This window comes from Spodoptera frugiperda, chromosome 13, assembly GCF_023101765.2.
Source record: "Spodoptera frugiperda isolate SF20-4 chromosome 13, AGI-APGP_CSIRO_Sfru_2.0, whole genome shotgun sequence".
Lineage (NCBI taxonomy): Eukaryota > Metazoa > Arthropoda > Insecta > Lepidoptera > Noctuidae > Spodoptera > Spodoptera frugiperda.
The window spans coordinates 9,127,950-9,193,055 of NC_064224.1; the positions used below are offsets into that span (position 1 = coordinate 9,127,950).

Consider the following 65,106-nt stretch of genomic DNA (forward strand, 5'->3'; position numbering starts at 1 on the left):
AGCGGTATGGGAGGTTGTGGCGGGCTTGTCCCATTACAAAAAAAAGCTTTGCACTGGTAGAAACGGACTCAGCTAAACTATGCTTTTATATGGAAAGATGCGTGCTATGGATGCTATGAATGGCTCCCCTACTATCGATACATAGCATACTCAAGCATACGCATCTTCTTCGTGTAGCTTTGTTTAACAAAGCGCTAATTTAATAACCTTATGCAAAAAAACGTAGGTTGAAGCTACAAAACTGCATATTTGCATCTCAACCCGTTGATTAGCCATAATATATGGAGACCGCCGAAATACTGACACCACCATATATCAGTGTCTTCCATACCCATCGCGTGTCAATCTGTAACGATCTTCATCAGGAGTCGATGAATAAGATGTATTTTTGGACATCATTTTCCTTATTGCGACCACCTTATTCTTACTGCGACCGCAATTGCGACTGCGGCGGCAAGGGGTCTCGGGTTGAATTACTGGGCTTTTATTGGTATTTAGAAAAATTATCAGTGATAGCACGGTGTCTGGAATTGTGTCCAGTATATGGCAAAAGGGTCACCCCCTATAACATGGGACATAGAACACAAATGGTGAAAAATGTATGTATGTGCATTATGGCATTACGTGCCGCCTCATTGGTTTGGTAGCGGCAAGTGCGACTGCTAAGCGCCAAGCGCAGTCACTGTGGGTCTGACTTCTTGTCTCCCAGGTCAGGCAAGTGTTCTTGTGTTGTTTTTTAAACGTTGCCCCCACACTAGGCTTTTCTCCTGTGTCGTGGGTGCGTTTACAAACATACTAGTTCACATGCACATGTCATCCAGACCCGAAACAACCATTTGTGGAACTTACAAAGCGTTGCTCCGTGCGTGAATCGTACCAGCTATACGTTTCACGACAGTCGGTGGCCCAGCCACTGCACCAACCGACCTACCAAATAAAGCACGAAATCTGGATTTATATAATGTTATATAACTAATAGTACGTTCTCATATACCACACTTTCCTAGCTCTAATTAAAAAGAGAAACTCCTTCATTATAATTAATAAACACGAAATTTTCTAACACATCACCAATCAAAACTTTATCTACACAAACAATAATTAACTGAAAATAAACTTTCCAAGTAAGTACCTACACAAACTTAATTCTTACTTAGTATAAATCAAATTACTTATCAAGGACATTAATCTCTAAGTTAAGTTTAAGTTAAAACTCATGATATTAACTTAATTGCCGAATTTACGTCTCCATATGTCACTATAAAATGTGACATTATTATTATTTACGGTCGCCATCTTGATTTTTGTGTTTTTTTTCTTTAATTATGTCTTGTGTGGACGTATGTTAAGTGGATGGTAGTGAGACTGTTGAGCTGGAAGTCCAAAGGTGGAAATAATTGTTCTTGATTAGTTTCTACCAATAGCTTCGCCCGCGGTTCCGTGAAATAAAAATGATCCTATCACCCAAGTCAGCTCATAACCTGTTTGTATACAAAATTTAATGAAATTCCGTTCTGTAGTTTCAGTGTGATTGACGGATAAGCAAGTAGTAACAACTTAAAATCTTCTCCTAAATCTGAAAAATATTATGCTGAGAACCGTATCAAAATCAAAAAATGCCAAACACGAGATAATCGCGCACAAAACAAATAGTCCTAAGTCTATTATGCTGTAAACTGAATAAAAATCGGTTCAGCCAAACGCGAGATAATCGCGTACAAACAAACATACATACATACAGGTCAAACTAAGAACCTCCTTATTTTTGAATACATATTACTTGTCTGAATCTATGAGCCTTATTCAACAGTTAGGTACTCTTTCCATGACCAATTCACAGTAATATATTACGTGCATAATTTACTCTTATGCAAAATAGTAACATCTAAAATCTCAATCACATCACCATCTCCAAAAAAAGTTAATATTAACAACTAAAAAACATAATTACGTAGCGCTAAAATGGCGCTTAAAACAAATAAAAACTCCGTAATGAGGATATCTCAGAAAGAATTAATTGCAATAAAAATGATTTTATCATTTAAAGATCAACCTTTATTTGCATACGCATTTGTAAAACGGACGACACGAAATGTGCTCGTTTAAAAATTAGTGACATTTTATGCGTCTTACTTTTGTTTCTTTTTTTTTATTTGGGACGAGTATGCGTATACATGTATTATATTTCAAGCAAAATTATTTTTTTGCTTGTTTTCCGTGATTTATGAGTGAATAAAAAGGGTATATTAGTCATTATTCGAATGGTTTGAAGTGCAATTTCTAAGCGTGGGTCTCGGGTTAAAGTCCCGGGTAGAGCATATTGAAGTAATTTAGATTTTTTCTTCTCGGTAACTGTAACATAGGCTTTTAAACTAGCTGACAGCGTCGTCATCGGATGTCAATAGATTTTATATATAAATGGATTACCCGTTGGTCTCAACCCTTTCTCTTTCTTACCCCCAAATAATCTCTTTCCTTTCTCTCTTACCCCTCTACTGTTTAGATTTAAGAATTGGAAAAGATGAATAAAACTATTTGAACTTTAGACTTTTAATTTAACAAAAATACAAAACAATACAATGAGATCGCGGTATCTAAATGCCTATCTTGTATCTGAGTATGTATGGCAAAAACTATTTCATAGAACTTAATATAAATCGAATTGTGTAAAATATCTAAACAATAAAATTAATTACATCATCATAGTATGAAACTATCATCTCTCTTAAAAAAATATTCATCACAATCACAACCAATAGCAAAACCACAACTATGCGATTAAAATGACAAATATAAAAAAAAAAAACAGAAAGCCACAGACTCCATACAATTTCAAAACCACATAAAAGAATCTTAAAGACCGTTAATGAACATCGAGAACAATTAATTAAACACACACATACCTAGTTCTTAAACTAAAAATTCAAATTAACGGAAAAAAGAACGTTCTATCGTTCCTTTTTTAAACAAATGTCATTATAAACGTGCATGTAATTACCGTTAAAAATACGAGTGTTCAAATTTAAATTAATTAAGAGAAGGTTTTTTGAATTTGGAAGATGGAATCGCTATACCGATACGTGAGGCGTTCTGCTTGCGTTACAAACACACAATTTTATCGAATTAAATAAATCTTTGGAGTGATATTGGTAAGAACTTTTGATAGTCTGTTTGTCTGTTTGGTGGTATAGGAGAATTAGAAGAGTTTTTGTAAATCTTGTCATTAGTTTATACGGTTGGCGTGGTGGCAGGAAAATCGGCTGTCGCGCAACGTGTAGTGGGTTCGATTCCCGCACGAACCAACTCTTCTGTGATCTACAAATTGTTGTGGGTTTGGGTGTAACGTGTATGTGAACTTATATGGTTGTAAAAATAAAAATAGTGTCATGATTGAAAATAAATAGAATTAAAATCCTAAAGTGTGGCAACGATTATGACAAGATAAGTTTCTAATTGTCTATAATAGTTTCCAATATTGTTATTTTATAACCTCAAAAAAGTAAGTTGATAAAGTCTTAAAAAAAATCGTCTAATAATCTTTTCTTAGCAAATAAAAACACAGTAAACACAAACCTTCACACCTCCTTTATTTTAATCTCGAGCGACACCGCAGAACATGTCTATAGTAAGATAAAAATAAAATAAATGTCCTATCTTGCGCCTGGGCATAGCGCGACCAATTAGTTTATTGGTCGACATATGTCCTTCCCGGAACGTAGCGATAACATCTATGTAGGAATGACGCTCAGAGAACTGAACGAATGAAAGAATGAATGATTTGGAATTAGTTCATTCGTTCAATTAAACGAATGAATTGTGCGGCGAAACGAATGATTTGGGTTTGACTGGTTTTTGCAAGGATACTTTGTTAAACACGGATTATATTTTAAGTTCTGTTTCATAATTCATGTTAAAATTATTTTAATACAGAAAATGTTCAAACCATATTCAAATGTAATAAGACCTAAGAAGAGAAAATACTTAGAAGAGAAAATTCATTTCACGAATCCAATTCCCATTATACATTGACAACAGCAAACCATTCACTCATTCCCAACCCAATATACGTCAAACCTAACGCGTACAAATCCGAAACGCGCGTTAATGTGCGCGTACATATATCGCCCGATAATATACACATCGGGCGGAAAAAACAACAAAAACCGACCAATACCCAATTAATAAAAAAAACCTTTAGCTCAACTTCTCTTTTTGTAATGTTTTGTTAAACAACTAAATTTGGGGTGAAAAAAAAAACAACTACCATCTTATTATCTGTAGTGAACTTATATTTATTTTGACAGGCATCGTAAATTCAAAGGTTTTTGTTGGCCCCAAGATTAATCACCTATTATATTGGTAATGTTAATAGAAGAAGGTGTTGGGCACCATTTTTGGGACCCGCAGGTGTTTTATTGGCATGATAGGATCTCAGCTCGATGATGTCATTCGGATTCCGTAGATTGAGATAAAAATGGCTTTTTATGGTAATTAGTGTGTGATCGTTTAATTTTATGTTTTTCGAGAGAATATTTTCACGCTGCGTTCCGTGAAACGTGGTTAGTTTGATTATCTTCATTGTGTGTTAAATTATACATTGATAGTTAACGTTTTATTAATTAATTGCTACTGAGAAGTTATTGAGGTGCTTCAAACCACACTATTAAATATTTCAATAATAACAAATCTAATATTAGGTGTGGGAGAGACATGCTTCGGCACGAATGGGCCGGCTCGACCGGAGTCATACCATGGCCTCACAGAAAACCGACGTGAAACAACGCTTGCGTTGTTTGAGTAAGATTACCGGAGTGTGGTGTTTTAAGTGTCCATGGGCAGCGGCGATTGCTTACCATCAGGCAATCGGTTTGCTCGTTTACCGATTCCATAAAAAAGTCATCAAAAAAGAATGTGTGCGTATGTAATTATAACTTCAAATTAAAAAACCGTTAAAAATAATGGCTCTATTAAATTAGACATCAAAGTCTAAACATCTGTTTAATTTTTATACATACACGAGAATACTAAGTGTTCCCTAGATCACGATTTCAAAACTATAATAGACCAAGTTGAATATCGTTGCTTGGTAAGTTTAATACCTATACCTTTAGTCACAATTGTGGACGCACAGATCCTCAATAGAAATTATACTGAATCCTATAAACAGGACACAGGCACAACACTTCACAAACATAAATATTTTAATCACCACGCTAACGATTAAAGCCGGTGACACATTAGGCGCGGTTAAACGCGCGGTTGCACGATTTCTAAACGCGAGAATAGAAAAATACGAAATTTGTTTAAAATCAAAAATATTTTCGCATTTAAATGCACTTTTTTATAAAACATGATAAATAATTTATCAAAATAAAATAACATCTTTACTGAAATCAGTGAATCGGTAAGAACCTATCAAAAATCACAGTATTATTTACGAACTGCTATTCACACTTAATGAAGTTAAAACGCGCGTTTTTTTTTTAGATTTTTCTATACGTGAAGCATGTAGCGTTTTTATTGCTGTGCTTGATAAAGAGTGAGCATCATTATCATGAAAACCGCACGTTACAAAATAAACCGCGCGTTTAATCTTACATCAGACAGCGTACTAAGTACTGAGAAAACTCAGTACGTTTTGCAACGTATAGCGCAAAAAACCGCGCGTTGTGTTACACGTGTGTTGTAGCTGTGCTTGTTAGATAGTGAGCACAATTATTATGAAAACCGCACACTCTGAAATAAACCGCGCGTTACACAAAGCGCGTTATACAAAGTTGTACAGTTTGCAGCGTGTATTTCAAAAAACCGCGCGTTGTGTTACACGTGTGTTGTAGCTGTGCTTGTTAGAGAACGAGCTATTTGTTCCGGCACGTATAAACTCGATTAATGTGAACAGATAGCCCGCTACGTCTGCCGCGGCGATTTATTAGACTTGACTAGTTTGCGGTGCAAGGCGTAAAAGGTAGCGGATTGAATAAGATTAGGAGTTTAATTAATGTGCTATGGCAATGGTAAGCATATATGTGTGTGATTTATTACGCTTTGTAGTATAGTCGATATTTGATATGGGCTAAATAATTTCAAATCTATGTTAGGATTCTACATTTATTTCTTTCTATGTATATTTTTTTTTTACAATAGAATTTTGTTGTTAATCACATTGAATTTGTCGAATAAATGCCTTTTTTTCTTTCCTTCTTTCATTGTAACAGGTTCTCAGGTATTGAGAGACAAAAAAAAACTGTTTTATGATGTTTTATTGGAAATGGAACCATTATTCCTTCTATCGATTTTCACGTTGGTTTCACTACAAATCAAAAAACATAAATTCAAAAACTCTACCGCTTATAACTTGTACCGCTCACAGCATGGAACCATATAAGCGGCTCAGCAGTTTGTTAAACCATCCTCGAGTGAGAACTAGTATTATTGGGCCACTAATTAATTGTGTTTTATATTACGCCCGTTTAGTGGCCCCACACTTATGTACTTATTTCATGTTTAAGATGAAATATTTGATAAATTTAAGGGTGAGGTCGGTTTTGGTTTTTTTTTTATGGGATGATCGTTAGTGTTGAGTTTGTTAGTTTGTGTGGCTGGATTGTGTGCTGTCTTAGGTTCGATACACCTTATTGTAAAAGGTTTAAAGATATTGGATTTTCCAAATTGTTAGTTTTAAGTCGGATAGTTATTAGTATGACTTAAAATCGTTCTGGTCGCAGTTGACCGTAGACAAAATACATGCATTCTCAAATTTTTGCTGTACCTACTTGTCATTATTTTTCTTTTTTGTTTTTTGCGTGTGAAATAAATGGTTTTGCTTTCTTTCTTCTTTCTTCTGTTGGCAAAGACAAAAGGTTTTTGTGTTGGACTGTTAAAAAACTGTTAAATGTTTCTTACAATTTTGTTACTCAAATTATATTTCATAGCCATGTCAATAGACATTTAGATAAATACAATACATGTCAATGAGAAATCCAAAGTTTCTTAATAATGGCTATTAGTATTGTATTTGGCTTCTCCCAACTATATTAAGATTTACTAAATAATAGTTTGGTGAAAAGGCCAATGTCCATGTCCACTATTAACAAGACTCTGCCTACCCCTTCTAGGAAAAGCAGGTGTGTTCTCTTTTTTCGACAATAATTTAAAGGATTTCTTTCATTAGTTTAATAGGATTAAAGTTAAAAGGTTGGGATCTCGATCTATGGTCAGTAGGGTCGCGCCTAGTTTTATTTGAATTACAATTTAGAAGTTATAGGTTAATAGGTGATAATTATAAAAATAAACTTACTGTGGGTAAGTGGTCGATTAGCGCATCAACTCAGGAAATAGGATGCAAGTTTGAAGTCCAAGTGAATGACACTGATCTTTTTTTTATAGCAAAGAATTTGGAATCATGCTCAGAGTATGACAATAGGATCACCCCTTCATCATCATCATATCAGCCACAAGACGTGCACTGCTGAACATAGGTCTCCCTTAATGACTTCCAGATAGACCTGCATCCAATGGCTCCCTGCGACCCTAATCAGGTCGTCTGTCCACTTTATGGATCACCCCTTACATAATATATATGATACTCATAACATAACTATGTGAAGAGTAGACTGTTACATTGTTTACATACAATTATGCACATCTAACTGCTTGTTCAGAGAATTATATTATGATGTTCAAAAACACCTAAAAATATTTACAACAAATATCACCAACACTTCTGCCGATACCATAATCGTATTAAGCGACAAAGCCACATTCTTGCGCGTCGCTCGATCGTCGCGCGTCGCACAAATCTCGTCGCGGGCTAAACGTGCGATCATTATGCGCGGGCGACAAAAACGCGTTCGATGCGACATGGAATCGCAACACTCATAAATAAATACATATCACTAACTTTGGTGTAGGGGATAAGCGATTTGATAGGTTCTTGTGTACACTTTATTGTGTAAGTGAAAGTGAACTTGAAGAGAGTACTGGGTATTGGCTTGAAATATTAGTAGATTTTTTTATGGTATAAGCCGATAACCGAGCTGACGGATCACCTGATGGCAAGCAATCGCCGTCGCCCATGGACACCCGAAACACCGGAGGCGTTACAAGTTGTAGTAGTAGTTGCAGGCCTTTTGGGGGTTAGGTTTTCTAGTTTTATTGAAAGCCGTGTGACGACAGTGTAGACCTTTGACAGTCCACTGCTTAGCTTGGGGCCATCTCTGCATGAGACGATTTGCCATCATCTCTTTTGAGAGACGTGTTGGTTCAGGTTTATCAAAGAAGACTGCTACCTAGTTTCTGATACTTGCGGCGACGCATCTCTATAGCACATCTTTCTCGCACAGCTACATAGCTTAGTATTACTGAAAACAGTCACATAGTTTCACAGCTTAACTATTACATCCTCCCAGCATACCTACATACCACATCTCTTGTAGAAAAGTACTACTAATCAAGACACCACTTTTAGTATCCTTCCTAATCCTCAAACATAAGTCTCCCGCTCCCCGCCCCCACATAAACCGCACCCGACACATAAAAGCCGAACACCGCATGTTCCCCATGCATGAGGCACCATGAAAAACCCGTGAAAGCCACGTAATGGCTACAGAACATTTGTACTATTATACCAACGAATACTTTAGGATACTTCTTATAGCCCACTCGATTTATATTGACCGGCCGACAATGGTTTTTGTTGAGCGAAGGTGCTTCTCAAATCGTCTGGTTTTAATGTTTAATTTATGATGTCATTTGTTAAATCTGTTGTTGTAGGTTTTTTTAGGGATGAGGTTAGGTTAGGTTAAAAGGTTGTTTGTGCTACTGGTTGTGGCAATGTGTATGTTGCAGGAGAAGTTGGGTTAAGTATTAATTTGATCGATTGTTTTGCTTGTAACAATAGATCGCTTACATCGGTTAGGTAGGTATATTTTTAGCAGAAAATGGACATGATAAATCGGTGAATAAAATATTACATGCTTAAGGACCAAAAATATTGAATCTAATCCAAGACATTTAATCAAAAATTGTTGTTTCTCCGGACCTACTTACTACTGCAAATAAAAATAGGTTATTTGTAATTAAAAATTAAAGTAGTTGATAGAATTTTACTAATTGGATTTTCTATTAGAACTATGTAAATAGGACTCTAATTATCATTCGTGCCATAAAACTCATTACTTCTAAACTGCTTAATATTATCGGAATAATATTCATAACAAAAGGAAAACCTACCTAATTCTTAATGTGTACCTTAAGTAGCAATGACCAAATAACCTATTATTGCTACCAAAAAAGAATACTAACACAGTAGCAGCGTGACAATCGCCGCGTCGTGTGTCGCGGAATGCTGCTCAAGAATATGAGCCTCTAGCGTGGCTAGAAACTAGTCGAGTTCCTCGTCAAACAGTTACGTAAAGAAACTGTTAACATAATAATTAATACTAACACAATTTGAAACCCTAAATCGAACAACATAATATTTCAAATAAAAATCCACTTAATAAAAAAAGCAATGGAAAAAAATACCATCAAACGATCAAATAATATCAAAGCTATCATAATCCTCATAATTCTGATCGAAATGCCACCATATTATTATTATTGGCACCCCTATTTTGAACCCGTCGCCACCCCATCACTTGTGAGTTAAGCGGAACAACCCCCATGGGGCAGGTTACGGGGTCCACCCCATAAAGAGGGTGCAAGCCCCATGGGCTTATGGGATCATTTGTTATCGCCAAGATTCTGATTAAGTAATAAATTGAGTGTATGATTTGATCTTATGGTCGCTAAATTTTTATTGTAATCGTTTTTGTTTGTAAAATTTAAGGCCTAGGCACTTACTCATACGAGAAAACACTGCAAGCACTAAACGAGGCCGTCGTCAATCTCAATGTCAATGCAATTTCAATTCAATAAAATCTCAATAATTATTCAATTTTACTTATGACATATTTTTGTATTTTGCATTATGATTTTTATTATACAGATTTAATGTCAAATTTATACATCTGCAGAGGCCTATGCCCAATAGTGGACGAGAACAGGCTGATGAAGATATGATGATGAACTATACAACCACAATCGTAACTTTTTAAATAGCATTCAGAGTACGGAATATAAAGCCAAACTCAATACCATTTAGTTCATTCTATATTCACGCAATACGGATGCAGTGGGCACTAGTGTAACTCGACGTAACAATGTCAATCGATTGGAATTAGATACAAGAGTAAGCAAGTTGTAGGTATTAGACATTTATTAGACTTTTATTAGCCAGGTTTTCTTCTTTACTTTACTTTCTTCTTCAAAATATTTTTTTTTTCTTTCTTTCTCTTGATAAAATGCAAAGGGATAGGATATCTTAAAGATATAGGAATTTTTAGAAACTTTGAGTATTATATGTAGGACAAAATTGTGAAAAATAAAATTATACCTACTTTAAATTAGGTATACAATCGTCAATGCGATTCACGTATGTTTTTCAATTGTCAATCCTTAATATCCTTCTTATTGTGTTTATGACAATTACAGGCTATAATCATTATTGTATTGCATATCTTTCTTTTTCTTAAGTTTTCCCTCGCTAGTATTTTCTTCTATATCGTAGGTACGTTTACAAACATACAATTTCACATACACATGACACCTAGACCCGAAACAACAATTTGTGTATCACACAAAGAGTCATAGAATCGATCGAATCTATTACCATAATATCCTTAATTTTTAATCGCATAATTAGTCAGACAAACAGACCAATCACAACAGACCGCACCGACAAAAACAATCCTACCATCCTCAATAATTCAGACATTTCCAACAAGAAAACGATTTAATTAAAAACGCGAAAGAAAAAAGTAGAAACAACAAATTGCCGATGCCGTTATCAGGCAGACAACATAATAAAACTTTGAGTGAGCCGACTCAAGCATTTGGTGACAAAAAATCACGGGCTTAATGAAGAGATTCACACTCCAAACGGAATTTTCGCCGCTGTTAAAGAAAAAAATGGCGGCCGAGTGAATTGTAGACTGTGCTGTGATATAAGACGTTGTGATGTAGACAATCATGGTCACTGTCTGTCTGTTTGGTCCTTCAATTACATTGTGTACGTTAAATTGTGTTAAGAAGAAAGAGTTTCAAGTCTTTATTAGCCGGCCTCATCTAGTTATTTAAGAGATTGACGTGTAAAAGTGTTATTTTATAACCTATTTGCAAAATAAATATCATTTATCATTTATCATTTAGTAGTTATACTTATGATTAAGTAGAACCTGATATTTTTATTTTAAAGATCTAATACCTGGTATGGTAAACGAGCAGACGGATCACCTGTTTAGTAAGCAATCGCCGCCGCGCCGTCCATGGACACTCGTAATAGAGGTTTGTTCGGTTTCTGAAAAATTCTCAACATTAGCTACACTACATTTTAATGTAGCATACTTGTACGAATTTGCTGTCAAGACGAACCGATTATTATTTATTTCTTTCTTTGTTGACTTTTAAAAAGTACTTAAGTATTTATAGTTTAATTGGAATAAATGATTTGACTTTTGTTTTGAAGAACCGTGAGGAATAACAAAATCTCATGGTGGTACAAAGGCTCACATCTACTTTGACTGAGCGAACGGAGTAAGTACCTTATGTTACCTAAAAATCACGGTTACTGAGAGAGTAGGCTGCGCGATGTCGCCGCATCTGCGCACGCTACTCATGATGAAGAGTTCCTCTGTAACTCGAAACTAATAGAGCTTTACTCCACTACTTTACGTGAGCAAATCTTGATTTTTAGTTAATTTAGTATGTTTCACGATAGTTATTATAAAAATAACTACCAATACTATATTTCATTCCTCTTGCTTTAAAACGTTAAACTCCAATTCGCACCCGCCAACAAACAACAAACAATCCCAACACTAATAAAAAACAAAACACACAAAACCAAAAACCAATTCCTTAAGTTAATCACGAAACACATTCGAAACGAAACGGGAATCGAAGCGCAAACCCCAATTTCGGTTACCGAACAAAATCGCGAATGAAATCTTAAAATTTTATTATGTATACGATATTTTTTATGTTTCTTTATGTTTGCTTTAGTTTATTTGCGTTTACACTGAGCCAAGTCGGACGGACTGTCAATCAAGTCGCCACCGATGCGTCCAGGCCGATTGTTTTCAAATAGGTCTTGTCCCTACTTCATATGGACAACGAATAATCGAGGGTGCTAGGGACCTTACTCATGAGGGAAGTTTAACTGTTTTTTTTATTAAACTTTGTTAGTAAGAATCGGAAATAGTAGTGGGACAATCACGTTTTTTGGAGATCTCGGGTTCGAAATGATGAACATTAGTCTTAAAGTATTCTGGATTATTATTAGAACTTATGACGGGATATTTAACATGTTTATTCATTTTGATGAGTTTCCGATATTTCGGCACTGTTGCAAGCGCCATGATCACGGATTAACTCAGTTCAGTTAATCCGTGATCATGGCGCTAAACATGGAATAAACATGGTAAATATCCTGTCATAAGTTCTAATAGTAGTGTTAGTGACCTTGTCAGTTTAAAAACTTATATTCTGGATTGATAACCATGCCCAGGTAAACGTGTGTTCATCATTATCATCATCAACAGATCATCTCTTGACTGCACGGTTGCTTCGAGTCTAGGTGTCATGTGTATGTGAACTTGTATGTTTGTAAACGCACCTAAACACAGGAGAAAATGCTAGTGTGGGAAAACGTTTATTGGTTGCCTACTCGTTGTTTAACATTTTGGAACAAGCGACGACGATTTTCGACGTTTCAAAAGTGCCCTAAACGCTTTGTAATATATAACTCATATAGAGTAAGTACATATAGAGTAACTTAAAACCGTGGGGTAGCAGCATTTAGCATAGCCTTACCTACCCCCCCACCCCCCTACTATCTTTCTGATTAGAAACGGACCCTGAAATAAACTCCTTGACGTTATTTTTATACTATTTGAGATTCAGTCCATTGTGTAAGTCCTCTAAGGAGGTTGTAAAACGCACTCTTAACCAAATAGTGTGGTGATACGTATCGGATGACGCGAGCTGACTTTGCGAGTCAAATGTAAGAGATAGCCGTGTGCGCAGGAGTCGATATACGTACGGGAATATATCTTGAACAGGAATATTTTTTCCTATAAAAACTATCATGAAAAAATACCTACCTTCTCATTAAATTGAAAAAAATCAGGCTTGCTTACGTAAAGTAATTGAGCAAATCTCTACAAATTTTTGACACAACAGTCCTCATATTAATTTTTACAATTAATTTCGATAAATATATTTAAGCATTACGTCAGCACGTAGGTAGGGGTAGGTAGAGGTGGACATTACAGCTAATGTCCACCTCTACCTACCCCTTCGGATAAAAGGCGTGACGACATGTCTAAACAGCACGTGTATCTAATAATTTCATACTAAAACATAAATTCCCACGAAGATACATTGAACAAGTAAAAAGCAGATTAAACATTTAAATAATACGACAAAATAAATGTTAAATTACTACAACACAATATGGGTACATAAAAATAAATACGTAATTTGTAATATCTTAACCCAAGCATCGATCCCACGTACTTTAGCTCAACGGTACTCTTAATCCAACAGACCTATGATCTCAGATCTGGGAAACGCCAAATATTTACGTAACCAAGGTCATAACACTAATCACCGTGTTACAAAATTAATCACCACGTCACAAAATTAATCACCATTGACACAAAACCGCGTGGGAAGATAACCATCAGCACAGCGTGATGTCTTCATTTAAATATATTAAACAAAGTTGTGTTAGTTACACCTTTTGTTGGTATCTCGGAAACGGCTGGGCCAATATTCATAAACTTTGATTTGTGGGATGGCTCTTAATTTTTGAATAGCATAATAACTATCGAGAGATCAAGTGGCCATACGATGATTAAGTAGATATCGGATTCAATTCTTGAGTCACACAGAGTGGCGATATTATTGAAATTATTTAGTTTTTAATACCACTATTACCATAAGCAAATATAGCATAATAGTGCTTAGGAATCTATTACCTAGGACTTGTAACCTTAATTACAAAAATCCTATCAAGTATTGGCTTCAGTTGACAAAAAAACAAAATCTTTTTTCCTGTACAAAGTGTATTTGATAAACACAACATTTATTGATCCGAACACGGCAGAAACCGCAGAAATAACTAGTATTATAACGAAATTAATGGGGAACGAATAGTGTCTGTATATCTAATGGCTCACATCTCAGATCCGGCTGTGATGTAAATGATGAGAAATACGTTTAGCAGCCAATTACATAATTAAGTTTGTAAATAACATGCGTTATGAGTTTTGGGTACCGTCACCATTTTGTGTGGACTTAAAGTTAGTTATTTAGGAAATGGTTCCGTATTTAATTAAAGAATTTAGAAAGATTTAACTAAAAGGTTGGATTTTTATACTTTAAATACTAATAACATACATGCTTGTTTATCTCGAAAGAATAAACTGAGGTCTTTTTATGGTATAAGCCGGTAAACGAGCAGACGGATCATCCGATGATAAGTAATCGCCGCCGTCCATGGACTGCCGATACACCAGAGGCGTTACAAGTGTGTTGCCGGCCTTTTGGAGAAATTTGAAATTTAAGGGTTGTTGGAGAATCAGAGATAGGGAAGATTTGAAAGGGGGTGTAATTACTCCTCCGGTAGCCTCACTCACATTACGAAACACAACCCCAGCGTTGTTTCACGTCGATTTTCTGTAAGACCGTGGTACCACTCCGATCGAGCAAGCCCATTCGTGCTAAAGCATGACTCTCCCACACAAAACACTCTTTGATTTGGCCAGTCAACAGTTGAACACTCACATTAAATAAACATCATGACAATCTTTACACAAACTGACTAAGCTCCAATTTTTAATCATTATTATTCACAAATCTACAAAAAGAAACGAGAAATACCAATTCAGCTCACACTTGACCACATAAATTCAATCAGTCCGCTTTAATAGTATGTTAATCAGTCACTATCACATCTGTCATGGTCATTGATTCCGAATAACATAATATTCTACTATTGATGACTCGATATTTGACATTTTGAATTGTTTTGAATATATTATTTTTTGATATTAAGCTTGTATAGTTTTGGCCTGTGGTTTTGGTTGTTTTTACATAATATTATTATAATAAACTAACAAACCCGGTGAACTCCGTTTGGCCATCAATTATATTCCCTGTTTTTCAGCTTTTCTCTTGAATTTTACTTAAATTTGCTTTCTAACAAATGGAAAACCAAGGACATCGGTTCATGTGTTCTGGAGTTATAGCGTCAGGAAGGAAACCCGACATTTTTTATATTTTACCTATAGGTGTACAACACACATCACATATTACTATAAGTGGCCACTACTGACCAAATGCCACTTCGCGCACGGAGATGGTTTGGATAATCACCACGCGTACTCAATGGTTGGCGATTTCAACATTATAATCGTGGAGATCATGACAAACCCTCTAATGTAGAGGAAGTCTATGTTCCAACAGGAGAATACAATAAACATAATGAATTATTAAGTTTTTCGGCTTACTCACGTAATTATTTGACGAGTAACTCGACTACTTTCAAGTCATGCTAGAGGCTCATATTCATGAACAGCATTCCGCGACACACGACGGCGACGCGGCGACTGTCACGCCACTACTGACGTAGTCAAGTTCCTCGTCAAACAGTTACGTATTTAAGCTGAAGAACATAATAATTAATTTAGTATGCCTCACGAAAGTTTATAATAAAAACATCAAGAAAATTGTAATTAGATTCACAAAAACTCAGTGGCAATTAATAATTTATCTTTCAACACACAAACAGACAAACCCAGAAATACATAATAAACATTTAATATATAATGAAGCGAAGCCATTAAAATTGCCAATTTACCTTTTAACATAATTTTATGTCAAGTTAATTTGCCCCGTGATGTTATAAATCATTGTGGCCTTGTGTTATAAAATTAAATATAATGTCTTTATATACCTCGTAGAATATGCTAAAGAAATATATAGAAATTCCAATCCCAATTAATATAAGAATTAAGAAAGTTTGTTTGTGGGTTTGTTACCTCCTTTTATAGTTTATCAACTCAACCAATCACAGGTAACCTTTCACAGCAAATTCACGCCAGTAAAGCCGTAAGCAAAAACTACTTTTCTACTTACATTTAAAAAAAAAAAATGAGATAGACTTCAATCCAGGAATGGTAAGTGTGGGAGAGCTATGCTTCGGCACTGCTGGGCCGGCTCGACCGGAGTGACACTACGGCCTTACAGAAAACCGACGTGAAACGACGCTTACGTTGTGTTTCGTTGTGTGAGTGAGGTTACCGGAGACCCAATTACCGCAATCTTCCCAATCCCCGATTGCCCAACAACCCTTAAATTGGTAACCCCCAAAGGCCGCCAACGCACTTGTAACGCCTCTGGTGTTTTGGGTGTGCATGGGCGGTGACGATGGCCTACCATCAGGTGATCCGTCTATCGTTTACCGAGTTATACAATAAAAAAAAATTGAACACTTTCCTTAGTAGTCCACACTTTATTCATCAGAGGATAAACTATTATAACGATATACTAAGTTACCAAAACAGTTATAATCGCAATATTCTCCCGTATATCGTTGAAAACGTCAATAGCATCGAATGTATCCATGTTCGGTGCTCGGCTGGTGATTTAACGACCGCTGAATTTGTTGCTCGCACTGATTGAAAGCGTATTACAGTTTGATTTGAGAATTTTAAATTGCATTCCTTGTTTTTAATACGTTATGCTTGAGTTGAGTTTTAAGTATTTGTAGAATATATTTTTCACCGGGTGCAATAAGAGTCGATCAACCGATTATTTATTTACCTGATGATGGAAAGGACTCCAGTAATTAACTGTCTCTTGATATACATACAAGGTGTTCCTGAAGTCTATGTCAAAATGGCATCAGATGAGGAATACTCGTAAGTGTTGTGCGGTATAGTTTTACGTAGATAACACAAAGTCTATGTAATTTGAAATTTGTACGACTTAGATTTTTTTTGTATTCTTCTGATATCCTTGAACCTTGCCGATCACCTGGTGTCATTTGGACGTCGAACATTCTGTAAAAGGAATGAAAGCGGAGGCCAAAGGAAACACACTGTATTGAACTACGAAAAGAAACGTATCAGTACCCTTAGTATAAGTTTGCTTTACGTTTAAAGTACATAATCGAAACGAGATTGGCCGGCTCGAATATACCAACAAATCAAAGGGCAGATCGCGCTCTCGTATCGATTACTTTACAACATAAATCAAACTCATACAGAATATCTAACAATACCCAGGAATCCATAGTATGACATTTTATATAGGTAAGGAAACGAAATGTTATTAAAATATAAGTATTTTAATAACATTTTATAAAAAATATAAGTATTTTAATAACATTTCCTTTAAAAATTCTTCTTTATACATGAAACCTACAACTGAACGGAGAAAAACATCCACACAAAAGTATTAATGATACAACGATCTCAAAATATTACTTTTAATCCGAAAAATTACCAACAGTACCATCACATGGCCCCATAAACCATAGACCCCATACACATCATAATCGCCATACCTTCACAGATTCGAACAACAGCCCCATAGGGATCGCCATGGGGGTTGGAATCATAGAACAAATTAACTCATAACATCACGCCTTCCCCATTAAATATATAAGTAGATAGATGTATCTATCACCATCATTTTATGGGGGCTTTTCATTATTTTATCCTACTGCCAAAAAGAGGGTTATTCGGTAATGTAATATAATAGTTATACTAAGTTGCGGATACTAAATTAAGTTAGTAACATTGATTGTTCATATATTAAAATCAGGCGTTACTTTGTAGAAATCCATATGCTAGATTAACAATACAATATGTTTTTTTTTTTATTCCGTACATAGGTGTAGCTCCTAATACGATGACCAGATTTGATTTATGGAATAAATATTTAAGGGAATTTGTGAACAAGATCCATTTTATTGTCAAATATCAGGACAAATGCAGACTTTATGCTACATACTGAAAATTTTAAATATCCACATTGTTAATTATTACAGAGACGTAAGTAAGCCGAAATACTTACGTCACTGTTTAACAAGGATGAAGTTAAATCATAATGGTATAAAAAATTAAAGTTGGCTAATTGGTAAATGTGATACTTGCAAGGCTTTTGCTGGGCAACACTAATCCCACGGGAATGCGAGCAAAGCCAATGGCAGAAACTAGTAACTACATAAAAGTTGAATACTCATTCAAGTACGAGCATGTCATAACTACCCACTTAAAGTAACAACTAATAAAAATAATTAGCAAACGTTCTCTCCACTACCATTCATCATTATTATGAAATCACTGGCAATTACTGCTAGAAAATTATTCTTAAACATCTACAAGACAAACTTGACTTTATTACACTTAACCGAGAACTCAAAATCATTTACAACAGAGTGATAGTCTTAAAATAATATGACTAGATAACGTAACAATCCAAATTCAACCTTAAAACTTTAATATTAAAGTAGAAAATACAAAACAGCTTCACGATTTTCAGTATGAAAGTTAGAGGAAAGAGGCTGGTTTTCCATCTCACTTTAGCTTACAGGAAAATGTATTTCTATCTCTGTCTGGCTCTATTGATTTTCTACAAACGGATTTCGCGTTTAAGAGGAGGGTATTTGCATAGTGCAATTTGGTAAACCTACTGAAAGTTACAGGGTTCCGTCTGAAATACAAAATGGCGGCAAATATAGCCTTCAATCTCATTTAAGAGATGAATTTTTGAAAATATCACATGAATTTTGATGAAATGTATGTTTTTATGAAAAGGATTTCAAGTTACATCCCTTCATGAAGTGTACTCCGTGGAAGGGTGAGTAGTCTGTGTGAATGACATGTCTGTTATTTGGTAAAGGTAATTTATTCTTTTTCTTTTTTTTTTTAATAAAAACGTTGCCCCGCACTAGGATTTTCTCCTGTATCGTGGGTGCGTTTACAAACATACAAGTTCACATCATACACATGACACCTAGACCCAACATAACAATATGTGGATCACCTTCTCAATCCTTTTCTGATAAGCAGTCAGACAGAAAGACACAAGTAGCTTCTAGATCTGTCACGACGTTATCTCTATAGGATCTGCTAGGCTCTTCTGTGCCGGAGCTGAAGACTTACCGGAGCTGCGGACTACCTAGCGGGCTTACCGGGGCTCCGGCTCGACAAGCAAGAGTAGGAACGGAGTTGTTTTTAGTCAGTAAGAGTCTGACACTCCCTCTCGCCTCGCCCCGGGAGAGAGAAGTCATTGGATGATTTTCCCTCCCGCAAAAAAAGGCTCTTCGGTTACTGTCAATTTGAACTTTTGATGTGAACTCGATCGCATTCTAATCCGTCATTGGTCGAGATTATTCTCACAAGTTCACTTAGACCTTTTGAATTGAAATATTCAGAATAGCCTCAAAGATAGCTTAGTACGAGTTTGTTATACGTTCAACGAAATTGAAACGAGATTGATTGGTTGGTTCGTTTCTGCAAACCTATACTAAGGATACTGAATTTAAAACCGAAAAAAGAACCTATATCATCTCTGAGATCAAACCAATCTCATTCACCAGTCGAAAAACCCAGAAACCTTTAAAAACTTAACTCCAACCACACAACCTCTACCCCTTAATACGTGAAAATATCCCAATCCCTCCCCCTTCCCCCCAAATTACATAACAATCGTCGCATTAAAGTTTAATTGGGTGTAAAGAGCACCCCCTTAAATGGGAGCCACCCAATGTGTACTCAGGACACCCACACATAGAACGGAGCTCTCTCATTGGTCCGTTACTTGAGCGAGAATATTGCGCACATGTTAAAGCTATTTGTGCTATGCAGATATAGTGGTACAGGGTGCTTTGTTTTGAAAATAGATTATTTTTTGTCAGTGAATTATTTTAGTTAGTGGTTAATATGGGTTGGTGATTTCTAATCATAATTATTAGGATACATTTATAGTCTAAGCAATGTCTTAAAGCTATAGTTTTAGTATTACCTACGTATGAGTACGTCACAACTAGCCACAGGAAAATACACAGAACGTGCTAGTGTGTGAGGTTATAAGCTTTAAAATTTTAATAACACAACAAAATTTTTCACTTAATACTCACCTAAACTACTATTTTCTTTTTTACATTTCAATCGAAATATTTTTGTACAGTGAACCAAGACTATTGCTCATTTGTTTTCTAACAATTGAATACAAGTTTACGTTCAAAATTCCAAAAAACAGTCATGGTTTTATTTAAATGGGGAACCAACACTCTTTTCCTCTATTATTATCTTCGAGCAACCTAACCTAATCTAAATACAGACCAAACTCCAAATTTCTATACATAAAATAAATGTCACCAATATTCACACACCCTGGACATCAGACGTTGGTAATGACACGTTTAACTGTAGAGCACGTCTAACGCACACATCGACACGGAGGGTGGAGGGAATCTGGGAGGATCTGGGAGGACCGGAGGATATTTTGTGAAGAAAATGGATGTAAATGGACTTCATTTCAGAGGGATCTTTGGCTAATTATACTTTAGTATCATTAAGAGATCGGATACATAATTGTGTGCAATAATAATGCTTGTTTTATGTGTTTGACGGTTTTTGTTATGTGTTGTGTTAAATCACGGTAAGACTTAGAGCGATTATCAAGTCATTTTCCCCTGGGAGACGGGTAGCAGCATCATTTTGGGTGAATAATATGGCACCTGTCATGCGTGAGGATTATGAAAACTCCTCATGAGAGGTCTTTGTTAACTGGTGGATGTATTTTGAATAATTATGATTTCGATATTATTGTATGTTGCTTGTTTATAAGCAGGCGTGCTGCATGTAGACCGCATTGTCGCTTACCAACAGGCGATATAGCGGCCAAGCGTCTACCTATTACCAATAAAAAATGTCTCACGACTTCTAATTATGACAAAAAAATATCTAGAAGCCGTAAAAGGTAGGTTTAACTAGACTTATTTATAGATAGAAAACATTAGTAGCTTTGTTTTTACATTGCGATATGCATGTTCCTTTTGATGATAAAATTATACTTTATATAATACTAAAATAATACTTTCCATGATTTTCATGGAATGAGATCTTTAAGATTTAGTGAAATTTTAGCCTGCTTACTAATACTGAAGATTTCTAAAATCAAAAGACTCATTACACATTTCAACTAACCTCAATATTGAACCGTATTAACACTTGATTCAAACGAAGCACCCAGCCTCTGTACCCAACATTTTCCTTCCTATCAAAGATTAGGAGTAAAGTAATCCTAAACGCATCACATAAGGGATGCTGGGAGCAACTCCTCGACCAATCCATATTGGCGATAGAGGGAGATAGGTGATGTGTTAGAGAGGGATGGAGCACACAATCCATCGTCTTACAATCCCATTTCCGGCAAGTATCACTCCTTTAGCAAATACCTCCCACTTAAGTACAGGCGAGGGAAATGGTGAAATGGAGGTAATCCTCTTATTTTGATTTTGGGCTGTGCTAAAAATCTAAGTATCTTTGTACAAGAGCGATTGTAATGCGACTTCTCTTTGATTATTTTCCTAGGATAGAATTTGCAGTGAGATTGTGACTACCTTATAGATTGAGTGATCGCAAGTGCGTCAGAGATCTCGGCTTCGATTCCCAGGTTTGGCAAAGTAATGCTGGACGTTTTATGGCTTTTCTAAATTCAAACACTATTTAGAGGCAGCTCCTTGTATTACACTCCATAAGCTCAAGCTACCAAAACATTGTACAGAGAATAATTTCGTCTTACCTCATAATATTCAAATGCATATCGCGCCTTTGAGTTGTTAAGTAGTTGAATTTTCTTCTTGAACAAGTACATAGTTGAATTGACTAGTCGAGTTCCTCGTCAAAACAGTACGTAAGTAAGCCGATAACATAATAATTAATTTAGTTGAATTGAATTTAATGTTATAGAATAAAAATTTCTATAGGCGTTATAAAATATACTCTACAACTAAAGAACTAATCATAAGAACTTCCATTTTTTGGATTCGGTCACTTTTATTCCACGTCACTAATATTCACATTTGCAGTCACAAGTATAGCCAAAAAACTTGCAGAAATACAACAAAGAACTCATTTCCAAAATCTTCTTCACTCACTTGTCTGCGCATCTGTACAATGCCCAGGGGTGGCACTTATCTCTGCAAGAGTCTGGGGGTGGGAGACAGCCCTGGTGGGGGTAGGGGGGTGTTATTTGTCCCCCATTACTGAGCTGTTAGTATAAGCGTGAAATGGAGGTATTTGTATGTAGGTATGTTTGTAGGTATAGCTCTGATGAGAATTCGAGATAATTGTCTTATTATTACTGCTATTAGATTAATTTTGTGATTGAGTGAGAGGAGGGTATTGATTGGTTATGTTGTATTACGATTTATATTTGATATATCATCAGTCTTAACACAAAGGCAAGGCTTTTTAATCCCCGAACGGATAGATAGAGGTGCACAGTGCACACATATAATTTCACCTGTTATTAATTATTATGTTTATTGGCATACTCACATAACTGTTTGACGAGGAACTCGACTAGTTTCAAGCCATGCTAGAGGCTCATGTTCATGAGCAGCATTCGGTGACACACGACGCTCAATTCATTAACATAATTCTAAATTCAATGCTTCTACTTATTCAGAAATTTGCAAAAAGCCTTTGCTTGGCCCGGAATTTCAACTGATTTTTTTTTCATTAAATGGGTCTACGTTTGACCGCGAGATATCACCTGATGGTAAGTGATAATGCGGCCTACGACAGAGTACGTCTCCCCATAAGCAACCTATTCATTCGAACTAGAAAAATCATCGAAAGAACGAATTTTACCTATACATTTATCCGACAAACCTCTGAATCTCTCTATTCCATCCGAATTCACACTAAAGCCCTAAGATCCCAAAAAATTGGTGATATATTCCCCAAAATGAAAAACACCAATAATTGGGTGGAACCCAACACCGACCGACCGACATAAAACAGTAACTCGACACTCGCAATCAGGGTTTATGTGTTGAAAGCAATTTTCTAGCGACATAATAAATCCTAAAGCGATAGATTCGTCCTCTGCGGTTTATGCTACTTGGCACCCGATGTTTCACCCTCTTTGTATTAAGTAAAAAGAAAAGAGAATGAAAATAAAAGGCCTTTATTTTCCTGGTCATGGAAACAGTTAATTGGGTATTATACCTACCAATTGGTGATGGCAAAGTATGTACATAAGTCAAAGTCAAAGCATTTATTTCAATTAATCCTTAATTAGGCACTTTTGAAACGTCAAATTGAATTATCTGTCAGTCTGTCTGTTCGCGAAGCTAGGTGCTCAATACGAATAAATACATACGAATACAAATTTTATTCTAACTTTCGTGAGACATACTATAAATTAATTATAATGTTTTTCAGCTTACTAGAAATAGAGGCTCATATTTATGAGCAGCATTCCACGAAACACCGGTGACTGTCGCGCTGCTATTAAGCCTCTAGCATAGCTTGAAACTAGTCAAGTTCTTCGTCAAATAGTTAAGTGAGAAAGCCGAAAAACATAATAATTAATTCTTACTCTTCTTGTGGGTATAGAAGGTGCCACCTAGGGGACTACACTACACATTGGACATAGATGGTACGACTGCACTCTCTGAAAAAGCAGATTTTTTTAAAATACGATTATCAACCCGCCAACCGTGTGGAGAATCTGCCAACCTCTCTAATGTAGAGGTGGGTCATAGTCCAGAGTAGACCGGGTTGTTAATGTTGAGGCTATATTAAACTACACCAAATAAATAATAATAAAAAATTGTCCCAAAAACATTTATCTGAGCGTGCAACACACGGGAGCAATATGGCGCACACTTTCGCGCCAATTCTATTCAATATGTCGGATGGCAGTAAAAAGAAAATGGACTAGAGAGGAAACTAATAAAAATACGATAGTCCACAATAAAATGTTTGCTGTAAAAATGTTTACCTTCAGAACTAGAATGTCTTAAGTAACTTGAGGTTATAATATTAAAGACATATTCTTTGCAAACTCAAAATCACTTGATTTACCCATAATTATACTCTTATGTCTTTTTACGCAGCAATTTTTCAAACACCTATTAAGTAGTACCGAATTAACCGTTTCAAGTGCGTTAAGATATCTAAAGTACTCATAATAAATGTGTTCAACCCTTTCGTGAATTGAATCTATAAGTTGTAGTAGGTATTTGAAAAAAAATATATAAGCAAGTTTAAAAAAGAACAGGGATGTATGAGGAAATAAGGTATCGGAAGACTTGATTTGAAACTACCTACTGCAACTAAAATTGTTAATTTAATCACCAGCAACAAATAAGACTGTCAGAATATGTATTGAAAACTCGAACGTCGTGCTCGAAAATCTTTTTCCGAAACAGCACATTCCTTTCCCTTCATTTCAATTTACCTACATCTTAGCCAAGTTTTTCACCGCGAGCGAAGTCTCGTGCACATCTAGAGTACAATATAAAACCTAAACAAAGAACAAACGACATTTGTCGCTTAAATCCGTTCAGAAACGAGGCTCCCACTCGATATTTTCAACGGTTCTTGAACGAATATTGGTCCCCGCGGATCGATTTCGGTCGAAACGGCAAAAGATTTTTGCCTCAAAAAGAAACAAATTTGTAAGCGACCATTTCTGATAGACACTCCTGTTTAGGGTCGCCACTACGCAAGATTTTTGTGTCTGCTTGAGTCAATATACTCCTGGTTCCATGAGGAAATATTTTTGCAAAAGGTCTTCATGATCATCAATCTTCTTCTTTTCTGATATAAAAGGCTTTTTCAACTATGATTATTGTGAGTAAGTAGTATATTCGCACAGAAACCTATTTTGTAATTCGACTAACGATAGTCTAGCTTGATTATAGGTACTAGCCATTAGTGGTCATACCGTCATTGGTAGGTTAAGTAAAATTACAAAGTCTATTTCTTAACGCAAATCTGACCAAATCTCTATTCTTTATTGCTAACAACTAGGTCCTTATTGTATGTAATCTGAGCAAGATTTTAACTATTTAAAAACATATAGTTTTGGGTCAACTACAAGTCAGTATAATTAAACTTAGTAATATTATAAATGCGAAAGTTTGTATAAATGCGTTTTGAATTGGGACTTTGTGTGTTTATTACTCTATCGCGTCAAAAAGGCTAAAAAGTTTGCAATGAAATTTGGAACAGAGATAAATCTATATTAACACTCGTGCTTTTTAATATCATTAGAACTTGAAACGGGATATTTACCATGTTTATTAACACCTATGAGTTTCCGATAATTCGAATTACCAAGCCGCGGATACAAGCTAGTACTTAAATAATATCACTATTTAACATAAAAATCACTCAAACCAAACAACACCACCTCCCTTCCAGTTCACAATATCCTGGTAGGAAACAAATACAAAAAGGTTTTCGTATTGTTTTCACAAATCGGGCCCGAGCCTACATTCGTTAGAAGTGCGATTGAATTTGTTCCGGCATCAGCCATTTTATTTCATTTGATCACTACCCACCGTCATTGTTTTGTTTCCATTTTAAATGTATTTGGTATACTTTTTGGTAACCTTTTCGTGTTGTTCTTTGTGCGAATATAATTTTTCGGAGTGAGATTTTTGATTCGATAAGTGGTGTGGGATTTTGGTTTTAAATTGTTATAGTTTTTTATCGTAAATATAGTGCTTTCTTTCTTAGGTATACTACATTTTTATGTCTAAATATGTAAGTAACCTATTTATATCTCTATTTCATTTAGATTTTTATTTACTATGCAATTATTTATTGATCTTTGACTCAGTAGGTGGCACTACATACATACAAAACATAACCTCACGCTTGTCCCCATGGGGGTAGGCAGAGACAATGAATCTAAAAGAGTATCTAACGATGGAGTTTCTTGCTCGTTCTTCTTCATTCGAAGCTACACTTTAGAACGAGCACCTAGCTTCACTGACGGACAATTCAATTTGACGTTTCAAAAGTGTCTAATTAAGGATTAATTGAAATAAATGCTTTGACTTTGACTTTGAAAATGGAACACCAATTGCTACAAATCTCACATACTTATTTCGCTCCAAGGTGGCGCTACTAATGCATAAAGTCCTCTAAGTTAAATTATTACAAAACGTTTACTATCAGGCTAACTAATGATGGTGATGACGTGTAGAACTGGAAACCAGTCGACCATCTCCTCAGGTCACCATGTAAACTTATAATCCCCATTAACTTATAATGACAATCGGCTTAAAACCTAACCAAGAAACAAAATTAACTTATATTTCCAAAAGCTCAGTATTACAACCAAAATGAGCAGTTGATAAATTGCCTTTAATCCTTCAAAGTTTTTTCTAGTTCCCAAACCAGGATTCGAACTCCAACGTTCCCGGAACTAATTTGTCGTTTAACTATTTAAATAAATCTATGATTTATCGTACAAAAACAGTCGCCGACGGTAAATGTTTTACTGTCAAGTTGTTAAATACAAATTGTGGATTGCTCTTTCTTTATTAAAATTTTTAGTGAGTTTTTAATAGTTCCTGTTAAGTTTTAAATATAATATTAGAAATGCTTTATTGTAGGATTAGTTTGAAATGAAACTAGGCACGTGTTGCTCTGTAAAACAAAGATTTATTTAAAATAAATCAAAATACTGGAATACCAATGAATATGATTGATGGAAGCCAAACACATCCACAGCAACGTAGCATGCATCTGCTTATCTTATTCGCACACGGCACAACTACACAGTAGAAACTGTCACATACTTTCACAGCTTAGCTATTACATCCTCGCAGCATAGCTACATAGCACATCTCTGCAAAAGCACCCTAACACAGCTGTTCGTTCAAGGTATTAAACACCAAAGTTCAACTAACAGTAACTTAACATTTTTTGTCCAACTAATTCGAAAAACGCTCGCAAATTTTACGCTAAATGCTTCAATAAATCTTAAACACAAAAACTAGACTCACTAATCCATGTTACTTTCGCCCCATTTAAAAATTAAAACAAAAACATCAAAATGGCCGCCAATTTGACAGCTGTTTTCGCGCGGGTGGCCGCGTCCATAGATAATCCTATAATCCGACCTGTTTAGATTACTAATGAACGCAACTTATCTTAAAATCGTTAACATGTGTGTTTTAGTTACAGAGTTAAGCTTGCAATGTGATATTATAATCTTAGTTTAAGATCTAACATGATTTATTTATGAGGGAAAGCTTTTTAGTGTTTTTCTAAGGACTTTAAAGTGTCGATTTGAGTTTGGCCCTTAATTAATACTTTGTCTGGGGTGAGTTATTGGTATTTAGTAATAGTTTCACATTAATTTTAAAGATTAGGGTGTGGTATAGTAGCCCAGGAACTGCGGACAAAGTAAAAGGTTACCGGGGCTCCGGCTCAAAGCAGGAAAAGGAACGGGGTGGTTTTTAGTCAGTAAGAGTCTAACATTCCTTCTCGCTTCGCCCAAGGCGGGCGAAGTCATTGGGTGATTTTCCAAAAAAAAGGGGTGTAGTATTATTTATTGAACTAATTAAACAAACATATAAAACAAAATGGTAATTAATTCGTTAATGTGCGGTCTTCTTCTCTCTTCTTTCCTTATTCTTCTTTTCTGACATTACCCTAGGCTTTTCTGTCATTCCATTAGCCCTAGGTTGGTTTGCATCTCACATCTCTTTGGACTTTCTCGAAACCATTTCCCACATGTACCTGCAATTACTACAATAATGTATCCGAACAAATCTCAATTATCACCCTATCAACGCTACATAAGGAGACAAGTCATATATCTCTCTCGAATCAACATTCCAGGGAAACACAAAAAAACGAGACATTAAAATATCCACCCATATAGTTAAATCCAAATAAATATCATTCAAAGACCGAATTAGTTTGAAAAAGGCGCTCATTTAAGTAAAACTATTTCGGTTACCGGGAAAACATTAAAACTGACAGAATGATAACGCGAAACAATAATTGGTGTAACGACAGAATCCAACCGAGTTGTCCCTTTGATGGATTAGTGAACGCGACCAAAACCAAAGTGTAAATAAAAAAAAACGAAGTCAAATTCAAAAAAAGAACCGACGATTGTTAAGGAACACGCTTGACTTTTTGTGTTGCCCTATTTTTAAAGTTTTGGGGAAAAAAGTTTTTTATACGGAGCGAGTGTTGACATGTGTAAAAAGTAACGGGATGGAGACGAAATGTGTAGAATGCGTGTATTGTCACGGCCGGTTAGGATGTGCGCGGGAATGAGCGGATGTCCTAGTAAAGGACGCATTTATAACGGGGTTTTAGCGGTGAAATGTATATACAAGGCTTTTTGGAAATTGGTAGAAATTATTATCTTCTCAACGCGAAATTTGAATTTGCACTTTTTACCATCAGTTATTATTCTCCATTAACACCAGAGGCGTTACAAGTGCGTTGCCGGCCTTATGGCGGTTAGGAATTTGAGGGTAATTGGGAATCAAGGATTAGGACGATTAGGAAAGGGAGTAATTGGGTCTCTGGTAACCTCACTCACACAACGAGACACAACACAAGCGTTGTTTCACGTCGGTTTTCTGTGAGACGTGGTATCACTCCGGTCGAACCGGCCAATTCGTGCCAAAGCATGGCTCTCCCACACTTAGTACCTACCAAATCATTTCAAAATAAACATTCATAAAATATTAAAATAGACGAAAATCATTTCTAATATTCTTTTTATTTACTTAAAACACTTACCTGTACAAAAAATAGATTATAAATTGAAAATATTTCTCCAAATACATAGTTGCGGCAATGATTCACTGAAACTATTCGATAAAATAATAACTAGACGTGATTTACACAATGCGCTTACGCAGGATCTTAAGTGTTTAACGTCATTGCGCACTGTATCAAAATATTACTCAAAATAAATGTAAATAGGTTACTTGTAGTGCGGGAGCTGGCATTTATTATACTAGCCTTTCTGATTTTTTTTCTAGTTTCTATCGTTTTCATAGCTACGTCGTCAGTCACATCACATCACACATCACCTGAACAGTCTATAAGTGATTATTGCTGGCCAAAGGCCTCTTCTCACACAGAGAAGGTTTGAGCATTATTAAACGCTTGTTCAATGCGAGTGGCAATTTCAAACTTATATGCCATAAGCCATAATATATGGATCACAATTAACTAATTAGGTACTTACCTAACTAATCCTAGACAGATTAATCAAGATAGAATGTGCTTTACATGGACTACTTTCTACCCTAAACACTTCGTAGACAATCTAGATGCCAAGTTCTTGGACCTATTACTTTTCAGCTTTTAGGTATCTAAGAGTAACGACTAGTACGATTATCATAGATGCTTGTTTAACATTAGGGACCAAATGGTTAAATGTGTTCTCTTATACACACTTAACTTCGACTAGTTTACGTTTGATTATATAATTAACCTATGACACAGACTTAAAGGAACAGAAGTTCCATACATTTTGAAAATATCAAGTTCAGGAGGACAGAAAGTCTTTCTTAATAATACCTACATGATTTTTTTTAAGATTTTCATGGTGTTGGCTCCTCAACTATACCACATTTCGACAAATCGTCATAACAGCACTAAAATATGATTATAAAAAAGCAATAAACGGGTAACGAAAACTAAAATTAAGTGCATTAGTTTATTAGTCAGTCGAGTACAGGCGAGACGAAAAGTGTAACATAGTTACACTCAGTTAATTTACGTGTAGGAGAGCCAGCTCGACCGAAGTGATACCACGGCCTCACAGAAAACCGACGTGAAACAACGCTTGCGTTGTGTTTCATTGTGTGAGTGAGGTTACCGGAGGCCCAATTACTCCCCTTCCCAATCTTCCCAATCCCCGATTCCCCAACAACCCTTAAATTCCTAACACCCAAAAGGCCGGCAACGTACTTGTAACGCCTCTGGTGTTTCAGGTGTCCATGGGCGGCGGCAATTGCTTACCATCAGGTGATCTGTCTGCTCGTTTACCGACACATTTACAAAAAGAAAAATAGTTACAATCCACTCAGTTATACTGATTTTTGGACAGTTTTATTATAGAAGTCTTCTTTCGATTGCGATGAAACTTTCAAAATGCTTGTAACACCTACTTTTACTACTTTCTTTTGTGTTGTGACTGCGTTTACGAACACATAATTTCCATTACGCCGCCGAGCTAAGTTTCTAATAACGTTTTTAAACAACAACAGAAAATAATACCCATACAAACATAAAACAAATTGCCTTACACAGCATTTTCTTCATTTCACCATAATAATATCCATGGGAAAAACTATCATTAAACGCTCAGTTGCATTTATTTCTTGATTTTTAATTTGCAATTCAAATTAATATGTTATGCGAGCACTTCTTTTTATGTTAATTGTTCTGCTAATTGCATTTTAAATGGTTTCTTTTGTTTCTAATCTAGTAATAGATCTGTGTGTTGTAAATAGTACCAAGCTACTTAGGTTATCGCTGAACAGAAAACAATAGCAGGTAATGTAATTTTGTATTATCAGCTTTGATCAAAATGTTTGCGGGATATGCTAAGTGGAGTAGCATTTAGTAGTTAGAATCCAGATTAGTTTCATGTTATATTGAGAAAATTGAACAAAATATGATATTTCGATCATTAAAAATTGTATAATAGTGGTCTAGAAATAATTAATTAAAGTAAACATACCTTTTGGAGGGTGAAAATCATCCAGATAAAATCATGCCAGACTCTTACAGTTACCGACTAAATATCACCCCGTGCCTACTCCTACTTTTCGAGCCGAAGTCCCGGTAACTAGCTAAGCAGTCCGCAGCTCCGGGTTGAAATTAAAGTACATACTCGTATACCTACTACTACTACCTACAATTTATTAAGGTAAGTATACTTAACTCTTCGGCTAGTTTCAGGCTATAACGGGATTCATAATATTTTTTATAATAAAATAAATAAATTTACCTATAATACACAAAAATTAGTCTAGAATCAAAAGGCAAAATAATAATCGAAATTATTTACGCTCTCTCTTGAGCTCTGACCGCCAGTAGCTTGGATGTCTCCCGTTACTGATGGGCTACTGCTTTTTATACATATTTCAAATGTGACTTTTTTTTAATTATATATTTAAAAATGTTTTAAACAAGTATAGTAATAAGAAATGACATAATAATCAAATAATATCAACAGGCGTAATATAATTTTTAACGTAAAATCAATATTTTCGTAAAACTTTTGTTGCCGCCAATACATCTGTCATCGCGACAGATAAGTGCGCGCGAACGAGCGCCGCGCGCACAGATACATTAGCGAAACGTAATATAACATAGATGCGTTCATATTAACTGGGCTATTGTCGAAGTGATGGCGCGAATGGATTACTTGGCAGCTCTGTGTTGCCTGCGTAACTGTTTTTGGTAGAACAGTCAAGGATATTATACGTAGGTTTATACCTACCAGTTGGTGTATTCAAATTCACATTGTAAGTTTGTCATTAATTATTAAAATAATGAATTTTGAATAGGATAATAACACAGTATGTTAAACACGCTATAATTCACATTCACAGACGAATGTGAATTATAGTTTATATCTTAAGTATAGCTGTAGGTACAACTCAATACTTTATTTCAATGTTAAGAATCTTCCTTTATTGAAATAAAATGAAAGTTTTAATTTTGCCTAAATTCAATTTTTATTAGGTATTTGTTTTGTTTATCCAAATAAAAACCCTATCAAAGATGCTACCTAGTATTGTTATATGTAAAGTACAACATAATATTAAACTTAATTATAAAATCTATTTAAATTCAAAGCTGGCAACACAGCATAATTCGAAAATATGGCGCGAACAGATCGCCCGATGACAGCTTTATAGTCCACCATTTTGGAGTCCATTTAGTAAATGCAGATAAATATTTATCGGCCAATAACACGCGTTATACTGATGAGTTGCGTTTATTTTCGTTGCTGAGAGCTCTCTGGGAATCGGATGTTTGTTCATAAATACATTTTTGAAAGATGTTAATCTTAAAATTGTTGAACAATGATCATTACTGGGACCGGAAGATACGTTCTCATTCTTCGGATTTTAAATTGTTGACGGTTAAAATTCCATTCGACAAATTGATTTTTTGTGTTTTTCCAGCAATTAACAGCTCGACAGGAATGTTTTGAGTGTATCCTAGAAAAAATAATGGTGATTTAAGTAAGTATTTATCATTTAATTTAAGATAAAACCAATGACACTTTTTTGGTGTGATGGGTCGACGTTTGAGCACTATCTCGCCTGATGGTAAGCGATGATGAGGCCTACGATGGAGTACGCCTGCCCTGCCCATAAGCAGTATATCCATTCACTCGGGTCTCGAAGACACCCAGGTTAATACCCTTTGGGAAAAGCAGACTCTGGTAATGAATTCCATACAACTTTCATTTTGGACGAACTTAACACCAAATACAGAGAGAGAACAACCTAATATAGAAAGAACTGAATATTTAGCAATAATTCATGAATTTATGATTATTATGATGCAGGTCGTTGTCAATCGGCGTATCTGGAAGTCATTGGGGGAGGCCTATGTTCAACAGTGTACGTCTTGTGATGATAACACTTAATTCGTATATCTCTTTTTCTTTTCGTTGCCTCACGTGTATTGTGCAATGGTATATATTATTGATTGTTATTTGTTTTTTTTTTTCCAATTTTATAGTGATGTCTTTTTTATGTTTTTCTTAATTTTATTTTTATAATTCTATTTTGTGTGTGTTAATGTAATTGGTTTCTTAAACCGTGTTAACATATTAACAATAAATAAATAAATCTCTGCTTACTCCTTTGAGCAGTAAAAGGCCTAACGAAAATGTGTGTAAATAATAGATACATAAATAACTTATTTAAGAACGAGTACTGCCATCTATTGGTAAAACACGATACTATTTTACAACTGTCACAGTAGCGCCATCTAAAATCTAAAAGTCGTAAACATATTAAAACAAAATTGTCAAATTAAGATAGATGGCGCTAGCGTAGTTTATATAGTTGTGCTAATAAAAAGTCTTTATTCCGCCCGCCACAAATGTTTTTAAATCTGGTAGCACTGGTTCTCTTCGTTTCACGTAATAGTTTTACCATATAAAAGTAATGTAACTTTTGAAATAAAATAATTCGTATAGAATTAAAAGTAAAATATTCTGCTGATTTAAAATTAGCGCACGAATTCTATAATTGCTACTTTGACATTATTTTGCGAGACAAATGTGTAAAACTTTTTGCAAAAGATTTTACACAACGTGAAACGGATTGCAATTTATCGGTGCTGCCAACCTTCAGAAGTAGGAAATCAGAAATAACTTGTCTCAAATCCACCATTTTCCCTTTGTAACTAACCGGTGTTCAAAACACGTGCGTACGATCAAGTTACATGGAAAACTTGTGTGATCTCCGTGCATATTGAATAAATACTTACGCTAAAAAGTGCGCCGTGTTTCGATAAACGCGCGTCGTGTATTAAAACAACATAATGAACACCGAAAAGCTAAAGAAGTTGCAGTCACAGGTGCGCATCGGCGGTAAGGGCACTCCGAGACGCAAGAAAAAGGTTGTTCATGTTACCGCGGCGACAGATGACAAGAAATTGCAATCATCGCTCAAAAAATTGTCAGTGAACACTATCCCTGGCATCGAGGAGGTGAATATGATAAAAGATGACGGAACAGTGATACACTTCAACAACCCGAAAGCGCAGGCATCCCTCGCGGCCAACACTTTCGCTATCACTGGTCATGGAGAGAACAAGCAGATCGCCGAGATGCTCCCCGGCATCCTCAGTCAGCTCGGCCCCGAAGGTTTGAACCAGCTGAAGAGGTTGGCGTCAAGCGTCGCCGCGCCTAAACCACTCGACGAGGACGATGAGGTCCCTAACCTAGTCGGCAACTTCGACGACGCATCGAAGCAGGAGGCCAAGGAAGTCATCACGAACGAGAAAGAAAAAGAGAAGGAGAAGGAAAAGGAAAAGAAACCCGAATCAGAAACCAAAGCTGCAGATAAAAAAACCGATTAAACTTAGTCGGCCACAACGGTGTAGTTTTTAATTTTGCTCACCCAGAGAAAAGGGTTTCCAAAGCCACAGAGGCGTCTCAAATAGTTCTCATTTTATTTTACATTGTGTTCCTAAATAAATGTATTTTGAATTTATCATTTTCTACATTTATTTGTATGTGTAAATTGTGAATGTGTTTTGTTGGTACAGGGACACTTTTTTTTTAATTTTTATACTTCATAATGTGACTTTGGAAACCTCTCAAACATCCTGAATTAAAACTGCTTAACTCTTATGCCATGCACTAATTCATTATTTTTAGTTTATATGTAACATACAGCATAATGGGATATGATACATGTCGATTCTCTTTTATAATAGGACCTAGTTAAGTGTTGTAATGACCCTATTGTTGAGACTTTGGCGATATAGGTAACTTCAATATATTGAAAAAAATATAAATATACATTATTTTTGACAGTGCACCATGAAATCATAGAGTATATGATTATATGTATAGTAAAGAGGTGTTGTACGCCTTAGAATATTTTTAAATATTTTCTAAAGTTGTTGATTCATGTCCGGAGTTAAGATTTGCTTTCTTAAAAAATAGTTATAAACAAAATATTAGTCACAGGTAGCTCTATAGGTTATTGAGCTAACATTGTATAAATAAAATGAATAAAAATTGCAAAAATTGTAAATGATTAGAGTTTTGGTATGTGGAAATAACATTAAAACTTTGATCGAAGTAAATGGACTTTTATTTTTGACACTACAGACTAAAAAATTACTATACCATAAATAGAACAGAATACTATATTCAAATATTCTCTAAAAAGGACCTATTACAAACTTTTTAAACTATTTGGAACAAAGTTTTGAATTCACACATGAACAAGGAGGTTAGGTGAGCAATGTGAGACTCACACCTGCTCATCTGTACACACATGTACAATTCAATTTCAATTGTAAATCATCATGAATATAAATAATTGAAATTACTTTAGTAAATAACAATACATTGGCCTCAAAAATTTAAAATCATGTGGCTGATTATGCACTAATAGAATCAAGCCATTATAGCCTTTATGCTAACGTATTAAATGCCATTCTTCACTGATGAATAATTGTAACTATAAATTCATTAGTGGAACCTAATTTTATAAGTGGTTGATGAAGTCATGATTACTGTACCTATTAAAAAATAATAAAGTGATTCTAGATTAGCAACTGCGTTATTATTATTGAGTTTAGTATGTAAGTAGACGAAAATTAAATTTCAAGGTTCAAGCAGGTCCATCAACCTGTTTAATATTAGGAGATCGTGACTAAGCCCAAAGTCATGCTTATTTCCTTGTTTCGGTTCAAATATCCTTGTATGGTTTACAAATGAACTTATGAACAATGATTAATTTATCGCCGAAATAATATTCATGAATTTATCACGTGGGAAAGGATATTGTGGTTACCGGTTAGCAAGTACAAAATAGTACAAGGTACAAGTTAGTCACTACCTATGATTAGATTGTGATTAAGACTGAGTTTTTTTATAGTATTTTTATCAACATTGTTTGTTGATAAAGAAAGTGCTTGTAATAATTTCAGCAATCCCCAAAACGAGGCATATTTAGGTATAACGAAACGTAGGTTATCACGAACTTCTAACATTTTTTAGAGTACATTATCATCTAAATCGGGACAAAAAAGTATAAAGTTAAAGTTATACCTACTTTACTAAATAATCTAGTTAAATCTTAAACTGAAAACTAAAATAAAATAAAATAACTGAAGAGTTTTTTGTAGCTCTCATCTCTGCAAATTACTAAACGCATTCTTATTCTGTCAAAACTCAGAGCTGTCAGATGTCAAATTCTATTTTCATCACAAAAATATCGAAAGTGATTTACTTTTTGTTATTTAATTTCTTTGCATTAGAGTTTTGTGCATTTTTTACACAATGATAGCAAGGCCGTGGACAGACGATTTACCGAAATGCAAAAATTCTTGTGTAGCATCTTATTTTTCGCGATTAGGAGGAGGGAATACAAATACCACTGATGACTACCTGTGTTTTTACTGCCAGACTGAAGATAATTTGTAAGTAAACTTTAGAACCTACATTATGTACTCTTGTTCTAGAACCTTACTTTTCTTCAGCTGTATTGTTAACAAAATATTGGGTCATAATTGAATTGTTTCTTTGAAGTACATACTAACAAGTACATATGTTATCTAAAAACAAAGATAAAAATGACATAAAATCACAGTTAATGTGAAAGTATAGTTTAATATCTTAGGTTATCTTCAGTCAAACAGCCAAATATAAGTATTATCTTGGTACCAATTATATAACTTCATATTAATACCACCTTTAGTTCCCTCTATGGAGTATTTGAGCCACACAATGGACTGGACGCAGCGAGGTTCATCATGCAGAGGATGGCTGCTGAGATCCTGTTCCCACCACCATCAGCTAACACTGACGAGGAGATTAGAGAAAGACTGAGGTAAACTTTTATTCTATTCTTTTCTGTTCTAAAGTGGACAGGTAGAAGTGGACATAATACATACTTATATACTGTTACACCTACCTATGTGTATGTACCATGAAGTAAATAGTAAGTTATGTCATGACTGAATTTTCCTTTAACGCAATGCATGACTTTGTACAGGGAGAAAGAAACACTACAAACTCTATTCTCTATTTTCCATCTAGTGGTCCCATACTACATGTTGCCAATTGTCCACATTTGAATGTGCTTTCTGAGTGCTTATAACTTATCTGCATCTTTTTACCTATACAATATGGCAGGGCCACTTTTTTGTGTCACAGTGCACAATCACATCACACAGGGCGCATTTGGCGCCTTGACTGCAAAAATAAAGAGAGAATTTTATAGCTTTATATGGGTTCTCTAAAATTAATGTATGATGTATAATATTCCAGGAATGCATTCATATCAGTGGAGAAGGCATACATAGAGAACTATGATGGTATGATTGCAGAGAGGACAAGTCTACAATATCAGTTGCAGACACTCAATGAGACACAGGTATAGGCTGAGAAATATTATTATTATTTGAAGTGAAATTCACTTGTAGAAGAGCTTGTTCCTGCATGGCTAAAGCAAAGGCAATGATGTTTTAACTATTTAGATTTCTTTTTTATGGTATAAGCCAGTAAATGAACGTCTGTTCATGATCACCTGATGGTAATTAATCGCCGCCTTTCATGGACTCTCGAAATTCCAGAGGTGTTACAATCATTACAAGAGTGTTTGTAATCAAAATTATTATAGTAAAACTTTATCTAACCTTGAAATGAAACTTTGATTTCTTTACCCAGCAAGCATGTTAGCAAGTAATAGCCTAGCCAATAATTAAAACTAAAATCAAGTAACAAAACAATTTCAATAATCTTCAGGTATCCCAAAACTACAACATCTTGGCCCGTCTAAAAGAGATAGACGTGCACCTGTCAGGCGGTGCAGCAGTGGTGATAGCACTGGTGCATGCCAACAAACTGTTCGTGGCCCACGTGGGAGACACCAGGGCGCTGCTCTGTAGGACTGATGATAATGCTGTGCTGAGGGTCGTGCAGCTCACCGTGGATCATAGTCTGAATAACGAGGATGAGCTGTTGAGGCTCCAGCAGTTGGGGCTTGATGTTAATAAGTTGAGGAATTGTGAGTATTCTATTATTTATTTATTAAATTAAAATAAAATAGATTGACTTGGCCATCACATGAAAACACAAGTATGTGTACTACTTTTGTTGACATTTCTCGTATTGTATTGATTCGTCTATTTCATGATTATGTGTGATGACCAAGTCGATCTATTTTATGTATTTAAAACGTAAAATAAATGTGATATTGATATGATAACAATTTACATAATATTAATTTAAGACAGAAGGCCCCTTAAATAGGGACTAAATAAAATAACCGACTTGGTGTTACATGGATCTTATAACGTTTTACGTTAGAAAAACTAAGATGCGAGTCTTGGGCTTTATTACAGGATTTTTTTGATGGTTTTATTTTACTCCACTTTAACAACCTAATTTAAACCTTCCACAGCACAATACCTAGGCAACCAGACCGGTACACGGTGCCTAGGCAACTACCTAGTCAAAGGACTGTACAAGGCGTTCCCTACAATCAGCGCGGCCGTCACGGAGCCCGTCATAGCTGCTCCTGAGATACACGGGCCTATTATACTGGATGAGTCTTGCAGGTACATATTTTTTTACCGTCTTGTCTTTTATCCCTAAAGGGATAGGCAGAGGATCGCATAATGCTATGGAACGCTACATGCATAGTATTTTAATTTAACTAAAAATCACGGTTTACTCACGTTTAATATTGAGAAAAGCTCTACTAGTTTCGAGCCACAGAGGGGCTCTTCATCATGAGCAGCGTGTACAGACGCGACGACGTCGCGCAGCGTACGTAGGCTAAAGTGGTAGAGCTTTTCCCCATTAATTTACGTGATTAAATAGCGATTTTTAAATAATGTAGTATGTCTTACGATAGTTATTATAAAAATATAGTGTATTAGAACACAAAATTTTTATTTTGTTAGAATTTTTAATGTTTACCAAAACTAATAAATAACATTAATATCTTTTGATCTTTGACTCAAGAGTTGCCTTGTTCTAAGTAAACTGGAGCTGTTCTTGTTTGTGTTGTTTATATTGATAATTGTAGGGTTCAAGATTTTGAACTTTACATAAATAGATACTATTTAAACTACATTTAGTATAATAGTCGTGATAAGAAAATTATAACGTCACAATTCTTGTTCTCAACTTTAGAGTTTATTTTTGAACGGGTGTTTTTTGTTTGTGCATCCATTTTCGTGAATTTTATTTATTTATTTATTTCGTCTTCATCACAAAAACAGTGAATGGCGGACTTAATGCCTTAAGGCATTATCTAATAGGCAACCATAGGGTAGTGCGGATTGATGCGAAGCCAAAACACAGGCACAAAAGAATAACGGCGCATTCCAATAACCGATCGGTAGATTTGCCTACCAGCGGTTGAATTTTGACACATTTTGTATAGAGCTTATGTCAAAATTCTACCGCTGGTAGGCAAATCTACCGATCGGTAATTGGAATGCGCCGTTAATATAAGAATGAATTTTGGTTCAGGTCCCACAACAATTTCTGACTAACTATTTAGGAGAAACCAAAATTAAGATCGAAGCTAATATCTTGCTTACCACTGGCATTATTTATTGTAACACAACATTACGGCTTTTATTTCCCGAAGGGTGATAGAGATGCACGTTTTTAATACAACAATAACACCCTCTCTTTCTTTCATTACAGATTCCTAGTCCTGGTAAGCGCAGGAGTGTACAAACGCATACAAGAAGCGAAAGGCAGCTACGAACAAACTAACAAGCAGTTAGCACAGTTAATAGTAGAGAACTTCAGGAAACATGACTTCAGGATGGTCAGCCAATCAGTCCTTGAAGAAATAGAACAAGAATTCGTTTCCTACTGCGTTAAAAACAGTCTGACACCAAAACCAAACACCCACATGTCATTGTTAATAAGAAATTTCAACTTTTTACCCACAAATGAAGATGAAATCCCACCAACACACAGTGTAACGAAAAACGCATCAGTCCGATTCAATCCGATTGTCCAATCAAAATCGAATACGTTACTCAACGAAATCGATTCGGAGATTTACTCGTCTGGTACGAATGAGATTGAAACGAACGATTCTAATATCGATACTAATCGGTCTATTGAATCGACTTCAGATATTTATCCTGTGGGCAGACCGTTTGATAGGGATCGGAAAATCAAGGGTTATGTCGACTTTTCTTGTTATTTTGAAAATGTGGCGAAGGCTAGGAAGAATGGGACGCTGCCTGATTTTATTAAATGATTAGTTTTTGAAAGGTAAAGAGTTATTCTTGTCATTATTTAAAAGTATTGTGATACTATTTATGTGTATGCTTTTACACACTATCAGTATCGGCGCTCTGATTGGGCGGCTTGAATAAACCAACCAATCAGAGCGTCGAACGCGTTCTCGTTTCGATTACTTTAAACGTAAAGCAACTAAGGGTACCAGATTTCGTGCTAATCGAACCCCTTTTCCAATCGAGTCATGCAACCAATAATGTCAGTTGGACATAGAGCTCTTTTTTAAATTTGTTCTGGTATTCCCAACGAAATACCCGTAAAGAGGACTTTAAAAATATTATAATCTTTACTTTTGATCGCTCTCAAACCCTAAACAATCTTATATGAAAACTAAATTAAGAAATTGTTGTATTTTAATGATTTGTTTATGAAATTGGCCACTTTGTAAGTCTTACTTGCCTTCGATATGAAATAAGTATTAACATATCTTGTATATTATTATAAATATTAGTTTCTAAGTATTATGACAATATGAGATTTTTGTTGTTTTATAAAAATAAATGATAATGCAAAAATCTGTATTATTTATTTACCTTATATAATTTTTGCTGGCTACTGCTCAACCAATATTTATCGCTCGTTTGTAAGGAGGTACATACGATATCATTCAAGAATCGAATTTAGACTACGGACCTAAACCTGTCGCCCTTTACGGGTGCTGAGGGTGTTAGTTAGTGAGGTAAAAATATTTTCTTTCTCTTTACTTTCTCCCCAAAAAGCGAAAGGCCTTTGAAGGATTCCCCCCCCGTCATAAAAAAGGCTAAGCACACGCAGTGTCCATGTGCATATCTTACTAATATTATAAATGCGAAAGTTTGAGTTTATGTGTTTCTGCTAGCGGTTGAAGGGATCGGGATGAAATTTGAAACAAGGATAGATTGTGATCTGGAATAACACATGGTATACTTTTTATTAACCAGGAACAGAGGTTAAGAACGGAGTTACGGAGTACATTAATAAAAAACCAAATACGAAGGCAATATAACTATATTAGTAAGTAAAACGGAGATACACAATAATATAATAATGGGTAAATAATTAAACAGGCTTGTAGTCCAGCTTGCTCTCCAACTTCTTGTTGTCGGCCACCTTGCGGACTGCTTTCATTAGGTCCTCCTGGGAATAGACATATTAAATTTAATATAAGTTATTTTAATCATGAGAAACGCGCAGACGGATCACCTGATGGTAAGCGACTAGCGCCGCCCGTGGACAGAGTGGCAACACCAGAGAAGTCACAGGTGCGTATTATTCTTTATTTATTTATTTAGCATACTTGTTTAATATATTTTTAAATATTTTATTAAAAAATATATTTAGAAATATAAAAAGCAGTAGCCCACCACTAACGGGAGAAATCCGAAAATTTCTGTCGCACCTGTTTATACCTGACTGCGGAGAGCTGCGGCCAAGTGCGCAACGGGAACTACGATTTTTAAAAGACACATCTATTGTCGTGAATTGAAGGAACTTTTATTTCAAACTTGATGAATTAAATTTTTCCCACAAAATCAATTAATAATAATTAAAAACAAAATCTATCGGCCACCTTTTAATTTACAACCTGATAGATTTGTCTCCTACTCATAAATATGAGTAATAAGGTAGATATTAGCATGTACTTGATAACTACACAAATCTGTAGCCGGATCTCGTACTAAAATTTGGTTACCTGTATAATATACTCCCTCTCGGCCCGTATGGCGAAGAGCCCGGCCTCGGTGCAGACGTTCCGGAGGTCGGCGCCGTTGAACGTGTCCGACAGCTTCACCACCGCCTCGTAGTCCATCTCGCCGTGTTTAGCTATGGGCGCCGCGTGGATCTTCAGGATTTCTAGTCTGGAATTTGCGAGGATAAAATGTTAAAAAACAACAAATGGATTAACAAAGTAACATTCACCTTTTGTTAGTTATTGTATTTTTTGTCTATTATTATTTATGTTACAAAGGGTAAAAATGATCACACACAGAACACTACATTAAAATCTAATGATACTTTGCAAATATTTATAAACAAATAGTAAACTCGAAAAATCCCAAAGTTATTATACAGTGAATCTTGAAGAAACTTGGTTATATTTTTTTAAAGCTTAACTCGTCGTGTGCCGCAACGCAGATTTTCGCGGGACACGATGTATTTTCTATTGTTGTCATATAAGACACTGGCATACTAATAGTCCGGTCAATATACGATATTGAAATATCAAAAATTCCGACAGAGCTGAATTTTGGTACAGACCTTTATTTTACTATAAAGATTAAAATATTAAAAGTCCCCATCTATCCCATATTCAAAAGTTATTCGGGGTCAAAGGTCAAGATTTTAGGTTTTTGAGTTTTTCTCAAAAACCGTAAGTTTTTTGAAAAAAACCTCAGACCAAATTTGTAGATCTTAAAATTCTCTACAAAATGGTCTTTATAAGTTTTTCTATAAGTATTACCGTTTCTAAGATAGATTCGTGTGTCCCCACACACATTTTTCCACTTTGGAAGCGTCTAACTTTCAAACGATTGATTTTGACGAAAAGTGGTTTTAGAAACCTTAATGTCTTTTTTAAAGACCTATCCATAGACACCCATCACGGATATGTAAGCTGAAAAAAAATTTTTTTTTAATCAGTTCCATGTATGTGGTGCCCCCCTTTACTTTTTAAATTTATAAATTTTTATTCAAAATTCGAATAGCGGTTACCGAAATACACCATCTTACAAAGTTTCAACTATGTAGGCCCAACAGTCACGGAAATAAATGTCTGTCCGTCCGTCCGTCCGTCCGTCCGTATGAAGCCTGTTGGGCCCGAAACTGTTGGGCTTCTTCATCAGTTGAACCTCTTGTAAGATGGTTACTTTTTGACTGTAAATGCTTCAATTCTAGATGAATAAAAATCACTATATAATTCCTTATAATATTTGAGGAGTTCCCTCGATTTCTCCAAGATCCCATCATCAGATCCTAACTTGGTGACAATGGGACCACTTCAGAACTATCTACTTTCAAAAAAAGAATTTTGAAAATCCGTCGGCAATTGACGGAGTATTCGATGAACAAACATACAAAAAAAAAAACATACAAACAGCCGAACATAGTTCCTCCTCCTTTTTGTGAAGTCGGTAAATAGGTTTTATATTTTACCAAGTGTGTGGGGAACAAATGGATCAAACATTCACTTTTCGTTAGTTATTGTATTTTCTCGTGGTATCGTATCGTCACACCTTTTATCCCCGAAGGAGTAAGCAAGGTGCAAGTGGCCGTTATACAATGAACACCCACTTTTCACAATTTATGTTATAAGTCCCATGTAATAGGGGCATGAGCCTATTGACATATACCCCAGTAAATCTGGCATTGTGCCCACACAATTCAGACTTACTTATAAATGTTTAAAGCTTAAAATTTTGTTCGTGATTGAGAAGAAATATAAAAAAAACAATAAATCAGATACTAACCTAGCCTGCTCATTAGGCAATGGAATCTCAATCTTCCTGTCCAGTCTACCAGGTCTGAGGAGAGCAGGGTCCAGGGTGTCAGGTCGGTTGGTGGCCATGATGATCTTCACCTGTCCCAGGGAATCGAACCCGTCCATTTGGTTCAGCAACTCCATCAACGTACGCTGGATCTCACGGTCAGCACTTGTACCTTCGGAGAAACGACGGCCACCTGGAAGGGAGAAATTAGTTTTTAATCTGTCGTGTATTTTGTAGCAAAAAGTGTAGGTAGAGGAACTTTTTACAATATACTTAAACATTGCCCTACACTAGGAGATTCTCCTGTATCGTGGGTGCGTTTCCAAACGTACAAGTTCACATACACATGACACACAGACACTACATTTTTTGTATCATAAAGCGCGGCAGTAGCAGCAGACACTCTATGCCGAGCAGCACACCATAAAGTAATGCAGTCTTTTACGCAATAGCGCTGTACAACTTGAAATTGTTAGAATGACAGTGCAAGTGCTTGAAGAGTTTGTTTGTTTGAACGCGAAACTACTGGTCCAATTGGAAAATAAATATTTTTGTGCTGGATAGTGCATTTATCGAGGAAGGCTATAGGCTATAAAACATCACTCTAAATCACGATAGGCGCCGAACAGTGGGTAAAAAATTATAATTACAAATACGAAAGTAACTCACGTCTCTATCTCTTCACGCCTAAACCATTGAACTGAATTGAAAAAATATTTTTGTGTTGGATAGTCCTTTTAACGTTATAGACTATAAAACATCACGGCTACAATCAATAAAAGCCAAGCAGTCTAGTAGCAAGTCTTTAATCAAACAACTGCACGGTTAGTGTGGTGGCTGGGCAACCGGCTGCCGTGCAACGCGTAGCGGGTTCGATTCCCGCACGGAGCAAATCTTAGTTTGATCCACAAATTGTTGTTTCAGGTCTGGGTGTCATGTGCATGTGAAATTTTATGTATGTAAACGCACCCACGACACAGGAGAAAATCCTAATGCGAGGAATTGTTTAAAAAAACATGTTCATACCAATAGCATCGATCTCGTCCATGAATATGATGCAGGGCTGGTGGTCGCGCGCGTAGTTGAACATCTCTCGGATGAGACGCGCCGACTCGCCGATGTACTTGTCTACGATGGCTGAGGATACCACCTGCGGAGTAGAGGGTATGTTATTTGTGAAATATTTATTGTAGAGATGACAGGTGAAGTGGCTAGCTAACTTTGAAGGCAGCAAATATTTTTTTATTAACATTGGAAATTCAATAAAAAAAGAATTAGATACGCAATAGTGACAGCAATTCAATGAATAGTTCTTTCTTTTCAGAAGCACCTTTTTGGCATATGGTTCAATAACAATTTTATGCATATTTTAACTAAATAATAATGCGAAAAGAGTAGATGCATTGTTATTTGTTTCGTTCAGCTAGAATTTTACTTCCAGCAGTTGAATTTGACTTCCTAGACTGTTAAAGTCTATGAGTTTAAAATCTTAAAAAACGAACCCAGACCCACAGGATCACCGGTGACGGCAGTTGCGTCAAGATCAGGTGAGGACTATTTCTCCCCGCCGTCATTATATTTTTAAAACATTCCATAGTTTCTGCCTACCCTCATGGGACACAGGCATGAGATTATGTATGTATGTAAAACGCACCTTCAAGAAGTTAGCATCAAGTTGTGAGGCCACAGCCCTGGCGAGCAGAGTCTTTCCGGTACCAGGAGGTCCGTATAGCAGACAACCCTTGGGAGGAGTGATGCCCACACGTACGAATAGCTCTGGGTTCATCAGGGGTAGCTCAATAACCTGGAATTAATAATAGTAAAAATGTTGATTTGATCATGTAAAAGTGTTAAGATGGTTAGAGTTTAATTATAATGAATTTGTTCTTTTGGCATGTCCATCAAAAACTCTGAATATACATAACAGACAAAAAAATTATAGGTTCCTGATTTCTAAATGCAACAAAATTAAACACATTGAGTGTTTTATTGTATTATAAATATTTTTCGTTTTATGGTATAAGCCAGCTATGGGGCTATGCTATACAGGTTTATCGTATAACGAGCAGACGGATCACCTGATTGTTAGCAATCGCCGCCGCCCATGGACACCCGAAACACCAGAGGCGTTAAACTTGTAACGCACTTGCATTGCCAACCTTTTAGGGGTTAGGAATTTAAGCGTTGTTGGGGATTCGGAGATTGGAAAGGGGAGTTATAGGACTCCGGTAAATACTAATTTCTGTATGTATAGATAAGAATGAGTAAACCAACCTCTCTGAGCTGTCGGATCTGTTCCTGCAGACCTCCGATGGCGGAGTATGTGACATCACCAGGGTCTTCGTGGCTCATGTTGTATACTAGGGGATCAACCTGGAAAATTTAAAAAAAATATTATATCAGTAAACAGTTCTACCAATTGTGGAAGTAAATCATCTATAGAGGTGTTGAAATAATAAAAATAGACTAACTAAAGGAGTATTCAATTTCCATTACATAATGGGTATACAATTAAAAATAGTTAAGAATTATCTATCTTTTTTAAGCTGGCTCTGTAACACAGGCTTTACAAAGGCATCAACTACGAATAGACTGGAAGGAAACAATATTCTTAAGCAAGCAATCATTTTAAGACATAGTAATAATATTGTGTTTTTGGTAACAACCTCACCCATTTCTGGGGAATTACACCAGAGTTGCTGCCTTGTGGCCAAAGCAACTTTGGCTATATATCTCGCCTGGTGATAATGATGCGGCCTACAATGGAGCATGTCTGCCCATGAGCAACCTATTCACTCGGGCCTTGAAGAAGGTCCAGGTTATAACCATCAGGAAACTCAGACTCCAGCAAAGAATATTACTTATTATTATGTTAGTGGCTTTAAAAAAATACTAAAACTGTACCTCTCTAGGTAAATGCCTCATGATGGTGAGTGTGGTCATGTCGAGTGCGACCCTGGTGCCTCCCTTCAGCTTCTGCTTGTCCAGCTGTCTGCGACACCCAACCACGTAGCGAGGACCATTTGTTGCTTTCACAATGACTGAAAAATACATAGTAAAAATTGTTATTGATTTTTTCTTTGATACCATATCATGAGTATCATGAGTACCATATTTTGATAATAACTAACGTGAGACATACTAAATTGACAAAAAAATCACGGTTATCTCAGTAGGCTGCACAATGTCGCCGAGTCTGTGCATGCTACTCATGATGTGAGTCCTTCTATGACTTACAGCTAGCAGAGCTTTTCTCCATTATTGTAAGTGAGTAAACCATGATTTTTTGGTTAAGCTAGGCCCTAGATTACTATACCAGAGTAGTCCCTAGATTTTAGGGAGTACCAGTACTCTTGTTTATAATATGCCACATTTCATACTTCAATAGAAATGATTAATACATGATCATTAGCACAAATAGCTATTCCTATTCTTATTTGAACCACATTAACAACTTTTGACATAATTAAACTTATAAAACTCTATCCAACATTAGTCAAAACCAGAAATAACAAATAAAAGGCAGACACTAGCACATCATAATACCCCAACCCAACAATATCCATTTACAACCTTATAACTCTACAGTAAAGTTGAAAATTTGTTAATGATAAGGGTACCTTGATGTGCCAGCATTTACAACATGGTATACTCACATTTCTCCTCAGTCAGCTGCTTGAGCACCTCTCCGACGATCTGACCGACACTCTGCAGAGCTTTCAGGTCATTCTCACTCTTGTCATACTGTTTGGTAATGTCTTTTAGTTTGTCTCTCACTGAAACAAGACAATTACATGTTTAATACGTTTTTACTAACAGCCTGGGACTTATAACACAAATGGTGAAAAGTGGGTGTACATAGTATAGCGGCATTATGTCCCGTAATGTGCACCTCTATCTATCCCTTCCGGGATAAAAGGCGTGACGTTGAAATACGTTTTATTTTAGGATTTATAGAATTTTTTGTAGTATTTAGTTTCAAGGTATTTTTTACTAAGAAATGTAATGAAAAATATGTATTTCTGTTGATAATATGACAAATGAAGTCTTGACAAAGTGGGTATAAGGTTCTAATTGGTAAGAAATTTGTGATGAATTCATAAAAAGTGATAAAGCATCCCTTTGTTTGTGAATTGGATTTTAGAACGATTTAGTGCTTAAAAGAAACTTAAAATGATACTCCAACAATGGTGGGAGAACCTTAAGCAATATAAAAATTCATATCAATGTATCTGATGCTGCAAATAATACATTATTTTCGTGAAAATTGAGTTCTATGACCTGAGAGGAGTAACCTCTTTTTATTGTAAGAGAAAACTCAGAAATACTAAATAAATTAGTATTATTACGAGTTACACACGATAATTGTAGTGTTATTTAACTAGTATTGAGTAAAAATAAGCAATTATTTGATTTCTAGGACAAAAGTTAGTGTAATGATTCGGCAGAAATCGATGACAAGCAACTCGAAAGTCACAAATACATACTTTCTTTCAGCCTAGATTCGACTTCTTTGTGTTCCATCAGCTTCTTTCTGTAATCCTGAAAGGCTTTTTCACGTAGCCCGTCCATCGTTGAGGGTCCGGCAGGCATTTTTAATAGAATTTATGTTTACGTGATAAATGCAAAAACGAAAATCACTACTATTTGACAGTTCTGTGCGTTGACATCACAGATTAAAAATTCTGATGTCTGCTCTGTAACGAACAAAACGTAATCGTCCGCTAGTATTACGATTAGCAATATCGGACTATAATAAATAATTATTAACATAATCAACATGAATAAATTACGTCAAAATATTAAAATTATAAAATTTTACTAAAATAAATATTTTACTCTGAATAATTAAATTAAAATTAAATTGAATAAAAAGGAATTATTTACGCCATTATCTAACTTTTTTAATGAGGTGTTCATTAGCGGATATATCATTTTACAATAGTGCCAATAGATGTCCTAAGATTTTATAGGTCTTAAAAGTAAGATGACTTTCTTCTTTAAATTTGATTGCCCTTAGCAAGCCTAATGGAATCTTGCTCGTCTTATAAGTTGTCCTAGTCTACTGTATCAAAGTATCTTGTATGATTTTTGAAGGTTTCTTTCTCCCAGCGGCTGAGTGTCCCTGTTCATACTATGTTGTCCTTACGGCCGTTGATATTTGGAGATTCTTCAAAGTGCTTAATTTTTGTATTTGGGAAACGGTTTGTAATGCACTTAATTAAGTAATTAATGATAAATTAAACCACCCAGGAAGACAAATCAGCAGGAATCAAACCCGATACCTTGAAATCTACTGTCAGTCATACCTATTCGTGGTCGTATTGGTGCTAAAGTCCCAAGCCATGAATATTTACAATCTTTAAAAAACATAACTCAGGAAAGAGGAACATCAAAATAAATTACGTTCAAGGCACTTATCTTTTTATTTAAAAAAAAATATCGCAATATGATACATGCTCGCCGCGCGCCGTAATGGCGGGTGGTTTCGCGCCAAAATATAATAAAATAAAGCTGCGCGCGTGTGTTATTTGCACGGCACGCGAATTACGTGACCCAGGTCCCGTAGACATCACGTCTTTTAGGTATCTAGTTTATACCGCACGTGTTTATTTACTGTACCTAAGTGAAATGAGGTTAAATATCCACCTAGACTCTGAGTTTTCTTGGATTTATCTGATAGGGCCGGGAATGAGGTGAGCGTACTTTAATTTTTTTACGAACATTACCGTTTTCATCTCACGTAGAGGCTTCTTAATCTTTTGCCCTTTAAACACGTTTTTAAACACCGTTTTCTGGGTTTTATTATTGTTAGAAACTATTAGGCGGGTACTTGCTTAGTTAAATGCCATTTTGTTGTCTACACTTTTTATAGCTTAGTACCCTTTTCAGACATTTGGAATTCTAAAGACTTTATATTAGAATCACTTAAATTAGCAACTATCAAGTCTGAAATTAAAGAATATAACGCCTAGACAAATTACAATAGCAATAACTTTCATAAAGTAAAAATTTATTCATCAAAATATTAACTACCTATAGGTACTTAATTTTTTTATGGCATAAGCCGGTAAACGAGCATTCGGATCATCTGATGTTAAGCAATCGCCGTCCCCCATAGACATCCAAAACATGAGAGGGGTTACAAGTGCGTTGCCGGCTTTTTGGGGTTAGGAATTTAAGGGTTGTTGGGGAATCGCGGATTTGGAAGATTGGGAAGGGGATAATTGGGCCTCCGGTAACGTCAATCACACAACAAAACACAACGCAAGCGTTGTTTCACGTCGGTTTTCTGTGAGGCCGTGGTATCACTCCGGTCGCTCGGCCCATTCGTGCCGAAGCATGGCTCTCCCACACTTCTGAAGTAGTAAAAGTATAACTACAAAATAAACGAATTATAATTCTTTAACAACTTTATAGTTAGGTACAACTAAGTATTAGATACTACTTTTACAACAAAATAACAAAATGTCCATAAAAGCGAACGTTTGCAATTTCAATTGCAACAATATCTTAGACAACTTCTTGAGATGTACCTTAGGGTAAGCATTTTATTTACAGACTAGTATCCGCCTGCGGCTTCCCCCGCGTTGAATTTAGAAAAGTTTTCTCATAATAGGTACTGTCTCCTAATCTTGTAGAATAGAGAAGCGTGATACCACCACATCTACTCTTTCTGCGGGTAGAATTCTTATAGGGCGACTAGCACATTAACAGAGACCGCGATGTCCAATCCTCCCTTATTTTTTTGAGGGTGGAAAATCATCCAATAACTTCTCCCGCCTTGGGCGAGGCGAGAGGGAGTGTCAGACTCTTACTGACTAAAAACCACCCCGTTCCTACTACTGCCCGTCGAGTAAGCCCGCTAGGTAGTCCGCAGCTCCGGGTCTCTAATCCCTTTTTTTTTTTTTTTTTTTTTTTCAGGGTGGAAAATCATCCAATGACTTCTCCCGCCTTGGGCGAGGCGAGAGGGAGTGTCAGACTCTTACTGACTAAAAACCACCCCGTTCCTACTCCTGTAAATTATAAACAAACATACAATCCCGTCGAACCGGAGCCCCGGTAAACCCGCTAGGTAGTCCGCAGCTCCGGATTAGGCATCAGCCCTACTGGGCCCCATCTGTGGTGGTCTGATGGCTCTTTGAGGCGCGCGCAGAACGCGACGCGCCGCACGCATGGGTCTGGTTCTGGTCGGGCGGCGAGCTACCCTTGCTCGCCGTCCGCAGACCCGCACTTACGGTGGCCGGAGATCGTCGCGCGATCCCCGACGCCCGGAGTGTCTCTCGCGACGGCTGGGGCGTGAAGAGGTTCGTTCTCTCACGCGCCCCGCCTCCTCCTTAGCTAGCATGACTGCTTCGCAGAAGGAGGAGACGGCATCCCAGTCCCCCTCGCTCCGCACCATGGCTTGTATCAGTGCCGGACGCGAGAGGGCGCCGTCGCCGACCACATCCCTGAGGACACGGCGGTGCTCAGCCCACGCAGGGCAGACCGCAAGCGTATGTTCCACCGTGTCCTCCGGGCGGTCTTCGCAGTGATGACACCCGGGCGTTTCCTCCCGCCCAATCAGAAACAGGAACCTACCGAAGCTTCCATGTCCGGTAAGCACCTGCGTCAGGCGGTAGGTGAGGATCTCTAATCCCCTGCACTGAAGATTTTGAGTACTGAGGGCTGATGCCCGATCCGGAATTGCGGACTACATAGCGCGAAATTCTGGCTCGAAAAGCAGGAGTAGGAACGGGTTGGTTTTTAGTCAAAAGGCAAGAGTCTGACAGTCTATCTCGCCTCGCGGGAGAACCTCTCCCGCCTTAGGCTATTGATTTTTCCTGCAAAAAAGTATCAAAACTATTTTAAAGCGATGCAAATTATAAACAAACATACAATCTGTTCTTTCTTCTTTAGAAAGGACATAAAATTTTAGATCTGCCATCAAAATAGCTAATGTTACTCTGGAGGACAGAACGAATCTTGGTTGTTATGATCCTAGATAGAGCAGGAGCTAATGTTTTGTGTGGTAGTGTACCTAGAGTGCAATTCTGAGCAGAAAAGTAATAGTTTTGGTCAGGTATATTTGTATAGAAGGTTATTGGTGTAGGTGGTATTTTAACATTAACTTATAAAAAAATGACTTGTTCTACGGCCAGTTTCAATAACCTATCTATCTGTACATTTGCCTACTAGAGATAGAATTTGGACACATTTTGTATGGAGCTTATGTCAAAATACTATCTCTAGTAGGCAAATCTACAGATAGATAGGTTATTGAAACTGGCCGCTAATAGATAGATACCTATGTCATGCGACGTGTTGACTGCATGTTTAGTATAGTGGGTGTACGATAGACTAGACTGGCAGAAGTATTTTTCTTACGAAACTGCACTTACAAAATGATTACAAAATTTGATTATGATTACGATTATGATTTACAAAATGTTGTTTAGTATTGAAACTGTGTGAAGTCATCGGCTTACTTAATTGGCTAGTCGTTCAAAATTTCAGTAGACACTAGACATAATTATCTTGGGTCCCTATAGGATTTTTTTTTACATTTGATGGATCTGGATATGGACTCTTTCGCCTGATGGTAAGCGATGATGCGTTAGATAAGGTATAATATCTTACAATTATGAATTGTCTGCAAGATTGACGCAGTTTCTGCGTTGAACAATTCATAAATTGTTTTGGGTCTGAGTGTTATACAGGAGACAGCGCTAGAGTGAGCCAAAATTAAAATAAAATCGGTTAGGCAAAAAATAATGATAGGAGTATCATGATAGTCTTTCCTCTTTTTTTGGGGGGGGGGGGGGAATCATCCAACGACTTCTGTCGCCTTGAACGAGGCGAGAGAAGGTGTCAGACTCTTACTGACTAAAAACCACCCCGTTCCTACTCCCGCTTTTCGAACCGGAGCCCCAGTAAACCCGCTAGGTAGCCCGCTCTCTCCTCTGTACCTAAGTTTTAAAATTTAATGGAAAATCATGTCGTGTAATCTCCAACCAATACGGCAGCACTCTGAAAGATTATCATCAGTGTAACACTTTACACGAGTTATTGTTATTTTTCAAGCGACACATAAAATCCTGTCTCTCGTAAAATATGAGTGCCGCCGTAAAACTAAGAGCGGTGCTTATTAACGTTTTAAATTTTCATCGCAAATTGATGTAATGTTATGTGTGATGTTCATGCTAGTCTTTCGAAGGGATAGACAGAGGTGTAAGTAAATAAGTTAATTACTATCAAATAAGTTACCTTTTGCAGCAAGAGCCGTTTAACAGCCGAAATTCAATACCGAACTCAATCTCTGATTTTGGATTAAATCTGCAATTAATTTTGGCCGTAAGGGACATTACCTACCTACATTTGACAGACGCTGGGCTGCAGCGCTCTCTAATAACCCTGAACCTTTTAAACTGCGATTTCCAACTTGCCTGTTGAGCGGAAATGATAGCAAACCCTTCTCAGTAGAGGAAGTTAAATAAATAAAAAAAAAATACAGAAATTATAATAAATTTAATTTCCTCACTAAATATATAATACTCATATGTTTAATCGTAAATCTCCTTATTACTACAAAAAAAAAATGAAATCCGAAAAATACTCCAGTCATACTTTGCCCGATCCGAGAATCGAACCCGGGGCCCCTTGCCTGGTAGTCGCACTAGCAACCACTCAACCAACAAGGCAGTAATAAATTTTAAACCAGTCACTTATAACCGAATCAAGACCAATTACTTAAACAACCTATCAAATGACTTAATCACAAAATTATTCACACAAAGTATTTTACTAAACTAAAATATTATAACATCAAACTCTCGCCCTGTAATGTTACAAAGTCTTGTATCAAAGTTTGACTATCGCGGTACAAAGTGTAAAGTGTATGGCAACTGTAGCAACTATGGCAAATATGGCAACTATATGGCAACTATGGCAAGTAGCGAACAGGGATCACAATACATAGTGCAAGTTTTTATCTTTTCACATACTTAGGTGGTTACATCTTTGTAGCGGCGGCACATTGGCTTTTCAAGAGGTAAGAACAATCTATGAATATTTATTCTAGTAACTACATGTAGGTATATTTATTTCAGTGTTTAAACTGACATGGTCACTAACACTATCATTAGAACTTAAGACGGGATATTTACCATGTTTATTTATGTTTATGAGTTTCCGTGATCATGGCGCTTGTAACAGTGCCGAAATATCGGAAACTCATAGATATAAATAAACATGGTAAATAACCCGCCTTAAGTACTAATGATAATATTTATTTCAATCAGAAATTAGACATTATTGGCTTATTCTTGAATCAAATTCCGATCAAACCACATTGATAATGGTAATTTCGTACTCTTGAGTTGCAATACTAGCGTCAATTGCATCCGTGTTGCGTGGTTGTTGAACTTAATAAAATGGTATTGAGTTTAGCTTTATATTCCATACTCTGAATGCTATTTTAACTCCTACGATTGGGGTTGTATAGTTTTGAAATTGAATTTTTATTGAGATTTTTTTGGAAATTGTATTGACTATTGAGATCTTGAGTACCAATACAAACCAGTTCTGGTTTAATGGTGCAAAATATGTAAAACTATGTATTGTATATTTGTGTAACAGATTAATAAAAAAATAAAAAAAGATTGGTTTCAAGAGTAAACGCCCTGAGTATGTTTTTAAACTGCGACCATTCGCCGAGAGATGGGAAGCAACATCCTCTAAATTTTCAGTAGGTAGCGTGGAGATTATAACAAACCTCTTCTTATGATGAGAGCCCTTAGTTTAATCTGGCAGATGATGATGAAGTATATAGAAATCTATTTAAAAAATCTTGCTAAATATACCTAACTAGTGACCCACCCCAACTTTACATGGGTGAAAATAGTGATATATTATGCATGTATTATATACACATAAACATTCCTCTTGGAACACTCTATCCATTAAAAAAACCACATCAATATCCGTTGCGTAGTTTTAAAGATTAAAGCATACAAAGGAATATAGGGACAGAGAAAGCGACTTTGTTTTATACTATGAAGTGATTAAACATAAAATCTATTACCTAACCCAATTTTCTAGGTCTAGAAGCGGAAAGTAAAAAAAAAGGTGACTGAAGAATGTATTTGTTCCTATCTACGTTCTTTTACTATTGACCACATACCTACTAAACGATACGAAGTATGTATCTATCCAATAATTCTTACAAAAACAAAGCGATGTCTAACTAAATCTCTTGATTTTACTTCGGAAAAGGAAAAAAGCGGATCCTCCTTGTCAGTCGTAACTCCATAATCTCTTTCTAGTTTTATCTATTTTTTTACGGAAAACTTTTGTCGCGGAGACGTTGAAGATAAATTTAAATATATGTGTGTTTTTATCTCGAAACACAAGTTCTCTGTTAGGACTGTTTTAGATATTAGATTTGAACTTAAGTAGAGGCTTTTGGTTGTACGAACTTGGTTCAGTTATAGGGTGCAAAATGTCTGTTTTGTGTCTATTTTATGAGAGCCACGCTTCGGCACGAATGGGCCGGCTCGACCGGAGTGATACCACGGTCTCGCAGAAAACCGACGTGAAGCAACGCTTGCGTTGTGTTTCGTTGTGTGAGTGAGGTTATCAGAGGACCAATTCCGCCATTTTCAATCCCCGATTCCCCAACAACCCTTAAATTAATAACTCTCAAAAGGTCGGCAATGCACTAGTAACTCTGGTGTTTCAGGTGTCCATGGGCGGCGGTGATTGCTCACCATCAGGCGATTCGTCTGCTCGTTAACCGATTCATAACATAAAAAATCGACTAGGTCATTCAAAGCTTATCTTCTCATCCCTAGCACAGAAAACGAGAACCAACTACTTCTATCAATATCAGATCTACCAAACGTTGTGTTTTCACACTACAGAACAAGACATCCAATATTAACAACCATATTTTAAGTTGATAGTTGATACCAAAGTTAAATAAGCTAGGAAGATATACCGTTCAAAGTAAAATACTTATGACACACGGAAATTGCAAGCTCGCTGTACTGTCTAAAATCTAGGTGAAGTTTACAACGACGACCTATCTCTAGGTACCTGCATATCATTTCCAAGTTTAAACTTGTCCTGGTGTTAATATCATCTGCAATATTTGTTAACAGGGCCGGATTGTATATTTGTGGGCCCCTTGTTGATGGGTGGGCCCCTTTTTGTCGACAAAAATTAATGAATGAGTTAATTTGGTTTTGTAGGAGAATAATGAAAAACCGTCATATTTGTCATGCTTATATGGCGATATTGCATGTGTTGTCAATAGATGAGGTATAGCATGACCAGAAGTATCTTAATTTATGGTGACTTAACGGAGATCTTACAATGCCTGTCAAGCGTGGGGATTATCGTAAACCTCCGCTTAAGGGAGACTTTGGTTTATTCCATACTAGCAAGTTTCGCATGGGTGCAATGGTGATATATTATGTATGTATCATACATATAAACCGTTCTCTTAAATCACTCTATCTATTAACAAATCGCATCAAAATCCATTGCGTAGTTTTAAAGATTTAAGCATACAAAGGCACAGGGACAGAGAAAGCGGCTTTGTTTTATACTATGTAGTGATTTTGGCTGATAAGATAAACTTCATAGATGTTCTATGTTAACACATGTGACTTTAGAACTGAAGATATGAGTATGTAAATAGCTTTAGACAGACAAACGGTCCTGTAGTCGTCTGCATTCTAACTTATAACGTGTGGCTCAGCTGCGGAGCCGGCAGCTGATACTCTCGTCATGGAATAAAGAATAGATGCCTTTAAAATATTTGAAAAAGCTGTTAAAATTAACCCTCCTATGTAGAAGATTTTTTTTTTTTTTTTTGAGGGGGGAAAATCATCCAATGACTTCTCCCGCCTTGGGCGAGGCGAGAGCGAGTGTCAGACTCTTACTGACTAAAAACCACCCCGTTCCTTCTCCTGCTTTTCGAGCCGGAGCCCCGGTAAACCCGCTAGGTAGTCCGCAGCTCCGGATCAGTCCTATGTAGAGGATGCCGTGATGATAAAAATATGAGACCTGTAAGAAACTTTGTGACCGTTTCCACCGATACTAAGCTATGTAATGATTGGAGATGTATCGATAGTAGGGAAGCCATGCGTAGCACACATCCATACCACGCATCCTTAGCACGCATCTTTCTATATAAGACATTGCTTAGCTTAGTCCGTTTCCATCAGTGCTAAGCTATGTGTACCAATAAATATTATTGGTGGAAGCCAAACGTACGAACAACGTAGCATAACACATCTCTAGTGGAAAAGCAATCAAACAGAGAAGTTGTTTTGATTTCTAACAAACGGGTTATATACGGGTACCTTAACAGTAATGCGGATGGGAAGACAAACGCAACGTGTGCGTTATCGGGACGTCAACGATAACGATTGGGTGCATCGATAGTGCAGCTGCTGCACTTTCTGCTAGATACATGTGTCTATTGACGGAGATAGACCTATCGTTCTTGCTACGTTATTTTTGGCTATCGCAAAAATTCTGTGTGGATTGTTAGAGGAAACTTTGGTACAGTTAAACAGTCAGAAGAAAAATATTTTTTCTGTATCGTGATCAAAAACCGTACATGATAATAACTAATTACAATTTTATACTTATTAATTACTAGCTTTGCTGCTTCGCTGCTTCTGCCGGCCCGCGTTCCTGTGGCATAAAAAGTATCCTATCACCCGAGTCAGCTCATACACTGTCTTAGTTTATTTCGTCCATCACATGTACACCTCCCAGCTTTAAACAGAAAGGAGTGGAAGAAGGGCCTTTGCCGTGCAATGGGACGATCATGGCTGAAATCTAAATCTACATATACACCACACAAATAAAACACACCAAGACAATTTTAACAATTTTTAATACGTTCACAATTTTTATGGGTTTAATTTCAAATTTCACAATAACAAAGAAATCACATTTACTTTGCAATTAATTACATTTCAAAACTTACATTTTTTTTTTACAAACCATGTAATATTAAATTTCGAGCTTAGTTTTACTCGTACTTATTTGTGAGCTTAGGAATTACTGCTTATTTTCTCCTCCTCCTTTTAAATTTCTAATATCAAACCAAGGCACCAACGCCAATAAATGGGCTTACAAGAATCGGTAGAAGAAAAAATCACATGTTTCTTATAATCTTATACTTTTAGCTGAAAATAGTTTATTATTTTATCTATCTGAGCTTAGTGTTTGCTGATAAAGTGAGCTTACATTATTTACATAATTTGTTTCATTCACGAATTTTTCTCTACATATTTTCTGATATTATTAACTTGTCTCTTCTGTTCTTTTCAAATTAATTTTCTTCTGAATCCAATCCAGTATTACCATTAAAGTAATAGTAGGTATTCTAGGATAGTCAACACAGCTTTTGAGAACAAATAATCAACAGGCAAATATCTTGAAGTTTTGTTCTAGTCGTCGTAATTTATGCTCATTTCTACTAACTTATCGTCCATAACCAAATTAAAACAGCAATCCCAACAAGGACAGCACGAAACAAATGGGCTTATAAGTAGCGGTAGGATTACAAAACACATTTATACTTGAAGCTGAAATCTATTACCATTTCTTTTAAACTAAGCTTAATCTGTTCTCTGTGTGTGAAACTGAGCTTAGTTTTTACGTTATTGGCGTTACTAGTCTTAAACTGAGCTTACTTTTTACGTTACTCGTTTTATTAACGACGTTTTTTAATTATTATAACCTTGTTATTTCTTTTCCTTTTTTAATAGAGTTGCATTTGATCGCTCTTCAAGATTTTCGTTTGGGTACCAGAGTATATACCAGCACGGCAGAATTGAAATGCAGCTTGGGCAGCAGAGCGGTATACAAATGATCCAGGGACATATAAATACGAACGGTACCCACCAGAGTGCACACATTTAATTTTTTAATTGATTTTACTGTTAATTTTACAAATTCGTTTCGAAACTTTATTTATTGTTTAGAATGACAGTGTCATTTTTGACTTCGTTAGTAGTGGAGCATGGAGGTGAAACGAGCTCCATTATTCGGTACCAAAGAGTATAATAAGTATAGGGGAAGTGGGTACGTGGGAAGTGGGAACTGTTCTATATTTTGAGCTAGTATTAAACTTTGGTCAATCTCAAATATTTTATAGTACTCAAGCTTTTGATAAACCAAACCTTCAAGAAAAGAGCATACTCCTTTTTAAAAAGGCCGGCAATGCACCTGTGATGTTGCGTGTGTCCATGGGCGGCGCTGATCGCTTACCATCAGGTGACTCGTTTGCTCGTACGCCTCCTATTCCATAAAAAAATCATCACAGGACACTGTAGAATCAGTAAAAGTCAAATCAATTTGAAACATATTTAATAAACATTGAAATCGTGAGCTCAGCAACATCATTAATAGTTTCTTGTAGGAAAGTCACTATATCGGGAATATTTATGCTTAACTCTGTGTAATGAGCGATTATATCGTGGACTTTATTTATAAGCTAACTAGCAAACTCGGCCAACTCCGCTTCGCCACCAATGATTTCTCTTGACTTCCTGCTTTTCTTTTGAAATGTTTCCTGAATTTTCTTTGCTATAAACCTCACAGAGCCCGAGATCTTTCCAACGAATGCAAAACCGTGGAATTCTGTTCGTGCGTTCTGGAGTTATAGCGTCAGGAAGGGAAACCCGACTTATTTTTATATTATAGATTTGTAAATTATGCCACAGGTTGGCATTTGCATATAATTTCATCATTTAAAGTATTAGCATCCTTATCATCATTGTTCTCGCAGCATGAGATGCAACGTGGACATATTACAGGGAAGCATGCAACTATGGGCACAAGGATTAAAGGAAAGAACGGAAAGGGATTAATACAACACATAAGGTAACTAAAACTAAGCTCGAATTTACTAAGCTTACTTTTTACAAATTTCTGCTTGTTTAATTGTTTGAGCTTAGTTTTTACTCTTTAATTTTCGTGTCTATCTCGTTCGGGTTACCTTTTTCGTATGGTATCTCTTCTGGTATGGCCCAGTTTGTGCAACAATAGCAGCAAGGGATGCAGGATATAAGTGGACTTATAAGTAGTGGGAGGAATGTAATGAAGCACATGCGATCACTCTTAGATTTCTTTCTTTTCCTTTCTTCTGAATTTGAGCTTGGTTCCTTTGAAAACATTAAAACGAAGCTTAGTTTTCTATTTTACTTAAATATATCAAGCTTGTTTTAGCGATTATAATGGATTCTACCATCAATTTTGAGTATTATTCTCATAAAGATCTTTTACAGACTTTTCGAAAATGTCGAATGTATTGAAGAAGTCGATTTGTAATGAATTATTTAAATACACTTGTAATTTTAATTTGTTTTGATTATTTTTGAGATATACTACACGTGGAGATTTGACAAATATATGATCTTTGGTCATCATAGGTAATGTGTAATGTCATATTTTAACCAAGTAAATATAAAGAAGGTTGCCTTTATATTGAGATGCCTTTTGGTTTTCTGATTGGTACATTTGATATAAGAAGGTACATACTAAGGATGCTTTTAGGTAGAGAAAGCCCCAAAGACCAAAAGTGAATGTTACGAGGCCTATATTCAAAATGGAAATTCCAAAAAAAATATAAGGCAGTAATATACTGAGTGCAGTATTAAAAATATCCTATTACACGGTACTTACAAGATAAAGTAAAGTAACAAATTGCAAGTATGCTACCCGGGACCTAGGTATATAATTGTAAACCCACACAGAAAAATTACTTCAGTAAATTACCAACAAGGAAACAAAATAAAACGAAAGAAATACACACAAAAATACAATTTAATCGAAAAAGTAAATACAGGCAAGGGTCAGTCGGTACAGACTCAAATACAAAATACAATACAATACAGAATTCATATTACAGCTTTAAGTAGACAGAAGAAACAACTATTATAATATAAATAGTCAGTCTTTGATACCTTGGTATGATGATGTTGAGCCATCAATGAATTCCTTTGTAGTTTAAGGATCAGTAGCAATCCATTCTACCACCTCTGCAGCTGTTGTAGCCGCTGTACCCATGGGCTCTGCAGCACTCGTCCTTTTCAGGGTCGATACGGGAGCAGACCTGGTCACAAGGTCCCACCCGAACAGCTCCGATGGAGACCAGCATCACAAAGGCGATGAGGACGAGCAAGAAAGTGGTCTTGATAGCGGCCATATTGAAACGGTTGTGTTGAATTGAACTGAAGATGTGTTCTGAGTAGCTTCAGTCATGCCCGCTTGTTTTATACCCTGAATCTAATCTAGTTGTGTAGTTATGTTTTTAAAATAACCAGTTTTATCAACAGGATTGTTGTATTCCCTTAGCTGTTGTATTTTGTGACGCTTTTTCCTTATCTCTTTAGGTATGTTTATTAATACTGGTGTTAAGATTGTGTTTGTTTGTTTGTTGTAGTTTTGCGTCTAAAGTGGTGAGTTAGTTATAGTTAGAATGAATTTTGTTACAGTTACATATGCGTTATTAGAGAAAGGTGTGGTTTAAAAGACGATGTAGTGATAAGTGCTTGAAAAAGGAATGTTACGATGATTTGAACATGTAGAAAGGATGGATGAAAGCAGATTTACAAAAGAAATATACAAGGTGGATATGAATAGAGCCCTCAGTAGAGGCGCATATAGCGACCAGATTTACAATACACTAAAGGGCCAAATTAAAAGTACCTTTAACCGACGCGCATGCATGAAAAGACTGATGACTATTGATGAAGCGAAAGAGGTGTGTAAGATTCGTAACAATTGGCGTTCCATTATCTCTGCCTACCACCATGGGAGAGAGACGCGTTATATATGTATGTATGGGAAAGGAATAGGAAAAGAGAAGAAGCAACCAATAGGTCAAGCAGAACATCCGCTCTCCATGCAATTGTGATGCTGACCACGATCCTCAGACATGAGGGAACGACCAGAGAGAGATTGGCACGAGTAAAACCGCGGATAAAACCAATTGCAGGGATAACACACATTTAAATGATAAATCTTTAAAATCATAAACTGGTTATACAAAAGATTAGTGCCCAGACTGCGATTTTTTATAATAAAATGTTAGAATAATTAAAAGTTCATTCGATTCGTTTATTACAAGGAAGGTGGTGTTTTATTTTAATTTATTGTCCATAATTGGTTTTGGTAAAGATATTATTGAGATGTTGTTGGGCTTAACGTTGTGGGAGAGACCACGCCTAGCCCAACGTAAGCTTCTGAGACTGTACACAGTTTGTACTGGAGATGGAAGTTGAAATTTCTTCTCGTCCTCTGTATTTAAGTCTACTCTGATATTTAAGATAACCTTTGATTATTTCGTTGCGGGATCCAAGACAGTTGTTCTGTCCCTGGGACGCGTCGAACTTCAGTGTACCGATGTTTTAAAAGAAACGTTGCCTCACACCTTGTTTTTCTCCTGTGTCGTGGGTGCATTTACTAACTGACGTTCACATACACATGACATCTAGACCCGAAACAACTAGTCACATAAAGAGTTGCTCCGTGCGGGAAACGAATCCACTACACGTTGCGTGGCAGCAGTTGCCCAGCCACCGCGCCAACCGTGCAGTCAGAAATTTTAAATTGACGATTGAAATTGAATAATTTTAGCAACGCTGGCGAGTGGTTAGAAAATACTGATGTAAGAATAACTTTCATACTTCAGAGTTTTATCATAATACCTTATAGGAGAAAGAAGTGGCCACATGTATGTAATTCTATCTAGGTATCGGCCAAAGCTGCGGGTACACACGGGTAAGTACGTCTGGAATGCAATAGCCTTTAGATAAGACATGCATATGTTTTTAATTTAATCATGTCTGTCTACAATTGCACTAGACCAGCATATATTAAAATACTGGAAGGTGTTTAGGGTTCAATGAAAACATTTTTAGGATGCCCAATAATTGTATAAAATTCTAATGAGCTTGTTAAGAATGGAGATATAAGGCAAGTCCGAGGTTTCTTACAGATATGAAGCAAGTACAAAGAGGAGATGCCATAATGTGATTGTCTACTGGGTAGAACGATTATAAGCGTTCAGACGTGGCACATTAACATGTGGACAATTGGCAATGTTTTTATAGTATTGGACCGCTAGACCTAAGAACCTAAGAAAGGAGACCTTAGTATGTGTGACAACTGGAGAGGCATCACATTGCTCTCGATTCCTGCTAAGGTTTTCTGCAAGATCATCCTGGACAGACTGGCAAGGGCCGTGGACCCTCTCCTCCGCAGGGAACAGGCTGGTTTCCGATCGAGCCGCTCGTGTACGGACCAGATCAACACTCTTCGTATCATACTGGAACAGGCATCAGAATGGCAGAGAGAGATTTACCTCACATTTGTTGACTTCGAAAAAGCCTTTGATACGTTGAAGTGGCCAAGCATCTGGTCTCGTCTACTGGAAATTGGAGTGCCACCGAAGATTGTCCGCCTGTTGGAGAGTATCTACAGAAAGTACTCCTGTAGAGTAACTCACAACGGTCTCATTTCGGAAGACATAACGGTGCACGCAGGTGTCCGCCAAGGCTGCCTTCTGTCACCTCTGCTTTTTCTGGTCGTCCTGGACGGAATTATGCTTCGCATCACAGATAAACGGCGCCGCGGGATAGAATGGGGACTGTCCAACACATTAGAAGACCTGGACTATGCCGACGATCTTTGCCTGCTGAGTCACACCCATGCCGACATGCAAGCTAAGTTGGACGATTTGCGACAGGAGGCAGCAAAAACAGGGCTTAAAATTAATACCCGGAAGACCAAAGAAATAAGATCTGGCGTGAAGAATAATTCACCGTTGCTGATTGGCACAGAGGCAGTGGAGCGCGTCCACAAATTCACATACCTCGGGAGCGTCGTGTCAGAAACTGGAGGAAGTGAGGAGGACATCGCCTCACGGATCGCCAAAGCTCGAGCAACTTTCGCGCAGTTGAGACCGGTCTGGCAGTCCCGAAAACTGACCCGAAGGATCAAGCTTAAGATCTTCGGGTCCAATGTCAAATCGGTGCTGCTATACGGGTGCGAGACGTGGAAGGTGACAAAGGACATCTCCCGCCAAATCCAGGTCTTCGTTAACCGATGTTTGCGTCGCATTCTCGGTATTTAGGCCCGAGACCATCTCCAACTTAGACCTGTTGGAGAAATGCCACGAAAGTCCTATCGATCGCCAAATAAAACGCCGCAAGTGGGGATGGATTGGCCATACTCTCCGAAGAGGCCCCGACCACATTCCTAAACAAGCCTTAGAGTGGAATCCCCAGGGGAAAAGGAAGCGTGGCCGTCCTCGGCAAACCTGGCGACGTACTGTAGTGGCGGAAGCGGCGGGCATCGGCATGACGTGGAGCGAAGTGAAGCGGGAAGCTCAAGACCGATCGAAATGGAGGACCTCTGTCGACGCCCTCTGCCCCATCTAGGGGTCATAGGACCTTAAGTCAAGTAAGTCAAGGACCGCTAGATGCATCCATGTTCCGCACTTCCCGGAAAGAGTCACGCTTTATAGAATGTTTACATCACTATTTTCTCCTGTGTCGTGGGTGCGTTAACAAACATACAATTTCACATGCTCATGACACCTAGACCCGAAACAACAATTTGTGGATGACACAAAGAGTTGCTCCGTGCGGGAATCGAACCCGCTACACGTTGTGCGGCAGCCAGTTGCCCAGCCACCGCGCCACTCGTGCAGTCATTAGTATTTGCTTTGCACAATGAATTGCTATTTCCCGCTAGTACGGGACCCCTACTGTTTAAGGGACCACTCCGAGTTGAACGATAAGGAAAATACTTACTAGTAATTGCATGATAAATATATGCAAATGCACAAAATAGAGACAAATTGATAAAGTACTTTTAAATGCAACGACTTTCTTAATCAACTAACCTGGTTATTTTGTCTAATGAAATTAATCATTGTTTATATTTTAGCTTGCATTATCTCATGTCTCACATAGTCAGTGTCTACTACGCTTTTGAAGGTAAGGGTGTCAACTAATATTTTTGAAAAGAAAAAATAAAACAGATGTCTTCAAACATCAAGTTCTATTGCCGGAGCAGTAATAGCAACGGTTTTTAAATTTCAAAAGGTTTGAATAATCTTAATAAATTTTTCTTTATTTATATAGTCACGCCTTATATCCTCGAAGGGGTGGGCAGAGGTGTACATTATGACACGTAATGCCACTGTACAATGTAGGTATTCCCACTTTTTAAAATGTTGTAAGTTTGAGTAATAAAATTTTTTCTTTATTTATATCGTCACGCATTATATCCTCGAAGGGGTAGGCAGAAGCGCACATCGAACCCGAGACCCCTTGACCTAAAGTCGGACTTGCAACACACTCGGCTAACGAGGCAGTATACTATAGAAAAATAAATCAAAAAACCCGAAAATCTAAAAAAAGTAACAAAACAAGTTCGATTTAGA

General features: G+C 36.5%; 3 protein-coding genes and 1 long non-coding RNA gene across 4 annotated transcripts; 2 read left to right on the forward strand and 2 right to left on the reverse strand.

Annotated features, from left to right (window-relative positions):
- The first annotated feature begins 33,534 nt into the window (after nucleotides 1-33,534).
- Nucleotides 33,535-34,982, forward strand: LOC118270365 (transcription factor BTF3 homolog 4). Its single transcript, XM_035585931.2, has one exon. It carries the CDS (start codon nucleotides 33,708-33,710, stop codon nucleotides 34,245-34,247), a length of 540 nt encoding a protein of 179 aa, XP_035441824.1. The 5' UTR covers nucleotides 33,535-33,707; the 3' UTR covers nucleotides 34,248-34,982.
- Nucleotides 34,983-36,081: 1,099 nt separating this feature from the next.
- On the forward strand, nucleotides 36,082-40,575 carry LOC118270707 (TGF-beta-activated kinase 1 and MAP3K7-binding protein 1-like). The gene is made up of 6 exons (XM_050697978.1): nucleotides 36,082-36,326; nucleotides 36,605-36,736; nucleotides 37,177-37,282; nucleotides 37,654-37,915; nucleotides 38,312-38,468; nucleotides 39,571-40,575. The coding sequence occupies exons 1-6, from the start codon at nucleotides 36,187-36,189 to the stop codon at nucleotides 40,139-40,141; spliced, it is 1,368 nt and encodes a 455-aa protein (XP_050553935.1). The 5' UTR covers nucleotides 36,082-36,186; the 3' UTR covers nucleotides 40,142-40,575.
- Nucleotides 40,576-41,151: 576 nt separating this feature from the next.
- Nucleotides 41,152-48,316, reverse strand: LOC118270701 (26S proteasome regulatory subunit 10B). The gene is made up of 9 exons (XM_035586443.2): nucleotides 48,134-48,316; nucleotides 47,303-47,422; nucleotides 46,551-46,687; nucleotides 45,921-46,019; nucleotides 45,301-45,450; nucleotides 44,673-44,796; nucleotides 43,629-43,839; nucleotides 41,855-42,020; nucleotides 41,152-41,298 (listed from the first exon to the last, which is right to left on the reverse strand). Exons 1-9 carry the CDS (start codon nucleotides 48,237-48,239, stop codon nucleotides 41,221-41,223), a joined length of 1,191 nt encoding a protein of 396 aa, XP_035442336.1. The 5' UTR covers nucleotides 48,240-48,316; the 3' UTR covers nucleotides 41,152-41,220.
- A 10,685-nt stretch (nucleotides 48,317-59,001) lies between these two features.
- On the reverse strand, nucleotides 59,002-60,605 carry LOC126911325 (uncharacterized). Its single transcript, XR_007705843.1, has 2 exons — nucleotides 59,899-60,605; nucleotides 59,002-59,815 (listed from the first exon to the last, which is right to left on the reverse strand). It is a non-coding gene; the product is annotated as an uncharacterized LOC126911325 (long non-coding RNA).
- Between the last annotated feature and the right edge of the window lie 4,501 nt (nucleotides 60,606-65,106).

Bases quoted from the DNA above. Each gene is read 5' to 3' on its own strand.
- LOC118270365 (XM_035585931.2), top strand. From the start codon at position 33,708: ATGAACACCGAAAAGCTAAAGAAGTTGCAGTCACAGGTGCGCATCGGC.
- LOC118270707 (XM_050697978.1), top strand. From the start codon at position 36,187: ATGATAGCAAGGCCGTGGACAGACGATTTACCGAAATGCAAAAATTCT. The intron at 37,283-37,653 runs GTATAGGCTGAG...AATAATCTTCAG, and splicing joins AGACACTCAATGAGACACAG to GTATCCCAAAACTACAACAT. The intron at 37,916-38,311 runs GTGAGTATTCTA...AACCTTCCACAG, and splicing joins TGTTAATAAGTTGAGGAATT to CACAATACCTAGGCAACCAG.
- LOC118270701 (XM_035586443.2), bottom strand. From the start codon at position 48,239: ATGCCTGCCGGACCCTCAACGATGGACGGGCTACGTGAAAAAGCCTTT. The intron at 45,451-45,920 runs GTTGGTTTACTC...TATTAATTCCAG, and splicing joins AGATCCGACAGCTCAGAGAG to GTTATTGAGCTACCCCTGAT. The intron at 41,299-41,854 runs GTAACCAAATTT...GTCTATTCCCAG, and splicing joins AGAGGGAGTATATTATACAG to GAGGACCTAATGAAAGCAGT.